Source organism: Trichomycterus rosablanca, unplaced genomic scaffold (genome assembly GCF_030014385.1).
Source record: "Trichomycterus rosablanca isolate fTriRos1 unplaced genomic scaffold, fTriRos1.hap1 scaffold_216, whole genome shotgun sequence".
Lineage (NCBI taxonomy): Eukaryota > Metazoa > Chordata > Actinopteri > Siluriformes > Trichomycteridae > Trichomycterus > Trichomycterus rosablanca.
In genome coordinates this window covers 535-72,623 of record NW_026947044.1, presented here as the reverse complement: position 1 = coordinate 72,623, position 72,089 = coordinate 535, and the positions used below count along the sequence as shown (strand labels likewise).

The window sequence follows — 72,089 nt, the reverse complement described above, 5'->3', positions numbered from 1 at the left end:
TCTTTAGTATAATTCAAGGTTCTTTGCTAACTCAATTTGATTTTTATGGATTTTTTTCTCTTGCCACATATAAATGCACATAACATTTAAGGACTGGAAAACAATCGTGCAATTGATACAGTAAAAAAGGTGAAAGAAAGGAATCTGTTCGTAATCTACCTGCAAAATTCTCCTCCTGAGATGTTTTTTTTTGTGTGTGTAAGCAGCAACATACTTCACCTAAAACTTGATATAATCGCCTTCAAGAGTGCCGAAACAGAAATAAAAATATTTTATATTAATTGAAGTTCTACAGGACAACGTATGTTAAAGTTTGTAATTTAAGTCACATTCTTGTGAGGATTAAAGCAGGTTGCAGAGCCCGAATAGCTCAGTCGGTAGAGCATCAGACTTTTAATATGAGGATCCAGGGTTCAAGTCCCTGTTCGAGTGAGTTGCTTCTTACTGCATTAGGTAAGCGGTAATTTCCAGCATTTAACCAGCCACAGCGAAGAACTGTTGGAGTAGCGACTAATCTTAACACATCAGATACACGACCATTCTTTTGTTACAGTAAGCTTGCAAGCAGAGCAACAAGTCAGTATTTAAGGGCTTCCTTTCTTACAACATTTCTTCTGCTAAACCAGACTTCTACTACATGCTTTGTTTAGAATGATGAAGAATGGAATGTTTACAATAGAAGCACTTCTGTAAGTCGCTCTGGACGAGAGCGTCTGCTAAATGCAGAAAATGTTAGAAGTGGAAATTGAACCCACGCCTCCAGGGGAGACTGCAAACTAAACACAGCACCTTAGATCACTCAACCATCCTGACCTGCTTGCAAAGGTCTAATACCAATCCCACAACACCCCCACGTGGACTAAGCTTTGGATGAACTGTTGTATCTTTTCATATTATTATGTATGGTAGAGGGTTAAAGATGTAAATTTGTATAAAGCATGAGCTGTCAGAAGTGAGATTCAAACCCACGCCTCAATGAGAGACTGTGACCTGAACGCAGCACCTTAGACCGCATCCTGACTAGCTTGGGTACCGTTGACACCACATCATATATCAATAGAAAGGGAGCCCCATATGAGCACTCCAACTGACCAAATAATGTTTTTGGGTGGACCATTCTTAGCACTGTAACGGCACTAGCATGTTAGGGTGTGTTTTTTTTCTGGTATGAATGTATTAGGTACAGCCTTCTTGTTGGGTTTTTAACTGACTGGATTATGTGTTAATAACTCAAACCCTGTTTGTGCTGGTTGTAGGCTATTCAATCGACCACTAGATGTAGTGTAGTGTGTATTCATGTTTCCTTAATTTCGTTGTGTTCTCCCTTAATGTAATTGCGTTCCACCTTAAAGAATTTGTGTTGTCTCTTAATATATTCGCGTTTTTCCTTATTGTTGTTGTGTTGTCAGCTTTTGTTTGTTTTGTAAATGTTATTGTGTTTTAACTCAGCGGGCCACCGTAATATAGATGGCATAATATGAATACAGTTAGAAAGTAAAACGATGTCGCATGCTGACCTGTGTGGAATACAACTAATGTATGTAGTACTAAGAAGTGTTTCTTAAGGGTTTTTTTGGTGTTCTTGCTGGAACTGTTCTACAGGACAACGTATGTTAAAGTTTGTTTAGTTAGTTAATTCAAGTCACATCCTTGTGAGGGTTAAAGCAACTTGCAGAGCCCGGGTAGCTCAGTCGGTAGAGCATCAGACTTTTAATCTGAGGGTCCAGGGTTCAAGTCCCTGTTTGGGCGAGTTGTTTATTACTGCATTAGGTGAGCGGTAATGTCCCGTACTACATGGTTTAATTAGAAAGTTGAAGAATTTGTACTTTGTGAGATGTTATTAAGTGAAATACCATGTACTTGATAAGCTTGAAATAATAGCACTCTGTGTGTGTAACATGTTCTCCACACCAACTAGTTGTTTCAAACAGACTGTAGTAAATAGAGGACAGTTTAAATCTATATTTATGTGTAGCGTAATAATGCACTGTTTTAGATATTAATACCCACATATATTTTTTTGCCTTAAAGACTCACTTAAATCCTGATCATAATTTTTGAAGCTGCGATTCATTAAGCGATGCCGCAACGAGTTTCATATTACATGATACCCTTAAATAATCATAATGTATCTGCACTGGAGAATGCAGGCATCGATCCCGCTACCTCTCACATGCTAAGCGAGCGCTCTACCATTTGAGCTAATTCCCCTTACGATGCACCTTTGTTCTCATTTTGAAGGTTGTGATATTACTTTAAACTTACCTTTTCTTTTTCATGTAATTACTGATATTTTACTGGATCTCTGCTGATATCTTGTGGGCCATATTGACTAATCAGTGAAAATTTATGTTTCCTTGTATAATAAAACCATTATGCTTATTTAGCTTTAATTAGCTTTAATTATTAAACAGTTAATAAGATAGTGATGGTGAAACTAAAAACCTGTTATTACCATCACTAAGTGTCTTTACCATCACAAGAAGTTATGTGTTGGTAATGACATGTTGAGGTAATGACAGTTTTTACTTAGTGAAAAAAGTAAACAGCTAGCATACAATGTACTTTACATACATTTAAATAATGTGAACATTTCAATTGTAAAATACTGCTGTAACAATGTAAATAGACGCTGAATAAACATACTTCATGATCAGAATGAATACATGTTTAAATTTCTCACATTTTCAGATATCAAAGCCTGGGTCCTGGCATCCATGTGGATGTTACTTTGACACATACCACCTACCTCAGCATTGTTGCAGACCATATACACCCTTTCATGAAAACTGTATTCCCTGATGGCTGTGTCCTTTAATGAAGTAAATTTGTATAAAGTATGACCTGTCAGAAGTGGTATTCAAACCCACGTCTCCAGGGTAGACTGCGACCTGAACGCAGCGCCTTAGACCGCTCGGCCATCCTGACCTGCTCGCAAGGGTCTAATGCCAATTTCTCACAACACCCCACGTGCATCAGGGTTCAAGTCCCTGTTTGGGCGAGTTGTTTCTTACTGCATTAGATAAGCGGTAATGTCCTGTACTACATGGTTTATTTAGAAAGTTAAAGAATTTGTACTTTGTGAGATGTTTCTAAGTGAAATAGCATGTACCTGATCAGCTTGAAATAATAGCACACTGTATGTGTAACATGTTCTCCACACCAACTAGTTGTAAGCCCAGCTGTTTCAAACAGACTGTAGTAAATAGAGGACAGTTTAAATCTATATTTATGTGCAGCCTAATAATGCCTAATTAATACCCACATATTTTATGTTGAATTACATGCATCATAATTTTAGTTCTTGCTTCACAGAGCCGCTTTGTTATTGCACTGCACTATTTTGGCCCTTACATAATGCAGCATCAACGCTCTGTAGTACATTACAATTTACAAAGGGTAAAGGGGGGTCCTTCATCAGGGGAATTAGCTCAAATGGTAGAGTGCTCGCTTAGCATGCGAGAGGTAGTGGGATCGATGCCCACATTCTCCAGGTTTTAAAATTATGTAGAGAAACAGATGGACTACAGTCAGTAATTGTAGAACTACAAAGTGCTTCAATATGGTAAGCGGAGCTGATAAAATGGACAGTGAGTCTAGAAACAAAGAGGTTGTTTTAATGTTATGTTCTAACCTGACACTTTAAAATTAATATAAAAAATGGTTTGTAGTAGGTGAGAAACATTGATGTGTTTGTATAAAAATGGTTTGATATAAATTTATCAAAAGACAATGAAGACTTCAGGGCAGCTATCTATATGTATCCAAGATGGCGGTGAGTGCACAGCGCGAGGCTCAGCGTCTCGCCAGGCTTTGCTCTTTAGTTGTTATTAATCTAGTGTTGTTCAGTTTTTGCCCTCTGTACTGCCAGGCAAAAACGGGGTCTCTCTTCCATCTCTCACTGAAACCTCTTCAACAAACGCTGCATCCACAAAGCTCTCAGCGCTGTGGAGGATCCGTCACATCCATCGTGTGGATGCTTTACTTTCCTGCCGTCTGGGAGAAGGTACCGCAGCATCCGCACGAACACGACTAGCAGCAGCTTCATACCACAAGCCGAGTCCTGAACTCAGGTCTACAGACTCAACTGTAACAAAAAGTCATTGATCTGCCAATCTAGAGTATCTGATGATTAGGTGTAGACCGTCTGATCACCTTTCATTGTTCCAGGTGTGTGTGCCACTCAGCAAACGTGTGAAAACAAAGAGAGTTAAAGTGTGGCCAGACGGAGCCATCTCCTCTCTACCGCTTTCATAACATTGATTGGGGCATTTAAAAAAGTTAAAAAGTGTTTCTTCAGCAGCTGTTTTCTACCATTCATTATTTATTCTTTGACTAAAAATGATTCATGTAAATGTATTTGATACACATGTTGTGTAAGGTTACAGTAATTATCACTAACAGCACAAATAAAAGAAATAATTAACACAGTAAAATCAAAGAGAGACATTTTTCATAAATTAGGTGTGTGTGTGTGTGGGGGGGGGGGTTAAAAATCATTTGAGTAAAATAATTAAAAATAAACAAATGGTGAAATTTAAATGTACACCATCACCTGCAGCACTGAGACCTTCTGCCTTTGTGACATCATTGTGATGACACTGAGTGTTCTGTTAGAGCTCAGTTCAGTTGAACCTTCAGTGTTTGTACATCATTTCTCATGATGGCTGCTGAACAGGAGAGACGTGCTACCGACCGTCCTTCTCTAATGCGACGCTTTTTGTGTAGTCTATGTCTGTGCTGGCCGTTCGGTCGAGTTCGTTCTCAGACGTCTTTTCAGGATGTCTGTGGTGGCGAGACCGAACCGGAGGGCAGCGTGGACGCAGAGAACCAGATAGTTATGGAGGGATACTTGTTCAGGAGGGCCAGTAATGTCTTTAAAACATGGAACAGGTCTGTAGAGAGCTAGAACACACGATGAGCAATCATTTAGGTAGAAATGAATGGCAAATTAAACACCTCTAATCATCATAGCAATCGTTTCCTAAATATTGTACATTTAACTGACTCTGACTGATCAACGGCGTGTTAAATCAGAATACACAACGATTCAACACGATGATTTAATATGAAGCTCATTTATATCACTGTATTAGTTACAAGTGAAACCCTGCAGAATTTCAGTACTATGCAGTTGTTTTATTTCTATGATTCCTTTTGTTTCTGTTTCTTTCCTTCAGGCGCTGGTTCCTGATTCAGAACAACCACCTTATGTACAAGAAGAAATCCGGGGTTAGTCACGTGTCCTTTGTCTAAAGTAAAATCAGTAGCAATAGTGGCTTACATCAAAATCAACATAAAAAGGAGAAACTGTTCCTGAACAATCAGTTTTAAAGACTCGTTTGCTAAAGTTTGAGTTGCTTTGCTTGTGCTTTGATTTAAAACTGAAATATTAGAGGTAAAGAAATGTTTGAGAAACCTTTTGTGCCCCCAGCAGAATATCATGGTGGTCATAGCTGATTTACGCCTGTGCACGGCCAAACACTACAAGAGCATTGGACGCCGTTGCTGCTTCCAGGTGGTTTCACCTACAAAGTAAGTCCAGTGTACCATCAGGCATGAAAATTAATTTGATTTCTTTATTCATGACACGCTGAAGGGCGTGGCTGTGCAACTGTTCTGCTAAAGAAAGATGAGGAATATAAAAAGGAACATTTTACTCTCTTTATAATAGAAATGACATGAAAACCGGAGTGGAATAAGCACTCTGTTGTGCTGTAGATTCGTGCCATGTTCAGGGTGTGTGTGTGTGTGTGTGTGTGTGTAGGATCTGGGTATTGCAGGCCGATTCAGAGGAGAATAGAGAGGCTTGGATCATAACCATTCAGAACATGGTTGCTAACACCGATGGTGACAGAACAGACGACTCCATCACTTCCCAATCAAATGAGGTGGTGGATTTGAGCCCAAAACAGGAAGGATCCAGTAGCTCCTCTGAATCACGAGGATCCCAACACACAGAGAGAGACTCGCTACGTCCACGATCCGCTTCTGGAACCTCAGGTGGGTTTGAAACACCAGTCTAACAAGAACACTCGATTCCATCAAGTATAAAGCAAACCAGTTTAAAATGGCCAAAATCAACATTTGAATGGATGCAGACACATTCCATTTCCACTCTCCTACTCTTTCTGATTGATATCTGCTCCATTCCAAACCTCGTACCTTTGACCATCCACTTCTGACCTTGCCTCTGTACAGCTGAGCTTAGTCTTGGTGAAATTGTGCTGGAATCGGCTGCTGTGTTGGATTCCCTCTCTGATGCTTCTCTAGCGAGCAGTGGTAAGTACACACTACAGCAAGTCGACTAGAAAACCATTTTTTTATTCAGAGCTAAATTTACTAGGTGAAAGGTTTTGAGTGAATGAGTGCAGTGATTTAGAAAAGAATCCAGTTGATGTAAAACGCTGATACTAACACAAAACACGTCTTTTAAGTCGAGAGCATTGACGGTACAGTTGGAGGGACCTCACACATCGAAGATAGCCCGGAGGAACTGAGCACCAGCACTTCCTGCAGCAACTTCATCCACACAGGTCAGCCAGAACTTTACTGAACCATTCAGTGATATTGTAAACTGGTAAGATTTAATGATAAAACATTTGTAACGTATGACTCTGTAAAGCTCTGTACACTTATTGTACTTCTGATGTGTTAAACAGCTGGTGAGAAGAGCACGACTACAGGAAAGCACTCTGTCCAGAGAGGCAGCGCTCCTTCCAAAGGTCTGTCCAGCCTCACACCTTTCATAGAACAAATATTTTCTAGAGCTTAAATCATGCTGCTCGTGAGTTTTGTATTGAGTTTTTTACTTTTACTGAGGAGTTTCTATCAGATTAACAACACGTCCTGTTTTACAGAGTGCTTCGATAGCCTGTACGGAGTCGGAAAGCTTCTGGGCAAAGGAGGCTGCGGTTCTGTGTTTGCAGGACTTCGTAAGGCCGATGGAAAACAGGTGAGATATTTACTCGGCTCTGCTCAGTGACACGAGAATTGTCGATCATTACAAAGCTGCTTTGATCTTAAGATCCACATTGACTACGCATGTCATCAAACTTGTAGTTAAAACGCGAACGGCTCTTTTGGTTACTGTTGGCCCGTAATATTCGTTCCTGATTTTAATGGTTTTGTTTTGCATGTTTTAATAGGTTGCTATTAAGATTGTGCTGAAGAGTGGCTGTGACAGATTCATCACCATTGTAAGTAACATTTGTTTCACTTGTGAAATATTGCAAAGATGCAACAGCCATATATAAAAAAAACCTTATCTTATAAACATGATGCATTAAAATGCAAAATAGCATCAAATGTAACCGCCACTCTGCCTACTGACTACCGATTCCAACCCCATGCTAACCATGTCTGCTCAAATGTAAGCCTGGTGAGAAGAACGGTCTCCCTGTAGAGGTGGCGTTGATGCTGATGGTGTCCGAGCCACCTTGCTGCGAACACGTCCTGGAGCTCCTGGAATGGTTCGACATGCCCGAGTGCTACGTCTTGATCCTGGAGCGACCCGCCCGCTGCATGGACCTCTTCGAATACCGCAGGAACGGCTCACTTCCCGAACGTCTGGCTCAGGTCATCATGTGGCAGGTGGTTCTCGCCGCCCGTCATTGCCGTGATCGCGGGGTTCTCCATCGGGATATCAAGGAGCAGAACCTTCTGGTCAGTTTCGACACGTTAGAGGTCAAGCTCATAGACTTTGGCTGTGGGGACTTGCTCAAGTCGACCCCCTACAGACGTTTTGCAGGTAATTGTACCTCGGAGGTCAGTAGCTATGAAACACAGATGACAGCGATCGCATAGGAAAGCCGTGTGTGTGAACCGTTTCTCGCACTTTTATTCAGGCACCATACTATACGCCCCACCTGAATGGATCGAGGAAGGTAGGTATCATGGTTGCGCTGCAACGGTGTGGAGCCTGGGCGTCCTTTTGTTTGTTTTAGTGTGTGGAGAGCTGCCATTCTGGAATGAGAGGGAGATTGCTGCTGGACATCTGATCTTCAAAGCTGGTGTGTCTAAGGGTAAGAAAATGCAGAAGCATAAGAAGCATGTCTCTTATAGTTTTTTTTTTAAAGTGATGTTAAATAGTTTCTATTACAATATTGTAACGACCCGATCACTGCACGCACAGCCTGCCGTCATCTGATAAGACGCTGCCTGGCCAAGGATCCGAATGAGCGACCCAGCCTCGAGATGATGCTGGAGCACAACTGGTTTTCAGAGATCCTTAGGAACTAAGTCCAGGTCAGTCAGAACACATAAGGATAGACCTAAATGGATTTAGCTAAGAGTCTGTGTTAGCATATAGGCCAGATCACATGTTGCAATGAATCATCGTTGCATTTTGCTAATAACATCAAAGACACTAGGTTAGTAATTGGTGTGTAAAGAACTTTTAACCAAATACAATCATACATTTTTTTATAGCTATAACAACAATTCCTCATGTCAAACTGTTTTTTTTCCCTTTTCTTTACTCTACAGGCACCTGTATGGGTTTGTAGCAGACGGATCATGGGTGAGCATATCGGAGACTAAGCAATGACTAAATGTGTATGAACAAAACCGTCCACTGTTTGCTTTCATGTAATGTCAGGGACAGTGATAGCTCAGTGGTTAAGGTACTGGACTAGTAAACAGAAGGTTGCCGGTTCAAGCCCCGCCACCACCAAGTTGCCACTGTTGGGTCCCTGAGCAAGGCCCTTAACCCTCAATTGCTCATTGTGTAAGTCGCTTTGGATAAAAGCGTCTGCTAAATGCTGAAAATGTAAATGTAATGTCAAAGTAATCTGAGAGCATGAACACCAGAAAACACAACAGGAGTGATTTGGAGATCAGAAACATTTTGTGGATCAGCTTGACGAGTCAGTCGACTGAATAATACTGAAGTTTTTCAAGCTGCTTTTCATCTGTTTCCCCCCTCAGATAATTATTAGCTTAACATCCCCTTAACACATGATGGAAATCAATCTCACATTATGTTTTCACCACCACAGCACAGGTCTGCTACAAGAACACATCCAGAGGTTTTTAGCTGAGGTTCAGATCACCTCCATTCCTCAACACTGTGTACATACCACGCCAGATCAGAAAGGTGAGTGCTGGGAGAAAGTGGTTTAGGCAGTTAGGACTTTAACATAATTTAAACATCAATGATTGATATGGGTGTGTGTGTGTGTTCTGGGTAATTGCCTTATAGAAAGCCCCATCAATGAACAAGTCTAACCTACTGGAAGAAGCAACCAGATCAGATTTGGGCCTAAGCACCTTGATACCTGGCAGAAGATGAAATGACTTTGAGTCACCACAACAATCTATGGTGGGTGTCTGGGAATGGATCCTGCAGACTTTTAACACATGTGTATTGTGCCTTGATTGAAGTTGATGGTAATTTAACGGTCAGTACATTGTTTTGCGTCTTTACAGATCAACGACCACGTCTGTCGTCCAGAAAGCACTTTGACCTTCTCTGTGGTGGTGTATGAGACGAGAGATGAAACAAAACCAATAAAATATTGAATAAAACTGTGTTTGTACTGGTGTGTGTATTTTCTTTACCTACTTTATGACTTGCACAACACAGGAGAGCACATTTTATAAAGAATTGATGCAGAAATGTAGATGAATCCTAAACAAGTTTGGAATGACCTTTTCCTGCAGCTGTAGTTTTGTACAGCTGAGAACGTATGGATATAAAAAATGATCAAAATGACCCTTTACAATTAGACACATTTTGCCCAGCAACATTCCAGAAAACCAGACTTCACTCACTAAATCACTAAAGTACTTTATTTAAACCAGAGGGTCTAATGTCATGTAACAAAAAGCTTTTTCAAAACTGATTTCGTTCAGTAAAACATGTTACATATGACATGTTCTGACATTTCAACAACAAATGTTTAAAACACAACATAAAGGCACTGATCCCATAAACTGTAGTCCAGTGGTCATCAACAGGAACACTTCCATGTTTTTAATAGAAGACTGTGCAACTCCCCAGCACATCACTGTTGTTTAGAACTGGCACTACTTATGTCTGTCCAAAGATCTCTCATGGTTCTGTACAGGCTAAACAACAGAAACAGAAATGAACAAGCAACTCATCACATAAGTGATAAAATATTATAAACTGAAATCTTTATCAATGAATAATGAAAATATTGAAAAAAAAATAATTCAAGTTAAATCAAGGAAAGTAAGGTGTGACTCATTTGAGAGTCGTTGCCCCACCCTGCCAGGTGTGAATTGGGGTTAAACTGACTAGGAGGGACATGCTTTATAGGTGGCTGACCAATTGGTGTGAAGTCCCTGGGATAAAGCAGGTTGTGTCTAAAGGTGTTGCTGGGTCTGAAAAAGTCATTTTGACACTCGCTCTGGCTGCACGCTTTCTGTCTGCTCTCCGCTTGCTTTTAGTTTTTAGTTATTTTAGTCATTTTTTATCTTTTATTTCTAAAATATAGAGCTCAATCAGCAGACACCGACAATTGATCGGCTGGAATGGCACAGAATTACAGAAATACATTACAGAAATACATTAAACTAGACATTTAGTTAACGGAGTTTTCCACTAGCCGTCAGACTAAACTCGGGCACAGTTATCAGGACTACCATGGCTCCTATCACTACAGCGGGTTTTTCGTGCTGCTCCAACTGCTACAGACTCCTACAGAAAATTGCTGTGCTGGAGACAAAAATGCTCACAATCCTACCTGGAACGGATAGGAGAAATAGTTTCAGATCACTCGAGGGTGAGTCAAAATCTAACACAGAACAACCAGCTAAACTAAGGCTAGACAGCTTAACAGACTTCCCGAAGCTTGACAGAAGTCAATCAAAACAGGGGAACAGAAACGAGCCATGTGAGAGAATAAGTCGGTGGCACAAACTTGGAGCGAAACCAAAAGCACAAAAGCAGCAGGTGGCTGTCTTAATGTCTTCCACGCCAGACTGTTCATCATGGGCTCGGAAAGCTAAAACTATTCCAAAAGCTAGCACAATTGCACCCCGTGGGAAAATAGCAGGGTCGCAACAAAAACCGATCCCTTTGCTGAATTGTTTTGAACCGCTCAGCTGACTGCTCAGAAGTTCATCAGTGGGCCTCTCCCAGCCCGAGGATCTAATATTATTTTCACGGCTACTCAACCTCAACACGTGGCTAAGCAGAACCTGCAGTTTGAAAGGTATGGATTATATTGACAATTTTAATCTATTCTGGGGGCGCAGAGAATTTTTTTACCCAGATGGCACCCACCTAAGCAAGACTGGAGTGAAGGCACTAAAGGACAACCTCCATTTTGCTCTTCGCCACCCATCTGCTTCTTGGACTGACTCGACACAATACGTGCATCCTCAACCTCCCTCACCTGCCTTCAACCATGAAGGATCATCAACACATACAATCCCCATCACTGGAGAACACAGCTCAGGCTGAGTTTCTGACTCTTGACGAAAGCTATTACGACCTTCATCATCAGGCAGTGACACAGCAGTCAACAGCAGAGACATCACAGTCATCCTCCAACTTCTCTCTCTCAACAACATCACCTCCACATATGGATTTCACAGAGAAAATGGAGAAACTGGTGTGTGTTGGGACTAAATTCTCACACTCCATCTCAGCCAGTCCACAGGTTTCACCCAAAAAGCCCAGGGCACCAACCAGTCTAACCTCTTACCTGTACCACGACAACCTCGGGCTGCCCCAGGGGCTCCTGTGGTTCCTTTAAAGCTAGCTCTGCTTAATATTAGATCTCTAGCCAACAAATCATTTTTAGTGAATGACATAATTCTATCTTACAGTTTAGATTTTCTGTTTCTAACTGAAACATGGTTAGCAGAAGGCAGCAGTGCCACTGTTCTTAATGAAACAGCACCAGCAAACTTCAGTTCTATGAATGTGTGTCGAAGTGGTAGGAAAGGTGATAAGGCCTTATTTAAAGATGTATTCCAGTGCAAAGAGACTGTGCTTGGTAATTTTATGTCTTTTGAATACCTCTGTTTTATTTTGAAGGGTACTCCCAAAATTTTATTTTTAACCATTTATAAAACTCCAAGGTACTCTGCACATTTTATAGATGAATTTACTGAACTACTGTCAGTTATCTCCACTGAGTACAGCTTTTTCATCATAACTGGGGATTGTAACATCCACTTAGATAATAACAAGGACAATAACACCAAAGAACTTCTTGGACTTTTTGACACGTTTGGTCTATTGCAACATGTGAAAGGGCCTACACATACTCGAGGGCACACTCTGGATCTAGTTATTACTAAAGGTCTTATCATTTCTTCTGTTATGGTCAATGACTTAGCCCTCTCTGATCATTTTTGTGTCTTCTTTGAAATGCTGATCACTTCAGATGCTCAAACTAGCACTGTTTCTGTTAAGAAAAGGTGCATAAATGAAAGTACTAGTTCTCAGTTTATGGAGGCCATAGCTATATCACCAACTTTAATTGCAGAGTCAGTTGATGAACTCCTGGATAACTTTAACGTGAAAATATTGACTGTCATGGATGTGGTTGCCCCGGTAAAAGTCATGAAAACGTTGAGCAAACAGAAAGCACCATGGCGTAACACAATGATGGTAATAGCTCTGAAAAGAGAATGCAGGAGAGCTGAACGTAAGTGGAGGAAAACTAAACTTCAAATCCACTATGATCTCTATAAGCAAAGCCTTTGTAGTTTTAACTCGGAGTTAGGCAGGGCTAGACAGCTGCACTTCTCTAAGATCATCAACAGGAACATCAACAACACCCGCACTCTATTCAACGTGGTCGACAAGCTTACAAATCCTCCAAAACAGATCACACCAGAACTTCTGTCCACAGAGAAATGTAATGAATTTGCTCATTTCTTCTGTGAAAAAATAAAAACTATTAGACTGACCATCAACGCCACTCAGTCAAACGATGAAACCATGCCGCCCCTACAGACACCTAGAAATAACATGACTATTATGTCACAATTTAATACAATAGACCAAAAAACTCTGGAGAAAATAGTTCAGCTGTTCGGTTACCTTATGCCTTTTTTTTTGTCTCTCTAACTCCTTACTTACGTTGCACATTCTCTGTACCCCAGATCCAACAATGCAGGTCTTGTCAAGGTGACAAAGACTTGTCAGAGCGGAAAGAAGTGGCTGATGCTGGCACCAGCCGACACTGAGCCTTGCAGTTTCCCATATGGTCTATCAGTCAGTATTCCTGTTTTTTACCCAGGCGGCCTGGGTTCGACTTCCGGTATGGGAATTGGACTTGAGCAAAACTTTGCCTATTACTTCTTCGGCGCCTTGTTGCTGTAGCTCAAGCACATTGTTCTGTTGGAACTATGACTGCAGTCTATCGGGGGCAGCCGATGTGAGCCACCAGTGGCAGACTGCTGGTAAGCCGTGATCGTATAGTGGTTAGTACTCCGCGTTGTGGCCGCAGCAACCCCGGTTCGGATCCGAATCACGGCACTGTCCTTTTGTATGCCGTGCTTCGAAGGTTTCTATTCTCTCCTCAGTCAAGAGACAGAAATGGGGCTGGAGCTTCAGGAAAGTCCTGTTGGAAGTATGACTGCAGTCTATCAGGAAGCAATCGACGTGAGCCACCAGTGGCAGACCGCTGGGAAGCCGTGATCGTATAGTGGTTAGTACTCTGTGTTGTGGCCGCAGCAACCCCGGTTCGAATACGGGTCACGGCACTGTCTTTTTGTATGCCGTCCTTCGAAGGTTTCTATTCTCTCTCTTTTTTTGTCTCTCTAACTCCTTGTGTATGGTTCTCTGTACCCCAGATCCAACAATGCAGGTGACAAAGACTTGGCAGAGCGGAATGAAGTGGCTGATTCTGGTTCCCATATGGTCTAGCGGTCAGTATTAGTTCCTCGGCGCCTTGTTGCTGTAGCTCAAGCAGCTTGCAGTTCAAATCTTAGGCCATGTGGGGGTGTTGAGGAAAATTGGCATTGGTAATGTGCAAGCAAGTCAGGATGGCCAAGCAGTCGTTCAGCTCGCAGTCTCCCCTGGAGCCGTGGGTTAGAATCCCCCTTCTGACAGCTCATGCTTTATACCTTCAAAATGGGATCAAAAATGCTAATGCACATAAGGTATTACAGTTACATATAATCACAAACACCCCCTCCCCCCACCACCACCACCATCAAAAAGAAAATCCTTCAGCAGCACTGCAACAAGAACAGGACAATCTCCTACAAGTTCAACAAAATCAAAGAGAATGCACTTCATAAAAGACCTCATCCCAGAATATGGCTGCATGTTGGCGCTGTTGGCTGACTGAGACTTTTTGAACTGCACTAAACAGTTGGTATATCCTGCACTATTTTGGCACTTACATAAAGCAGCATCAACCCTTAAATCCGTCTGTCAGTGGTACAAAGACAGTTATTATTTTTTTCAGTACGTCCTAAATGCTGGGATGAACGTTTTAAATAAACGTCTCTGATGGTTTAAAAGCAACGCATGATATACCGTACTTGTACTCGGTTGGGAAAAAATGGTATCGATGCATCCCTAATCTCAAGTACAAATTCTTCAACTCTCTAAATAAACCATGTAGTACGGGACATTACCGCTTACCTAATGCAGTAAGGAAGAACTCGCCCGAACAGGGACTTGAACTCTTGAACCTCAGATTAAAAGTCTGATGCTCTACCGAATTAGCTATCTGGGCCCTACAATCTGTTCTTTTCCTCACAAGGATGTGAGATCAATTACAAACTTTAACATACGTTGTCCTGTAAAACTTTAATTAATATAAAACGTTTTTATTTCTGTTTCGGCTCTCTTGAACGCGATTGTATAAAGTTTTAGGTGAAGTATGTTGCTGCTTACACACACAAAGAAAAACATCTCTGGAGGAGAATTTTGCAGGTAGATTACAAACAGATTCCTTTCTTCCACCTTTCTACCTTTTTTCCTGTATCAATTGCACGATGGTTTTAAAGTCATTAAAATGTTATGTGCATTTATATGTGGCAAAATAAAAAAATCCATAAAAATCAAATTGAGTTAGCAAAGAATCTTAAATTATACTAAATGGTTCTTCAAGTAGAAACAGTTCTACCAAGAACACCTAAAAGAACCCTTAAGAAACACTTCTTAGCGCTACATACATCAGTTGTATTCCACACAGGTCAGCATGCGATGAAACTTTGCTCGAAACAGACATCGTTTTACTTTCTAACTGTATTCATATTATTCACAAACAGGGTTTGAGTTCTTAATGAATAATTATTAATCTTAATAAATAATCCAGTCAGTTAAAAACCCAACAAGAAGGCTGTACCTAATACACTCAGACTAGAGAAAACACACCCTAACATGCTAGTGCTGTTACAGTGCTAAGAATGGTCCACCCAAAAACATTATTTGGTCAGTTGGAGATCTCATATGGGGCTCCCTTTCTATTGATATATGGTTTACAGCCTAGTGACAAAGTGTACAGTGCAGCGGATGGGTTACAGTCAGTACATTTACAAAACATAATAATGTGAAAAGATTAAGTAGTTCATGCAAATATTATTCCATGTGTGGCGAGGTCAGGATGGCCGAGTGGTCTAAGGCGCTGCGTTCAGGTCGCAGTCTCCCCTGGAGGCGTGGGTTCGAATCCCACTTCTGACAGTTCATGATTTATACAAATCTACTTCTTTAGAGGACACAGCCATCAGGGAATACAGTTTTCATCAAAGGGTGTACATGGTCTGCAACAATGCTGAGGTAGGTGGTACGTGTCAAAGTAACATCCACATGGATGCCAGGACCCAGGCTTTTGATCACTGAAAATGTGAGAAATTGAATCATGTATTCTTCCTGATCTTGTTCTGTTTATTGTTGCAGCTCTGCTGGAGGGTTATTTTTTTGGTGTTTGTGGTGGTGGTGGTGGTGGTGGTGGGGTCTTTGTTCCTATTTTGGTTTATTTAGTATATGATGTACTTTACATCCATTTAAATATGTACTTAAATACTTAAATATCCATTTAATCCACAAGTATGGATATTCAGCGTCCATTTACATTGTTACAGCAGTATTTTACGACAAAAATTGAAATGTTCACATTATTTAAATGGATGTAAAGTACATCATATACTAAACAAACCAAAATGGGAACAAAGACCCCACCACCACCACCACAAACACCAAGAAAAATAACCCTCCAGCAGAGCTGCAACAAGAACAGGACAATCTCCTACAGGTCCAACAAAATCAAAGAAAAAATGCACTTCATGTGATGGTTTAAAAACAACGCATAATACAGAAAACAGTACGTGAGCTTAAACACGTTGCACCCTCACTTTATAATGCAGCATCAACACTCTGTTAGTACATTACAATTTACAAATTCTAAAGGAAGGTTCTGTGTAAGGGGAATTAGCTCAAATGGTAGAGCATGCTTAGCATGCGAGAGGTAGTGGGATCGCTGCCCACATTCTCCAATGCCGAAACATTATGATCATTTAAAGGCAACACATAATATAAAAGTCGTTGCTCACTGAAACGCTGCATCAAACATTAGGTCAGTCTGTAAGTTTTACAGTGACCTTTTTTGACATGTTTAAATTGACAAATGTAGCGCCCCCTAGCACCCCTGGCTGTATTTGGAAAGCGCTCCCCGACTTCTTTTATTTGTTTAAGAAATCTCTTTCTTTGTGGTAATGTAAGGATTTAAAAGGGCCACTACTTATCAGTACTTACGATTATTTTATATTTAAGCTATACTCTTATTTAAACCGAAAAAACTACTTCACTTCACTTGTATACGTTAATAATACTTAAACAAATTAACTATTTACTCATTTACACAATCATTAATATGCATTTCAAACCCCAATATATTTTACAAAAATGTTATAATACAATAAAAAAAGGGTACCCAAAATTACCGTTGGAGGCCTGATCCAACCTAATAGTCCCAATCAGCACAGATCACGAAGTATATTTGGTCGGTTGTGGTGGAGCTGTCCACGTTCTTTGTTTACATGGATGAAACAGAAAAAATCCACCAGTCTTTTTCCTTTTGATCTTGGATGAAACAATCAGAGTTTATCCGATGCTTTTAATCCACTGTAATCATCACAGTTGCTGAGGAAGCGTACTGCCTTCAATGTCCATGCGCGTAAACTCAAGAGACGAAGTTCACGGCTGATACAGCATAAACAATGTCACTAATTGACTGCAAGATGTTAATATAAGACTCACTGTCCGTTTGTCTTTACGCATCAAGAGAGATAAATCCTAAACAGGTGTTTTACCCGCTTACATGACACTTGTTTCACATCACGCTATTTTCTCCACTTTTTTCTTCTTTTCCACCCACTTTCTCCCGCTCTTTTCCCGACCTGTGAAAGTTCCTGCTGATTGGCTTAAAAATAAATCAAGGGAGGGCTATACATACACTTTACTTTAAACAGCATAAAACAACCAGAACATTATTTACAGAACAAATAAGAACAACTTATTTACGAGTTAAAAATTAACATAAACAAAAATATTAGTAATCCCCAAATTTTATTTGGGTTACACAAACACACAATAATTTATAATTCTCCAATTTTGAAATGTCTCGGAGTTTTATCTGAAACGACTTTTTGTTAAAGTAGCGGTACGTGACTTTTGAATGGTTTTTCATCTGGTGAAACTGCTTCATAAAAGATGAACAGCTGAAACTCACGACATCCCCTTTAAAATGCTGAAAAATGACATCCCCTTTAAAAAGCACGAATGCTGTTTTTTTACTTCAGCTCAGCATTTAATACTGTAATCCCTTCCAAGTTAGTCACTAAACTTGGAGATCTGGGTATTAACACCTCCCTTTGTCACTGGATTATGGACTTTCTTACCAACAGACCTCAGCATGTTAGGTCAGGCCACACCTACTCCATCACCATCTCACTCAATACAGGCGTACCACAGGGCTGTGTGCTGAGCCCATTCCTCTACTCCCTTTTCACCCACGACTGCAGGCCTGTGCATGGATACAACTCCATCATTAAGTTTGCTGACGACACCACGGTGATTGGACTCATCAGTAACAACGATGAGACAGCCTACAGGGAGGAGGTACAGCATCTGGCCACATGGTGTGAGGACAACAATCTGCTCCTCAACAACAACAAAACTAAAGAGCTCATCGTGGACTTCAGGAGGGAAGGAGGAGGCACGCATGACCCCATCCACATAGACGGAATAGCTGTTGAACGTGTCTCCAGCTTCAAGTTTTTGGGGACCCACATTTCGGAGGACCTGTCCTGGACCACCAACACCTCCAGCTTGGCCAAGAAGGCTCACCAGTGCCTCTTCTTCCTGAGGACACTCAGGAAACACCATCTGTCTTCGGCCATCCTGGTGAACTTTTACCAGTGTGCAATAGAAAGTATCCTGACCAGCAGTATCACAGTCTGGTATGGAAACTGCACTGTTGCAAACCGCAAGGCACTGCAACGAGTGGTGAAAACGGCCCAGCGCATCACAGGGACTTCACTTCCACCCATTGAGGACGTCCAGAGGAAACGCTGTCTGCGTCGAGCTCGCAGCATTCTTAAGGACTCCTCCCACCCTGCACACAGACTATTTGCCCTTCTGCCCTCTGGCAGGCGCTTTAGGAGCCTCCGGACAAGGACTACTAGACTGAGGAACAGCTCCCCCCCCCCCCCCCCCCTCCCCACACACACACTACAAACATGATAATTTTTATCCTTTTTCCGCTTTGTATTTCACTGGTACATACCTCATTTGTACATAAATCTCATAAATGCTGTATATATCTGTTTATTATGTTTTTACGTACTCATTCCTTGATCGTGTCCATAGCACCTTAATCACTTTAACCTGCATAGCACCTTAATATTAATATGCACCTTAATATATATATTGTTTTCAGCTACATATCTTGTTTATAGTATAGTTTATAGATCCTGTTAATACCACTGCTATTTACCCACTGTAAATAATGTATATCATAAATACTGTTTATTCTGCACTTTCTGCTTATTGCACTTCTGGTTAGATGCTAAACTGCATTTCGTTGCATTGTACTTGTACATGTGTAATGACAATAAAGTTGAGTCTATCAGTGGTACAAAGACAGTTTTGATTGGGTTTCGATCGTCCTAAAGGCTGCGATAAACAGAGTCTGTGATGGTTTAAAAGCAAGGCATAATACAGAAAAGAGTATGTGAGCTTAAACACGTTGCACCCTCACTTTATAATGCAGCATCAACGCTCTGTTAGTACATTACAATTTACAAAAGGCTAAAGGGGGTTCATCGTAAGGGGAATTAGCTCGAATGGTAGAGTGCTCGCATAGCATGCGAGAGGTAGCTGGATCGATGCTCGCATTCTCCAATGCAGAAGCATTGCAAACTTTTAAGCACATTTTCCCGTGAGCTAAGTAGGGACTTGTAAATAACATTTAGACTTGTAACGCACTGTAGTTAAAAACATGGTCTTCATACTATTTATTTTGTTCTTCTGTCTGTGTAGGGTTTTTACCATGAAGTAAAATCGAGGGAATCTAAATGCATTTATCCATCCAACAATCCATTCATTAGCTTTTAACTATTCATGCAAACGAATGACTTTTTATATTTATATATTGCTCATTGTAGTACTTGTGTCTGCATGGACTTGAACATCACATGACTAAACATTAGGTAGAACTATAGAGACTTATTTACTGTCTTGCCCAAAAACAAACTGGCATAAAGTACTCGACGAGTACAACACACTGAACAATAAAATATAGATGACATACTATAGGCCAGTGAGGTGGCTGCTGCTTCTGGGTGTGTAGTTTCTAAATGATCAAGTCAGCACAGGCACAAGCACTACAAGTATTTATAATAAAGTTTATGTTTAATATTGTGTATATACTGTATACTTTCCCTCCGCCCAGAAATTCCCAGTAAAAAATGACCCACCACAACCCCGTCCAAGATAAAAATGTTTGATGAAAATTAAATTAAATAAAAGAATATGCTGCACTTACACGCACCTGAGATAAATCTACTTTTGGTTTAAAATAGACTGTGCTGGTGTTATGTTGGGTTAGTCTGTAACTGAGCAACAGTGTATGCTACAATGACAACTATAACAATGGTTATCACTGCACACTAAGCTATTCAGTTTTTTGTGATTGTCATTTTAAGATAATACTGAATCAGTCATCAATAAGGTCAGTCAGGACACAGAAAGAACTCATTATGTAAGGGCCAAAATAGTGCAGGATATACCTACTGTTTAGTGCAGTAACAAAACGGCTTTGTAAGGCAAGAACTGAACAAAAAAAAAAAAGCATTTAATTTGACATAAAATATGTGGGTATTAATATGTACAACTCAGTGCATTATTAGGCTGCACATAATTATAGTTTCAAACGGTCCTCTTTTTACTACAGTGTGTTTGAAACGGCTGGGGGTACAATTTGTTGCTGTTGCTGTTTACACACACAAAGAAAAACATCTCAGGAGGAGAATTTTGCAGGTAGATTACAAACAGATTCCTTTCTTTCACCTTTTTCCATTTTTTTTTATATCAACTGCACGATTGTTTTCCAGTCCTTAAATGTTATGTGCATTTATATGTGGCAAGAGAAAAACAAAACCAAAAAAATCAAATTGAGTTAGCAAAGAACCTTGAATTATACTAAAGGGTTCTTCAAGTAAAAACAGTTCTACCAAGAACACAAAAAGAACCCTTTCAAAAAAACATGATTTGGTCAGTTGGAGATCTCATATGGGGCTCCATCTGTCTCGCGTGTGTGTTTACAGCCTAGTGACAAAGTGTACAGTGCAGCAAATGGGTTACAGTCAGTAAATTTATCATACATAATAATGTGAAAAGATTAAGCAGTTTGTACAAATCTTAGTCCGTGTAGGGTGAGGGTGGTGTTGATAATAACTCAGGTAGTTAGGATGGCCGAGCGGTCTAAGGCACTACGATCAGGTCGCAGTCTCCCCTGGAGGCGTGGGTTTAAATACCACTTCTGACAGCTCATGCTTAATACAAATTTACATCTTTAACCCAATAAGATACATAACAAACTGAAAATATATAGTTTCAGTGAGCAATGACGCATTGACTTTGGTATTACGTGATGCCATTAAATGATCACAATGTTTGTACACTGGAGAATGTGGGAATTAATCCCGCTACCTCTCGCATGCTAAGCAAACGCGATACCATTTGAGCTAATTCCCCTTACAAAGGACGCTTTGTAAATTGTAATGTACTAACAGAGTGTTGATGCTGCATTATGTAAGGTCCAAAATAGTGCAGGATACACCAACTGTTTAATGTAGTGCAATTACTACAATTTGTTTGAAACAGTTGGGCATACAACTAGTTGGTGTGGAGAACATGTTACACATGCAGTGTGCTATTATTTCAAGCTGATCAAGTACATGCTATTTCACTTAGAAACATCTCACAAAGTACAAATTCTTTAACTTTCTAAATAAACCATGTAGTACGGGACATTACTGCTCTACCGACTGAGCTATTCGGGCTCTGCAACCTGCTTTAATCCCACAAGGATGTAACATAAATTACAAACTTTAACATACGTTGTCCTGTAAAACTTTCAAGAATTTTAACAATTAATATAAAAAGGTTTTATTGCCAAAAGTATTCACTCGTCTGCCTTCACACGCATATGAACTTGAGTTCACCCTAACACGCTAGTGACGTTACAGTGCTAAGAATGGTCCACCCAAAAAACATGATTTGGTCAGTTGGAGTGCTTATATGGGGCTTTCTTTCCATTGATATATGATTTACAGCCTAGTGACAAAGTGTAGAGTGCAGCAGATGGGTTACAGTCAGTAAATTTACCATACATAATAATGTGAAAAGATTCAGGAGTTTGTACAAATAGTAGTCCGTGTGGGGTGAGGGTGGTATCCGGGGTACTCCAGATAGTCAGGATGGCCGAGCGGTCTAAGGTGCTGCGTTCAGGTCGCAGTCTCTCCTGGAGGCGTGGGTTCGAATCCCACTTCTGACAGCTCATGCTTTATACAAATTTACATCTTTAACCCTCTACCATACATAATAATGTGAAAAGATATAACAGTTAGTACAAATCTTAGTACTAGTTAGTCTTAGTTTTTTATTATTTCAAATGCCATTAATAATTTATAATCACTGATTTGTGAGATATCAGCAGTAGTAGGTCATGTTTAACTGGTTTAATATTGTTTAAGCGCTGATTATCGGCTGTTTTTCGTGAGTATGTTTGGGCGGTTTTCCAAGCATTTTGGCGGACTTTGAGATGCGCAATCTGGCAACTCTGACTGAAGCGTTCATTCATATTTTGGAGCGATGTATGTTTGTATGCTAGAATATAAATAACATCTTTTACAAACTGCTGTCTATTTACATTGACATTTTCTCTTCTGTCTAAACATTTTTGGAATTGGGTTTGTAAAGATAAGGGATACAGTAGATAATATATTTAATGAGCTGAACTAACCGAGAGAAGCGCTAACGGTGTTGGAAGAGTCTAAAAGGGTTTGGAACATAGTCGTATCATCATAGCAGTACAACACAGTTTTGTCCGTAGCATCCGAAAATATCCAGAAGCTAATATACAAAAAACGTTTATTTTAATAAACTTACCTTGTTGAAAAAAGTATGACCTCAATTTCTAAACAAACACAGTATCCGCTGCTGCAGTCTCAACACAAACTTTTCTGCACTGAAATCGCAAGAACACATTTTATGGATATTACGGTAATGCACTGAAAACTCGTCCTACAGTCATGCAAGCACATACAGCAGTGTGTGAGTTTACACTAATCAACCATAACATTAAAACCACCTCCTTGTTTCTACACTCACTGTCTATTTTATCAGCTCCACTTACCATATAGAAGCACTTTGTAGTTCTACAATTATTGACATGACCACTACAGAGCAGGTATTATTTAGGTGGTGGATCATTCTCAGCACTGCAGTGACACTGACATGGTGTTGGTGTGTTAGTGTGTGTTGTGCTGGTATGAGTGGATCAGACACAGCAGCGCTGCTGGAGTTTTTAAATACCGTGCCCACTCACTGTCCACTCTATTAGACACTCCTACCTAGTTGGTCCACCTTGTAGAGATAGTCAGAGACGATCGTTCATCTATTGCTGCTGTTTGAGTTGGTCATCTTCTAGACCTTCATCAGTGGTCATAGGACACTGCCCACAGGGTGCTGTTGGCTGGATGTTTTTGGTTGGTGGACTGTTCTCAGTCCAGCAGTGACAGTGAGGTGTTTAAAAACCTGCAGCGCTGCTATGTCTTATCCACTCATACCAGCACAACACACTAAGACACCACCACCATGTCAGTGTCACTGCAGTGCTGAGAATGATCCACCACCCAAATAATAGCTGCTCTGTAGTGGTCCTGGGAGAGTCCTGACCATTAAAGAACAGCATAAAAGGGGGATAAAAAAGCATGTAGAGAAACAGGTGGATTACAGTCAGTAATTGTAGAACTACAAAGTGCTTCTATATGGTGGAGCTGATAAAATGGACAGTGAGTGTAGAAACAAGGAGGTGGTTTTAATGTTATGGCTGATCGGTGTATACTCACCATGTATGCGTGGCTTTCCTCCGGGTATGAAAACGTGCCAGTAGGTGTAATTGCTGCTCTAAATTGCACCTGTATGTGTGAGTGAGTGGATAAATTAGTGTGTGATGCTTTGCGATGGTTTGACGCGCCCTGTCCAGGGTGTATTTTTGTCTCGAGCCCAGTGTTCGTGACACTGGACCCACGCTTGCCCTGTAATGCTGAATATCAATACAGGCAAATGAAGCGCATTTAAAAAAGCTTTAAAGCATTCTTGAAAAATGATGAGACCAACCTTTTTAAAAAGTAGATCCCGATGACCTGTTGACTGAAATAGTAGATCCCAAGCCACATAAGTGTGGGCACCAGTTTTCCATTGGCTACGTTTTAACAAGACGTACCAAGAATGGCCTGTAGATGGCGCACTGTAGTCGTTTTTAAAAGCAAGCTATGGCCAATTATGCCACCGAACTTAAATATGTACAATACTTTATATTGTATCAATTGTAACAGTATCAAATAATAAAACATTATAAAAAATTATAAGTTTATGCGTTTCTGTCAAAACAAAACAAAAAAGGTATGTAAACAAAACTGTTTGAGCGTAAATAGGGCGTTACTGACATTGTAACATGGACAGACTAGCCTTATGGTTAATGCTGCAACGAATTTTACCGTAATTTCATCTTTTCAGATTGCAAAATGATCATAATGTTTGTGTACTGGAGAATGTGGGCATCGATCCCACAACCTCTCGCATGCTAAGCGAGCACTCTACCATTGGAGCTAATTCCCCTTACACAAAACTTTCCTTTACCCTTTGTAAATTGTAATGTACTAACAGAGTGTTAATGCTGCATTATAAAGTGAGAGTGCAACATGTTTAAGCTCACGTACTCTTTTCTATATTATGCGTTGCTTTTCATTAAAATGTTATGTGCATTTATATATATAAAATAAAAAAATCCATAAAAATCAAATTGAGTTAGCAAAGAACCTTAAATTATACTAAATGGTTCTTCAAGTAGAAACAGTTCTACCAAGAACACCTAAAAGAACCCTTAAGAAACACTTCTTAGTGCTACATACATCAGTTGTATTCCACACAGGTCAGCATGCGATGAAACTTTGCTCGAAACAGACATCGTTTTACTTTCTAACTGTATTCATATTATGTCATCTAGTGGACAATTGAATAGCCTACAACGAGCACAAACAGGGTTTGAGTTCTTAATGAATAATTATTAATCTTAATAAATAATCCAGTCAGTTAAAAACCCAACAAGAAGGCTGTACCTAATACACTCATAGTAGAGAAAACACACCCTAACATGCTAGTGCCGTTACAGTGCTAAGAATGATCCACCCAAAATCATTATTTGGTCAGTTGGAGATCTCATATGGGGCTCCCTTTCTATTGATTTTTGGTTTACAGCCTAGTGACAAAGTGTACAGTGCAGCAGATGGGTTACAGTCAGTACATTTACAATACATGATAATGTGAAAAGATTAAGCAGTTTATGGGTTCGAATCCCACTTCTGACAGCTCATGATTTAAACAAATCTACTTCTTTAGAGGACACAGCCATCAGGGAATACAGCTTTCATCAAAGGGTGAACATGGTCTGCAACAATGCTGAGGTAGGTGGTACGTGTCAAAGTAAATTCCACATGGATGCCAGGACCCAGGCTTTTGATCACTGAGAAACTGAATCATGTATTCATCCTGATCTTGCTCTGTTTATTGTTGCAGCTCTGCTGGAGGGTTATTTTTTTGGTGTTTGTGGTGGTGGTGGTGGTGGGGTCTTTGTTCCCATTTTGGTTTATTTGATGTACTTTACATCCATTTAAATATGTACTTAAATACTTAAATATCCATTTAAGTATGTTTATTCAGCGTCCATTTACATTGTTACAGCAGTATTTTACGACAAAAATGGAAATGTTCACATTAATGAAATTAGGGCTGCACGATATTTCGTTTCAGCATCGTCATCGCGATGTGTGCATGCGCGATAGTCACATCGCAGGACGTGCGATGTTTCTTAATGCAAATGATATCAAATACGTCATGCTACAACTTTTTTGCTGCTTGACACAAAACAAAAATTCACACCGTTCTCATTTTCAATGACGGCTCACACCCGCCTTGTGTACTGAGCAGCAGCCAGTCAGAGGACTCATAAGATCCGGGTTCATTGAGATTTCGGACTCGTGATTCCTGATTCAGTACAAAGATTCGAATCATTAACCCGGTTGATTCAGGAACCGCCCAGCTCTAGTATTGAACAGTCTAAGCTGCAGCATTTCTCTCCCATTGATAAAAATACGGAACAAAGCGCATCCCGTATCAGTTCAATACGGAACGCGACATTCAGTTTTCAAATACGGAACGATTCCGTATTTTACGGGACGGTTGGCAACCCTAGCGCTAACATGTCAATATAACATCTCGATTCGTGTACAGAAAACGGTTACATTTGCTGACAAGCCCATACTTGCTAATAAAAACACTTGTTTAAAATCAATAATTATTTATTTACGTTTGAAAATAACTTTGTCCGCTCCGTCAGCCATGTTTATTTTTCTGTGAGAGAAGAGATATTGAAGCTTTCTTAGTTTAATGCTCAGTTTCAACCAAGTACAAAGATGTAGCTGGTCATAATCTTTTGTAACCCTTGTAGGCACCACCCTTTTTCACAGATGAGCCCCTTATTTAGAGTAAGATACATGCATTATTAATATTATTAGCAATGTGGTGAAAATTCCTGCATTTTTTTAATATCGCAATATACAGTATATCGCAGGGGGAAAAAAAATCGCAATGTCAGTTTTTTCCAATATCGTGCAGCCCTAATTGAAATGGATGTAAAGTACATCATTTACTAAATAAACCAAAATGGGAACAAAGACCCCACCACCACCACCACCACCACCACAAACACCAAGAAAATAACCCTCCAGCAGAGCTGCAACAAGAACAGGACAATCTCCTACAGGTCCAACGAAATAAAATAGAAAAATGCACTTCAAAAAAGACCTCACATTGTTCGTCCTAAAGGCTAAGATTAACGTTTTAAATAAACTGAGTCTGTGATGGTTTAAAAACAACGCATAATATAGAAAAGAGTACGTGAGTTTAAACACGTTGCACCCTCACTTTATAATGCAGCATCAACACTCTGTTAGTCAGTGGTGTATAGTAACGAAGTAATAATACTTCGTTACAGTACTTAAGTAGTTTTTTGAAGTACTTGTACTTTACTGGAGTATAAAAACTTTCACTTTTACTCCACTACATCTTCTAAAGAAATTGTGTACTTTTACTCCGTTACATTCGCTGTATGTAAATTCGTTACTCGTTACTACAAAATGAAAGTTAAATGATGTGAGATGTGTGACAGACTGCACGCTGGTTTGGTGAATCTGCGCTTGTGAGTTAAACACATTAATGCGCATGTGCAAACGTTCTCTAAAAGCTATCAGAGTTTTCTAGATGTGCGTCGTTCACCCAAAGACCCGCAAATATGGAGATTTCAGAAGCTCCAACACACTGATGTAAGTTAACAATGATTAACAAAGTAAAGCTGAAGCATCAGCGTTTTTTTTTTCATATTATTAGCATTAACATTGTTCAGATATCTACCTACCACTTTCACCGATTACATTCGAACCACAAATAAAACGTTTCATAAATCATTACATTTGTTTGGAATTCATTGACTGCAAAACTCATGAAGACACGTCCATTATTTTTAAAAACTCACCTACGGACAAATATTTCCTCAGATAATTTCTGTATTAGACAGGCGGAGGAGAGATTCATGGTGCTGAGGAACATGCAGCACGTCTTTAACCTTTAATGCTCTCAACAAGAACTCAACTTATCCAACTTATTATTCATGATTTTTCAGCTGTTGGCTTCAAGTTAGAAATGGTGTTTTCTTAAAGTAAGAATACCAATATTTTTTTTGTTCAACACATGCCATTCAGTGAGTAGATACAGCCCAAAAAAGATGATTTAAATACAGCTTATTTTACTCAAATATTTTGATTTAAAATAATGGTTGAACAGATCATTAAAGGGATAAAAGTGCCACACGTTGTTAAACTCTCTTGAGTTTTGCTTTAAATTAATTATGCCAAAATTATTTTTTTGTTATTGAAATATACTACCCAAATAAAAAAATGGGACAGTATAGAAAATGCAAATAAAATAGATGCAGTGTTTCTTATATTTACATCGACTCACATTCTAAAAACGTTGGAACAGGAACATTTAGGGCTAGTAATAAGTTAAAAAACAACTAAATAATGTCATGATTTCAAACAGGTGATGTCAACAGTTGATTATGATCATGAATTGGCACAAATCATGTTCAGATGAAAGGAAGAAAACAGGTTAATTGTTAAGGTGGTTTACAGGCTTAAAAGAACAATCTTTATATTTAAAATGAGCGCTTCAGTTTATACTAACAGCATTTACTTTTACTTCTACTTTTAATACTTAAGTACATTTAATATCAAATTACTTTTGATACTTAAGTACATTAAACATCAGATACTTTTAGACTTTTACTTAAGTAATATTCTAAAAGGTGACTTTTACTTCTATCAAAGTAAATTTCTGGTAAGATACTTGAACTTTTACTCAAGTATGGCCTTCTAGTACTTTATACACCACTGCTGTTAGTACATTACAATTTACAAATCATGAAGGAAGGTTCTGTGTAAGGGGAATTAGCTCCAATGGTAGAGCGCTCGCTTAGCATGCGAGAGGTAGTGGGATCGATGCCCACATTCTCCAATGCTGAAACATTATGATCACTTAAAGGCAACACATAATATGAAAGTCGTTGCTCACTGAAACGCTGCATCAAACATTAGGTCAGTCTGTAAGTTTTACAGTGACAGTTATGCTCTATTTTTACTCAAATCGTTTGGTTTAAAGACCTTTTTTGACTTGTTTAAATTGACAAATATAGCGCCCCCTAGCACACCTGGCTGTATTTGGAAAGCGCTCCCCGACTTCTTTTATTTAAGAAATCTCTTTCTTTGTGGTAATGTAAGGATTTAAAAGGGCCACTACTTATCAGTACTTACGATTATTTTATATTTAAGCTATACTCTTATTTAAACCGAAAAAACTACTTCAATTACCCTATATATATGTGGTACTAACCTGTCACAAAAAAACCTGCGACTAACACCATTTACAGTAGCTGTATTAACATTATCCCTGACTCACATACCAAACTTGTATACGTTAATAATACTTAAACAAATTAACTATTTACTCATTTACACAATCATTAATATGCATTTCAAACCCCAATATATTTTACAAAAATGTCATAATACAGATTCACTCAAATTACCATCAGTAATATTCAAAATATCATCAATCTCTCTTAAGTTAGGTAAATAACTAACTAAAAAATTTTTTAATTACCATTGCAGGCCTGATCCAACCTAATAGTCCCAATCAGCACAGATCACGAAGTATATTTAGTCGGTTGTGGTGGAGCTGTCCACGTTCTTTGTTTACATGGATGAAACAGAAAAAATCCACCAGTCTTTTTCCTTTTGATCTTGGATGAAACAATCAGAGTTAATCCGATGCTTTTAATCCACTGTAATCATCACAGTTGCTGAGGAAGCGTACTGCCTTCAATGTCCATGCGCGTAAACTCAAGAGACGAAGTTCACGGCTGATACAGCATAAACAATGTCACTAATCGACTGCAAGATGTTAATATAAGACTCACTGTCCGTTTGTCTTGACGCATCAAGAGAGATAAATCCTAAACAGGTGTTTTACCTGCTTACATGACACTTGTTTCACATCACGCTATTTTCTCCACTTTTTTCTTCTTTTCCACCCACTTTCTCCCGCTCTTTTCCCGACCTGTGACAGTTCATGCTGATTGGCTTAAAAATAAATCAAGGGAGGGCTATACATACACTTTACTTTAAACAGCATAAAACAACCAGAACATTATTTACAGAACAAATAAGAACAACTTATTTACTAGTTATAAATTAACATAAAATATTAGTAATCCCCAAATTTTAATTGGGCTACACAAACACACAATAACTTATAATTCTCCAATTTTGAAATGTCTCGGAGTTTTATCTAAAACGACTTTTTGTTAAAGTAGCGGTACGTGACTTTTTAATGATTTTTCATCTGGTTAACTGTTTTGTAAAAGATGAAAAGCTTAAACTCACGACATTCCCTTTAAAATGCAGCATCAACCCTTAAGTCAGTCTATCAGTGGTACAAAGACAGTTTTGATTGGGTTTCGATCGTCCTAAAGTCTGCGATAAACGGAGTCTGTGATGGTTTAAAAGCAAGGCATAATACAGAAAAGAGTATGTGAGCTTAAACACGTTGCACCCTCACTTTTTAATGCAGCATCAACGCTCTGATAGTACATTACAATTTACAAAAGGCTAAAGGGGGTTCATCGTAAGGGGAATTAGCTCGAATGGTAGAGCGCTCGTTTAGCATGCGAGAGGTAGCTGGATCGATGCTCGCATTCTCCAATGCAGAATCGTTGCAAACTTTTAAGCACATTTTCCCATGAGCTAAGTAGGGACTTGTAAATAACATTTAGACTTGTAACGCACTGTAGTTAAAAACATGGTCTTCATAATATTTATTTTGTTCTTCTGTCTGTGTAGGGTTTTTACCATAAAGTAAAATCGAGGGAATCTAAATGCATTTATCCATCCAACAATCCATTCATTAGCTTTTAACTATTCATGCAAATGAATGACTTTTTATATTTATATATTGCTCATTGTAGTACTTGTGTCTACATGGACTTGAACATCACATGACTAAACATTAGGTAGAACTATAGAGACTTATTTACTGTCTTTACAAATTGGCATAAAGTACTCGACGAGTACAACACACTGAACAATAAAATATAGATGACATACTATAGGCCAGTGAGGTGGCTGCTGCTTCTGGGTGTGTAGTTTCTAAATGATCAAGTCAGCACAGGCACAAACACTACAAGTATTTATAATAAAGATCATTTTATGTTCAATATTGTGTATATACTGTATCCTTTCCCTCCGCCCAGTAAAAAATGACCCACCACGACCCCGTCCAAGATAAAATGTTTGATGAAAATAAAATAAAATAAAAGAATATGCTGCACTTACAAGCACCTGAGATAAATCTACTTTTGGTTTAAACTAGACTGTGCTGGTGTTATGTTGGGTTAGTCTGTAACTGAGCAACAGTGTATGCTACAATGACAACTATAACAATGGTTATCACTGCACACTAAGCTATTCAGTTTTTTGTGATTGTCATTTTAAGATAATACTGAATCAGTCATCAATAAGAGGTCAGTCAGGACACAGAAAGAACTCATTATGTAAGGGCCAAAATAGTGCAGGATATACCTACTGTTTAGTGCAGTGCAGTAACAAAACAGCTTTGTAAGGCAAGAACTGAACAATTAAAAAAAGCATGTAATTCGACATAGAATATGTGGGTATTAATATGTACAACTCATTGCATTATTAGGCTGCACATAATTATAGTTTAAACGGTCCTCTTTTTACTATAGTGTGTTTGAAACGGCTGGGGGTACAATTAGTTGGTGTGGAGAACATGTTACACATTCACTATGCAATTGTTTCAAGCTGATCACTTAGAAATATCTCACCAAGTATAAATTCTTTAACTTTCTTAACAAACCATGTAGTACGGGACAATGCCGCTTACCCAACACAGTAAGAAACAACTCACCCGAACAGGGACTTGAACCCTGGACACAAAGAAAAACATCTCTGGAGGAGAATTTTGCAGGTAGATTACAAACAGATTCCTTTCTTTCACCTTTTTCCTTTTTTCCTGTATCAATTGCACGATTGTTTTCCAGTCATTAAAATGTTATGTGCATTTATATGTGGCAAGAGAAAAAAAATCCATAAAAATCAAATTGAGTTAGCAAAGAACCTTGAATTATACTAAAGAGTTCTTCAAGTAGAAACAGTTCTACCAAGAACACAAAAAGAACCCTTTCAAAAAACATTATTTGGTCAGTTGGAGTGCTCATATGGGGCTCCCTTTCGATTGATATATGGTTTACAGCCTAGTGACAAAGTGTACAGTGCAGCAAATGGGTTACAGTCAGTAAATTTACCATACATAATAATGTGAAAAGATTAAGCAGTTCATACAAATGGTGGTGTCGATGGTACCCAAGCTAGTCAGGATGAGGTCTAAAACGCTAAGTTCAGGTCACAGTGTCCCATGAGGCGTGGGTTTGAATCCCACTTCTGACTGCTAGTGCTTTATACACATTTATGTCTTTAACCCTCTAACATACAGTACATAATAATGTGAAAAGATTCAGCACTTTGTACAAATCTTTGGCCATGTGGGGGTGTTGTTGGTAATTGGCATTAGGACCTTGCAAGCATGTCAGGATGGCCGAGCAGTCTAAGGTCTAAGGTCTAAGTTCAGGTCGCAGTGTCCCCTGGAGGCGTGGGTTCAAATCCCACTTCTGACATCTCATGCTTTATGCAAGTTTACTTCTTCAGAGGACACAGCCATCAGGGAATACAGTTTGCATGAACTGGGTGTACATGGTCTGCAACAATGCTGAGGTAGGTGGTACGTGTCAAAGTAACATCCACATGGATACCAGGACCCAGGCTTTTGATCTCTAAAAGTGTGAGAAATTTAAACATGTATTCATCCTGATCATAAAGTATGTTTACTCAGCGTCTATTTACATTGTTACAGCAGTATTTTACAACTGAAATGTTCACATTATTTAAATGTATGTAAAGTACATTGTATACTAGCTGTTTACTTTTTTCCTAAGTAAAAACTGTCATTACCTCAACATGTCATTACCAACACATATCTTGTTGTGATGGTAAAAACACTTAGTGATGGTAATTACAGGTTTTTAGTTTCACCATCACTATCTTATTAACTATTTAATAATTAAAGCTAATTAAGGCTAAATAAGCATAATGGTTTTATTATACAAGGAAACATTAATTTTCACTGATTAGTCAATATGGCCCACAATTCTCCTTTACCCTTTGTAAATTGTAATGTACTAACAGATCATTGATGCTGCATTATAAAGTGGGGGTTCAACGTGTTTAAGCTCACGTACTCGCGTTTATCGCAGCCTTTAGGACGAACTGAACCAAATCGTAACTTTGTACCACTGACAGACTGTCTTAAGGGTTGATGCTGCATTATGTAGGGGCCAAAATAGTGCAGGATATACCAACTGTTTAGTGCAGTGCAATAACAAAGCAGCTCTGTGAAGCAAGAACTAAAATTATGATGCATGTAATTCAACATAAAATATGTGGGTATTAATATCTAAAACTCAGTGCATTATTAGGCTGCACATAAATATAGATTTAAATGGTCCTCTATTTACTACAGTCTGTTTAAAACAACTAGATGGTATGGAGAACATGTTACACACACAGAGTGCTATTATTTCAAGCTTATCAAGTACATGCTATTTTACTTAGAAATATCTCACAAAGTACAAATTCTTCATCATTCTAAACAAAGCACGTAGTACGGGACATTACCGCTCACCTAATGCAGTAAGAAACAACTCTCCCGAACGGGGACTTGAACCCTGGACCCTCAGATTAAAAGTCTGATGCTCTACCGACTGAGCTATCACAAGTGTGGCAACAGCACTTGCAACCTCTTTAACTTCTATTGGAAAACGCAGGTAGAAATTGCATACGTAGTTGCTCGTTTCGATCGGCACCTTAACCAGTGGTAGTGTGGCCGAGTGGTCTAAGGTGCTGGATTAAATTTCCAGTCTTTTCGGGGGCGTGGGTTCGAGTCCCACCGCTGCCAACTCATGCTTTTCGTTTTTAAAAGAAAGTTCATGAGCTGCAATCAAATGGATTGCATAAACGGTGCTTGAGTTAGAGATCTCAGACACATGTCAAGTCTTAATTTATTTATATAGCGCTTTTTACAATGAACATTGTCTCAAAGCAACTTCACAAAATCCAGGACCAACAGACTGTGGCAGGGAAAAACTCAGGAAGAAACCTTGAGAGAAACCAGACTCAGCAGGGACCCGTCCTTCTTGGGTGGCTTGAAGGATACTTTAAATTAATAGGATTTACACAAATCATACAAACACAAAATTAAATTGAACTGAAAGTTGTAACTAGCAAAAAAATAATGTAAGTTCTTCATTGTTCAGTCCAGTCTGTGATAAAGTCCGTTTTAAGTTCTGGACATTTTTGGTGCAAACACGCCAGGTGTCCGTCACATCTAGTAGGAGCAGCATTGTTGGCACTGCAGTCTCGACTTGCAGTCTTTAACCTCGAGAGGGTGAACAGGTTTCTGTCAGAGCCACCTCGGGTTAAAACAACAGAAGATGTTGTTACAATGTGAAATCGTTAAGAGTAAAATATCAGAGAGTTTTACAGGTTTAGACTCCAGCACTCTAACAGGTCAACGTGATTGACATGAAATGTGGCCACTGTTTTTGTAAATTTGCAGATTGCCTCCACCTAGCGGAAATTTTAAGAAATGCAATATATTACAGGTTAGAACAGGGGTGGGGAACCTCCGGCCCGTGGGCCGTATACGGCCCCCCCGCTCAATCAAATGTGGCCCGCCATATATTTCCTAGATTTTATTGTCTGGGCTTTATGCAATTAATTAAACTTTAGACGATACAACAGACATAACAAATACGAGTTATGTTGCCACATACCGGTTGCGTGTTGCCACGACATCATTGCCCCCAGATATTCCACAGCTGGTCAAGACCAAACATTCACAACCGTCACATGATAAGGTAAGTCTGAAATCAAATATAAACACTACATACCATCAGCATCATGTATTTATAAAGCCTATATTAATTTGGCTCTATGTTGCGTCATTGTAGTCTGTGGCCCGTGACCAGATATGTAATTATTAATCTGGCCCTCAGTGGGTAGAAGGTTCCCCACCCCTGGGTTAGAACATGACATTAAAACAACCTCTTTGTTTCTAAACTCACTGTCCATTTTATCAGCTCCACTTACCATATTGAAGCACTTTGTAGTTCTACAATTACTGACTGTAGTCCATCTGTTTCTCTACATAATTTTAAAACCTGGAGAACGCAGGCATTGATCTCACTACCTCTCGCATGCTAAGCGAGCACTCTACCATTTGAGCTAATTCCCCGTACAAAGAGCCGAGTAGGCAAATTTTTGCTCAAGTCCAATCATAAAGACCAATTCCAATACCAGGAGTCGAACTCCGCCGCCTGGGTGAAAACCAGGAATCCTGACCGCTAGACCATATGGGAAACTGCAAGGCTCTGCACCGGCTGACACCAGCATCAGCCACTTCTTTTCGCTCTGCCAAGCCTTTGTCACCTTAACAAGACCTGCATTGTTGGATCTGGGGTACAGAGAACCATACACAAGGAGTTAGAGAGAAAAAAAGGCATAAGGTAACCGAGCCAGCCAGGAGTCGAACCTAGAATCTTCTGATCCGTAGTCAGACGCGTTATCCATTGCGCCACTGGCCCCTGCATGAGTGTGGTCATGACCTCCCTGAAGCTCCAGCCCCATTTCTGTCTCTTGACCGAGGAGAGAAGCACGGCATACAAAAAGACAGTGCCATGACCTGGATTCGAAACGGGGTTGCTGCGGCCACAACGCAGAGTACTAACCACTATACAATCAAGCTTCCCAGTGGTCAGCCACTGGTGGCTCATGTTGACTGCTCCTTGATAGACTCCCTCATATACCGGGAGTCGAATGCAGGCCACCTGGCTAAAAGCAGTTTAGAGCCAAGTGTATTATGCTAGCAGGGGCCCCCAAGGGGGATAGGTCTCAACTGAGGTGCCAGACTAAACGTACAGCCCAATGTCGGCAGCAGGACGTTGCGTGATGGAAGCAAATTATCAATCTCTTATCAATCTCGTATTGACAATGGCTACAACACTGATCCAGTGTGGCTCCTCACAGGTACCACATTACTGCGCAGGAGAAAGGCCTGGCAATCTACTTCCGTACTATGCCAAGAAAACTTGATGTAGCGTACAACTAAAGGAATGCGATATAGTGCTGGAAGATGCGCCCCTAGGTCGAAAGGCACTCAACAAGCTACTGGGGAAGAGCCGATGGTCGTCTTGAGTAGGATCAATGCTTATGATGCGCCAGGATCAAAGCCGCAAGGTCGTCTTGGTGCTGATGTCGCTTGGTCGAAAGGGAAGATCAAATTAGATATATCATCAGACTAGGAACTTGGAATGTACGAACCATGAACCAAGGCAAACTCGACATTGTCAAAGCCAAAATGGACAGAACAGGACTTGATTTACTCAGAATTAGTGAACTAAAGTGGACTCAATCCGGACATTTCCAGTCAAACGAACATTGGGTCTACTATTCTGGAAATGATAACCAAAGACGAAATGGCGTTGCCTTTATTCTTAATCGAAGACTGGCCAATACTGTCCTGAAGTACAACACAGTCAGCGATAGAGTCATCTCGATACGACTACAAGGAGCACCAATCCATGTCACAGTCATACAAGTCTACTCACCAACAACAGATGCCAAGGAGGAGGACGTTGAACTATTCTATGAACAAGTTCAAGAGGAAATTGACAGGACGCCAAATCAAGACTTACTCATTATCATGGGAGATTTTAATGCCAAAGTGGGCCATGGCAAACAAGGAACTGTTGTTGGAAAGTTTGGACTTAGCAAACGAAATGAAGCTGGAGAAAGATTAATTGACTTTTGTACAAAAAATCAACTGTCCATCATGAACACTTTCTTTCAACATCACAAAAGGAGACTCTACACATGGACATCACCAAATGGGGCCTATAAGAATCAGATTGACTACATATGTGTTTGCCAAAGATGGAGGTCGTCTATCATTACCGTGAAAACACAGCCAGGAGCTGACTGTGGAACTGACCATGAACTTTTAACATCAAAAATTAGAGTCAAGCTGCACAAACGGACTAGACAACAGGCTGTTCCTAACTTTGACTTGACCAAAATACCTGAAGTTTTCTGGAATAGTCTGCACAACCGGTTCACATATAAAGACTATTGTTACCGAAGAAGCTAGCAAGTCAATAAACAAGAGACAGAAAAGACCCCAGCAGCCGTGGATAACAGAAGAGACTCTAAAGATCATTGAAGAAAGACGAAGGGCAAAGGCAAAAGGTAACAAGCAGGCCAGGGACAACATCAGTAAAAGACTAAAGAGAGCCATTCGAACAGACAAAGAGCTTTATTACCAAAAGATATGTACAGAGACAGAAAGTGAACATCTGAAGGGAAAGACCAGGAAGGTATACCTAAAGATCAAAGAGATACGACGAAAGTTTCAACCAAGAGTGGGCATGCTAAAAGACGCCAATGAGAACTGAGCCAGAACAGATCAAGAAAAGATGGAAAGAGTACACGGAGCACCTCTATAAGAACGACTCAGTGATATGGGAAGAAATGGAGACTGGCAATGATAGAGAGCCAAACATTCTGAAAGATGAAGTCATCGCTGCGATTACACTTCTGTCAAACAACAAAGCGCCTGGATGTGACAATATTCCACTAGAGCTAATAAAGTCTTCTGAAGCAGCAGTTGATGTAATCACATGCCTGTGTCAACAGATATGGACAACTGGTAAATGGCCCAAGGACTGGACAAGATCAGTGTTTATTCCTATTCCGAAGAAGGGAGATGTTACTGACTGTGGAAACTATCGTACTATTGCGCTCATACATCATGCCAGCAAAATACTACTGAAGATCTTACAAAGACGGTTGAAGCCTTTTCCTTTGACAGAGAGCTGCCGGAGGAACAAGCAGGATTCAGGAGGGGCAGAGGTACAAGAGATGTGATTGCTAACATTAGGTGGATAATGGAAAAGGCCAAAGAATACAACAAGGAGATTTATTTTTGCTTCATTGATTACAGTAAAGCCTTTGACTGTGTTGATCACCAGAAACTTTGGATTACCATGAAGGATATGGGTGTGCCGAGCCATCTGATCAGCCTCATTAGGAACCTTTATACCGACCAAGAAGCAACAGTCTGAACAGAACACGGCGACACGGCATGGTTCAAAGTAGACAAGGATGCATCCTGTCGCCATTTCTCTTCAATTTGTACGCAGAAGCCATTTTCAGGAAGGCTGGACTAACTGAAAAAGAAGAAGGAATTAAAATTGCTGGACGAATCATCAACAATCTTAGATATGCAGATGATACAACTCCGATAACAACAAGTGCAGATGGAATGAAGGACTTATTACGGAGCATCAAGCTGGAAAGCTCGAACATGGGGCTGTTACTCAACACAAAGAAGACAAAGACATTGACTACTGCCAGATACGACCGGGACACATTTGAGATGGATGGCGACGAACTGGAAGTTGTAAAGGACTACAACCTACTCGGAGCGTTGATCACTCAAGATGCGGAAATGACACCGGAAATCAGACGGAGAATAGGTATGGGGAAATCAACAATGAAGTCACTGGACAAGGTCTTCAAATCGAGGAACATTTCACAATTGACGAAAATACGCCTTGTACATAGTTTAGTCTTCTCTGTGGTAACGTACGGATGTGAAACCTGGACGATAAAGAAACAAGACAGAAGAAGAATCAACGCCTTCGAAATGTGGTGTTGGAGAAGGATGTTATCAATACCTTGGATCAGAAGAACAAACAAATCAATTTTGGAACAAATCAAGCCAGACATGTCACTTGAATCAAGGATCCCTAAGCTACGACTTGCCTACTTTGGACACATCATACGAAGAGAGCGATCACTGGAGAAGGACATCATGGTCGGAAAAATAGAAGGAACAAGGCGAAGAGGAAGACCAGCAACTCGATGGCTCGACACAATCACAGTAACAGATTCCTACAGATCGTTCATCCATCAAGTCGCCATGGATCGAGATCGAGCCGTAGGCCAATAAAAAAAAAAAAGACCATATGGGAAACAGCAAGGCTCAGCACCAGCTGACGCCATCATCAGCCACTTCTTTCCACTCTGACAAGCCTTTGTCACCTTGACCAGAGCTGCATTGTTGGATCTGGGGTACAGAGAACCATACACAAGGAGTTAGAGAGACAAAAAGGAGGAGAGCATAGAAACCTTCCAAGCATGGCATACAAAAGGACAGTGCCGTGACCCGGATTCGAACCGTGGTTGCTGCGGCCACAACGCAGAGTACTAACCACTATACGATCACGGCTTCCCAGCGGTCAGTCACTGGTGGCTCATGTCGGCTGCTCCCTGATAGACTGCAGTCATAGTTCCAACAGAACAAGACGCTTGAGCAACAGCAACAAGGCGCAGAGGAACTATTAGGCAAAAAATAGTCAAACCCGGGCTGCCTGGGTGAAAACCAGGAATCCTGACCGCTGGACCGTATGGGAAACTGCAAGCACAGCACTGGCAAAGACAAAGAAAGGGAAGCGATTCAGTCCGATTTGAACAACTTTAAACCAACGGTTGCTGTGTCGCGGAGCCTGGGATTAGTTCTGCTGGCAGACAAAGCCATTTGTTCATGAATCAGGGCCTGAACAGAGAAACCGACCGACGTTGAGGTGATTCGGCTCCGGACCCTCCCCTGCAGTTTTCCTTCAGCGGACAGGTACACGTTTTTCAGGTGCTCACAGTGAATTGTTGGCTTCGCTACCCTGTTTAATTTGTTTCTACTAATAATTGATAGTGTAGCACCTACACTTGCTAATAACAGTAACAAAAAGGCACTAACATTTAACTAGGTTCGAACAGCGGTATACTTTGAAATCAAGAGAGGAGTTAAGGTGAAGTTAAACAGCTAACACATTTATTGCCACACAAGCAATGAAATATCACATATAGCGCTGCAAAAAAAACCTTAGAAATAAAGAAATAAATAAGCTCTTACAAATAAGAATTATGTTAAGAGATCTTCAATTCAATACCACTCCTTATATTTAAAGAGGTATAGATTCAAAAATTAAGTTCTAGTCCTTGAATGTGTGTATTAAAGGTATTTTCCTATGGCTGTTTTACCCAGGTAGAGTAAATAGTGTGAGTAGGTTCTTATCTGGTCCTGGGCAAAAACTCTGATATATCCGGAGTCTTCTGTAAACGGTAGGCCACACCGCTTCTACGACCATCAACAGTTTCACAGGGCTGGGCTCGCCATCACAATTCTCCAAGTCTTTCTGTGCGTCTAAGAAAAACCAATCAACACAGATAGTGCAGAACAATGAATGCTCCTATTATTTTATGTTCCCTAAAATTAGATCTCATTAAGTTCTTTTCTTCATTTCAGAACATCTTATAACTGTACAAAAACTAAGGATGCACCTTGACTACAAATGATTAATTAACATTCATACATCACAGCAACATTGACATTTAACATGTAAGGAATTACCATACATCACTTCAGTATTGGTATTTTAGCACTGACTAATGAATTACTACTCTTTTCCAACTTTTTAGCTGTAACATGTGCAATTATCCCTTTAACATGAATTTGAATTGAACCATCACTAAACTCCATTAATATGTACATTATGATAACCAAAATATATTCAATCATAGCACAGTTGTGCTGTAAATAATTAAGATGTATCAATCTAACCAAACTGAATGACTTAACAGAATATGTGCACTGTGCCTTTAAGGCTCCACCACGCTATTAGTAATTCTACTTGCTAACTAGCCATTAGCGATTAGCATAGCTTTACTTTTAAATCATTTCGACAAGCATTAAAGAACATTCTCATAACTCCAATTGGTTTTTTATTCCTTCCATTTCTAATGAAAAGCGTATGAACTCAAAAGAAAGGTGTACTCTTCCTTTACAGTGGCTAGCTAGGCTATCAGAACAAACTCACGGAAGTTTCAAACATTTATTACTTGACAGAAAACCGCCTCCCTCACGTTCATAGCTGGAACTCTGAAAAAAAAACAAAAAAAAAACAGTTTATTAGCTCTAATATATGCTAAAAGTCAATATTTTAAACCATTATGTAGTATTTTGTACCGAATATTGCTCAGCTGGTCTGCAGCAATCTCTCAAGATCTATCAAGCCAAAAAGAGAAAAACTAACGAAGGTAAAGTCTTTTTCTACCACTGCGCCCTATTTTGGGGACGACAAGTAATTACACCTCTTAAATGACTTTTGAGGTTTTAGTAGCTCCATATTTCATATGGGTTACAATAGCATACGCTTCAATCAGGCTCTAAATCTCTTGAATCATACACTAATTTCATGTTATAGTTCGCCTACAGATTTATACTTCTATCATTACCACTTAGTTATGCCACTTACTTATTAACTGTCATTATATGTGTTATGTTTTGTTAATTTAATAAACATTACAACGATTCAAAACTTAGCGCTGTGGTTTTAATTACTTCGGTGAGAAAAATAATCGGCTTTATGTACTTACCCCAACAGAAGGGGACTGATATGTTATGAATTAGGTTTTTTGAAACAATTTAGCCTAACCAAACAACTAAATGTTGGTGGTGCCTCGTGAAGCTATTAATTATAAAACAATAATTAAATGCAAATCTCTCTTTTACGCTACAATAATGACCACTTCCCATACCCATAAAGAGACCAAAAAGCCATGAGGTAACCAAGTCAGCCAGTAGTCGAACCTAGACTGACCTGATTTTTGATGCTGCATTTCAGTGAGCAATGACGCAACGAGTTCATATTCCGTTTTGCCTTCAAGTGTTTCAGCTCATGTACTCTTTTCTATATTATGTGTTGCTTTTAAACCATCACAGACTCAGTTTATTTAAAACGTTCATCTCAGCCTTTAGGACGAACTTTAAAAAACTGTCTTTGTAACACTGACAGACTTAAGTGTTGATGCTGCATTTTAAAAGGGAATGTTGTGAATATCAGCGGTTCATCTTTTACCAAGCAGTTCACTTAATAAACAATCAAAAGGTCACGTAACGATACAAAAAAGTGGTGTTAAAAATACGAGACATTACAAATTTCGAAAATTAAAAGTTATTGCATGTTTGTCAATTTAAAAAAGTCAAACAAAACGATTAATTACAGAGCCTAAATGTCTTTGTAACACGTACAGACTGACCTGATTTTTGATGCTGCGTTTCAGTAAGCAATGATGCAACGAGTTTCATATTACGTGATGCCCTTAAATGATCATAATGTTTCTGCCCTGGAGAATGTGGGCATCGATCCCGCTACCTCTCGCATGCTAAGCGAGCGCCCTACCATTTGAGCTAATTCCCCTGACGAAGAAACCACCTTTACCCTTTGTAATGTACTAACAGAGCAGAGCGTTGATGCTGCATTATGTAAGAGCCAAAATAGTGCAGGATATACCAACTGTTTAGTGCGGTGCAATAACAAAGCAGCTCTGTGAAGCAAGGACTGAAATAATAATGCATGTAATTCAACATAAAATATGTGGGTATTAATATCTAAAACTCTTAGATATTGCATTATTAGCATTATTAGGCTGCACATGAATATAGATTTAAACTGTCCTCTATTTACTACAGTCTGTTTGCAACAGCTGGGCGTACAACTACTTGGGGTGGAGAACATGTTACACATATAGCGTGCTATTATTTCAAGCTGATCAAGTACATGCTATTTCACTTGAAAATATCTCACAAAGTACAAATTCTTCAACTTTCTAAATAAACCATGTAGTACAGAACATCCCTGTTTGGGCAAGTCATTTATTAATGCGTTGTGTAAGCGGTTACACAACGCATTAATAAATGACTTGCCCAAACAGGGACTTGAACCCTGGACCCTGATGCTCTACCGACTGAGCTATCCAGACTCTGCAACCTGCTTTAATCCTCACAAGGACGTGACATAAATTACAAACTTTAACATACGTTGTCCTGTAAAACTTCAATTAATATAAAAATATTTTATTGCCAAAAGTATTTACTCATCTGCCTTCACATGCATATGAACTTGAGTGACTCCCATTCTTAATCCAAAGGGTTTAATATGATGTCGGCCCACCCTTTGCAGCTATAACAGCTTCAACTCTTCTGAAAAGGCGTTCCACTTCTTAGTGCTACATACAGTACATCAGTTGTATTCCACACCGATCAGCATGCAATGAAACTTTCCAACGCAATATTAACTGGATTCATATTATGCCATCTAGTGGACGATTGAATAGCCTACAACAAGCACAAACAGGGTTTGAGTTCTTAATAAATAATGCAGTCAGTTTAAAACCCAACAAGGAGGCTGTACCTAATACACTCATACCAGAGAAAACACACCCTAACATGCTAGTGCTGTTACAGTGCTAAGAATGGTCCACCCAAAAAACATAATTTGATCAGTTGGATCTTAGTCGGTGTGGGCGAAAGTGGTATCTCTGACATCCCAGGAAGAGTCTAAAAGGGTTTGGAACATAGTCGTATCATCATAGCAGTACAACACAGTTTTGTCCGTAGCATCCGAAAATATCCAGAAGCTAATATACAAAAAACGTTTATTTTAATAAACTTACCTTGTTGAAAAAAGTATGACCACAATTTCTAAACAAACACAGTATCCGCTGCTGCAGTCTCTACACAAACTATTCTGCACTGAAATCGCAAGGACACATTTTATGGATATTACGGTAATGCACTGAAAACGCGTCCTACAGTCATGCAAGCACATACAACAGTGTGTGAGTTTACACTAATCAACCATAACATTAAAACCACCTTCTTGTTTCTACACTCACTGTCTATTTTATCAGCTCCACTTACCATATAGGAGCACTTTGTAGTTCTACAATTATTGACATGAGCACCACAGAGCAGGTATTATTTAGGTGGTGGATGATTCTCAGCACTGCAGTGACATGGTAGATATAAAGATATAGACATACTTTATTTGTTATAGACATAGTACAATAAAATTATTTCTTTGCATATCCCAGCTTGTTTGGAAGCTGGGGTCAGAGTGCAGGGTCAGCCATCGTACAGCACCCCTGGAGCAGACAGGGTTAAGGGCAAGGACCCAACAGTGGCTGCATAGCAGAGCCTGGATTTAAACCGCCAATTCTGGGTAATAGCCCAAAGCTCCACCCACTAGGCTACCACTGTGGTGGTGTGTTAGTGTGTGCTGTGCTGGTATAAGTGGATCAGACACAGCAGCGCTGCTGGAGTTTTTAAATACCGTGTCCACTCACTGTCCACTCTATTAGACACTCCTACCTAGTTGGTCCACCTTGTAGATGTAAATTCAGAAACGATCGCTCATCTATTGCTGCTGTTTGAGTTGGTCATCTTCTAGACGTTCATCAGTGGTCATAGGACGCTTCCCACAGGGCACTGTTGGCTGGATGTTTTTGGTTGGTGGACTATTGTCAGTCCAGCAGTAACAGTGTTTAAAAACTCCAGAAGCGCTGCTGTGTGTGTCTTATTGCAGGGGAGACACACACACACCCCACCCATTCACCTATAGGGCAATTCAGTGTCTCCAATTAACCCCAGGAAACCCACGCAGACACTGGAAAAACATGCAAACTCCACACAGAAAGGACACAGAGCGCCCCGCTTGGGGCTTGAACCCAGGACCTTCTTGCTGTGAGGTGACAGTGCGACCCACCAAGCCTCCCCTTAAATCTGACTCTCCTGCATAAATTTGTAATAAAATCTTCTCTGTCTTACTTAGCCTTCTGCTTCCTTGTATAGAAATAGGCTAAATACAGGGGGTAGAAAGTCCTGCTGTCCACTACAAAGGACATTGAATAAAATTGCTGTACATTTTTTAAATCTTTTAAAACTATTTGATTATTAGGAAAAGATTACAAGAAAGATCATGAGCTGCCACACACCCACAAATGTGACATTACTAAAAAGCCCAGGGTGTACTCTATAAAGTACAGTAGTACTCAAATGGATTGCATCAATGGTGCTTGTGTTAGAGATCTCGGACACATGTTCCCACAGGGGACAAAAATGAATTGCTCTGTCTCAGGAGGATATGTTAATTAAAACTCATAATGTCACTCATTACAGTTTAATTTAGAAATACAAGATCTGATAACTGACCTTACAAATTTTGAAGCAGATCTGTGATGGAAATGTTGTGTTTCAATAAACAATAAAAGTTATCAGTAGTGCTGGACAATAATTCGATATCGATATATATCGCGATAGAAAATGTTTCAATAACGGTGATATGATTTTTAAACAAATTCGATCGATATGCATAACGTCAGCGCGCTTTGCCCGTGTTACTTTTTTGCGGAAGCATTTCTGCTCGCAGGTGTTCCCACAGGGACGCAATTCAACAGCGCACCGCAAGCGAGTAGTTCTCCATCAAAACAGTGCAGTAATACACTCAACATAAATGTCAACCACCAACACAATTACAGAAGAAGTAGTACTACTGAGTACTAATAGTACTGAGTACTAATACTACTGAGTACTAATACCAGTTATTACTACTACTTCTTATTAGTTGTGGCGCGCTACGAATAAAAGCACCAACGGGATATTTGCGTTCCACTGTTGCCAGATTGGGCTGTTTTCCTCCTAATTGGGCGGTTTTTTTTCCCAAAAACTATTTAATAGCATTTAAATAACACTTCTATTGAAAAGAGAATATTCAGTTTTAAGAAGCCCCAGCATTGTAGAAGGCTACTAAAAGTAAAGTTAATTTTCAATGCTGATTTGGCTTAATAGTGTTGGTCAGAATGTATCATGTTCTTGAAAGAAAGAACATGATACATGTTTTCCATGCATTCACACTGGCCTGTTCTGGGGTTCAAATAAGTCTCATCAGTACACACAAGTTTGCAATCAAATGAAGTATTGCAAAGGAATATCTTTGAAATTCTGTTAAGGTTATAGGCTATATTTTAGTTTTTCACAGGGAAAATGAGAAAAAATTAAAAGCTTATTATGCTAGGCTTGATGTAATTCTACATGGTACTCACTGCCATAGGTAAACGAGTGAGTGACCAAAACACTACTAGATCAACAGCTACTAGCCACATACAAAAATAAGGTATCAGACAGTTTCTGTGCCACCCCTGTGTGAGCAATGGTCTCAGTTTGGCCACCCCTATGGAAATTGTCCGGCTCCGCCACTGTCCACAGTTGAAAAAGAAGCAGACGAAATAGCTGATAAGAGATGAAGGACTAATTCAGTGGTGTATTCAGCTTGTATTTCTTGCCAGAAACCAGAAAAGAGGTTTGCAGGTACCGCCATCCAATTTTGGTGTTTTTTGCAGTTTTTCTGACATTTGTGTTATTCATATCGATATCGGAATTATATCGTATCGACCGAAATTAGGAGTTATATCGTGATATAAATTTTAGCCATATCGTCCAGCCCTAGTTATCAGGAGCAATTCCTTAGAAGGACACCAAAGGGGTTACCAAAAGTACAGTTGTTATACATCAGGTGTGCCCAATACGTCGATCGCGATCTACCAGTTGTTCGCACAGTGCATACTGGTACATCTCCCCTCATTCTAACAGGTCAGCGTGATTTACATGAAATGTGGCCACTGTTTCTGTAATTTGCGGTTTGCCTCCACCTAGTGGACATTTTGAGAAATGCAATTTATTACAGGTTAGAACATAACATTAAAAAAACCTCTTTGTTTCTAAACTCACTGTTCATTTTATCAGCTCCACTTACCATATAGAAGCACTTTGTAGTTCTACAATTACTGACTGTAGTCCATCTGTTTCTCTACATAAATTTAAAACCTGGAGAATGCGGGCATCGATCCCGCTACCTCTCGCATGCTAAGCGAGCGCTCTACCATTTGAGCTAATTCCCCTGATGAAAGACCCTCCTTTAACCTTTGTAAATTGTAATGTACTAACAGAGCGTTGATGCTGCATTATGAAAGGGCCAAAATAGTGCAGGATATACCAACTGTTTAGTGCAGTGCAATAACAAAGCGGCTCCAAGAAGCAAAAACTAAAATTATGATGCATGTCATTCAACATAAAATATGTGGGTATTAATATCTAAAACTCAGTGCATTATTAGGCTGCACATAAATATAGATTTAAACTGTCTTCTATTTACTACAGTCTGTTTGAAACAGCTGGGCATACAACTATTTGGTGTGGAGAACATGTTACACATACAGTGTGCTATTATTTCAAGCTGATCAAGTACATGCTATTTGACTTACAAACATCTCACAAAGTACAAATTCTTCATCATTCTAAATAAACCATGTAGTACGGGACATTACCGCTTACCTAATGCAGTAAGAAGCAACTCGCCCAAACAGGGACTTGAACCCTGGACCCTCAGATTAAAAGTCTGATGCTCTACCGACTGAGCTATCCAGGATCTGGAACCTGCTTTAATCCTCACAAGAATGTGACTTAAATTACAAACTTTAACATACGTTGTCCTGTAAAACTTAAATTTATATAAAATGTTTTTATTTCTGTTTCGGCTCTCTTGAAAGCGATTATATCAAGTTTTAGGTGAAGTATGTTGCTGCTTACACGCACAACGAAAAACATCTCTGGAGTAAAATTTTATGTTATGTGCATTTATATGTCTTCTTCTTCTTACGCCTTACCACCCAACTTTGGGCATAGGCCACGAACAAGTGCTCTCCAGTCATCGCGATTCTGGGCCATCTTTTCCAGTTGTCCCCATGTGTACCCCGACCTCTTCACATCCGCATCTAGGTCACGGCGCCAGCTGTTTCTTGGCCTGCCCCTCTTCCTTTTCCCTTGTGGATTCTGTAGTGTTTTGTATTACTGCAATAAATATCCACACCACTGTAGCTATTTAGCCGACAGGCATCTTTACTCAGACTGAACTCTTTCCTCATGTACACACCGGGACACCCCCAATCCCCTGTATGGAACGCCAAAGGGACCATACTACATCTCCCCTTCCCCAAAGTAGAACTATAACAAAGTGGCATGAAATACAGTTATCAACTGAACAAGATAACATTTATAACCGTTCCCTATTCTTCTAGGTTATATAGTCTTTAAGCCACCCTGGGGCTTTAACTTCCCTCTTTAGGTGAGCTCTTTGACTCCTCTCCCCCGTCCTCTCTTCTGGTTCCGCTGTCTGCTGTTCCGTGTCCTCCACAACCTGTGGAGGGGTTTGTAAATCTGGTAAAAGTCTGAGGTGTGCTTTGTTTCTCCTCACTTCCTCTGAATCTGTCTCCACTACATAGGACCGAGGAGTGTCAGCTTCTCTCAGTACTGTAGCAGGCTCCTGCGTGTTTGTAATCCAGACTCTCTGACCTGCTTTTAGTTCTGGTCTGGCAGAAGCTCTATGTCTGTAGTTATAGGTAACTGTCTGAGCATGTTTCAAACGTTTGTCCTTCTCTGCAAAAGCTTTCCTGTTTGGCCACCGTGGTTTGAGTTGACCAGGTGAAACGGGCAAAGGTGAGCGCAGCCTCCTGCCCATTAGGAGTTCTGCAGGTGAAGGTCCTTGATGCAGCGGTGTAACCCGGTACGCCAGCAAGGCCCTGTATGGGTCTGCCTTCTTTTTCAAGATGCCTTTGACTGTTTTCACAGCCCTCTCTGCCTCCCCATTGCTCTGTGCAAAGTATGGGCTGCTGGTCACATGTCCGAAATCGTAATCTGTGGCAAAAGAGGAGAAGGAACTTGCAGAAAACTGAGGTCCATTATCAGTTATAAGTATTTCAGGCACACCATGCCTAGCAAAAATTGATTTCAGGGCATTGATGACCCCCGCTGATGTGGTTATTGGGGTCTTTATTATTTCAATGTATCGAGAATAGTAGTCTACTACCAGTAAATAAGAGTCATTGTCCCAGTAAAACATTTCTGCTCCAACTTTCTGCCAAGGCCGCTTAGGCAGCTCTGAAGGTATCATTGGTTCTGGTTGTAGGCGTTGATACTTAGCACAAATCTCACACTGGGCCACAATTTTAGTGATTTCAGCACTCAGTCCCAACCACCACACAGACTGTTGAGCCCTCAATCTGCATTTTGTTATGCCCATATGTCCTTCATGTATTCGGGCAAGCATTTCGCTTTGCAATGTCTCTGGTATGACAATGCGTTGCCCTTTCATCAAGATATTACCATTCATGTGTAACTCACTTTGGTGGACCCAATAGGGTTTTAGTAGCTGGGGCAGCTCCTCTTGTCGTGGCCACCCTCTCTTGCACTGTAGTATTAGTTGGCTGCAGATGACATCCTGCTGCTGGTGTTCTGCTATCTGTTGAAGCTTAGACGGGGATGCAGGTAAACTTTCACGTACTGTGTTAATGAAGACCTGCACCTCCCCCTCCAGCTGTGCTTCTTCCGATGTCAGTGGGCGCCTTATTGGAGCCCTGGACAGTGTGTCTGCTGTAATGAGGGCCTTTCCTGGTACGTGTACTATGCTGTATGTAAACCTGAGCAGTCTAAGGCGGAATCGCTGAATTCTGGGAGGCAAGTCATCCAATGCTTTTGTCCCTAACAGGACAATGAGGGGTTTATGGTCTGTCTCTATTGTGAATTGTAGTCCAATTAGGTATGAGCTCAACCTTTCACAGGCCCAGGTGACAGCCAGTGCCTCCTTTTCAACCTGGGCATAACGCTGCTCCGTTTCAGATAGGCTCCGGGAAATGTAGGCGACTGGACGCCACTCTATGTTATCCTGCCTCTGTACAAGGACAGCCCCGAGGCCAAAGGATGATGCATCAGCGGACACTTTTGTCTTGGCTTGTGGTCTGTATTGAGCCAACACTGTTGGTGATGCTAGCTCCTTTCTGAGTCTGTCGAAGGCTGTGTGCTGCATATGACCCCATGTCCAGTCATTGTCCTTTACCAGCAGATCCCGGAGTGGTTTGGTAGAATCGGCAAACTGAGGAATAAATTTTGCCACATAAGTGACCATCCTTAAGAAACGTCTAACATCTGCCGTGTTCTGTGGAATGGGCATGTCTGTGATGGCTCTGATTTTCTCGGGGTCAGGCTCAATGCCTGCTGCACTAACTTTATGTCCCACAAACAAAACCTCAGGCTGTGCAAAGGTGCATTTTTCGTTTAGCGTTAGACCTGCCTCCTGAAGTCGTGACAAAACAGCTGTGAGTCGCTTATCATGTTCTGCCCTATTCTCTCCGCACACCAGGACATCATCTGCATGACATATAACCCCTTGTAGTCCGTCTAAGAGCTGGGACATGCGTCTCTGAAAATGCTCTGGACCTGAGTTGATCCCAAAAGGTAAGACATTGAAACAGAAACGGCCAACAGGGGTGATAAATGTTGTGAGCTCTCTACTCTGTTGTGCTAAGGGTATCTGCCAAAACCCACTACGTGCATCAAGTTTTGTAAAAACTTGTGAGCCATCCAGCTGTGCTAATGACTGGTCCACTGATGGTAGTATATGCCTTTCTCTGCATACGCCCTCATTGAGCTTGGTGAGGTCAACACAAATTCTAATTGTACCATTGGGTTTTGGGACAACAACCATACCGGCACACCACTCAGTAGGTTTTTCTATCTTTGAGATTACCCACATTTCTTCCATTCTTTTCAGTTCCTCTTTTACTTTTTTTGTTAAGGGGATTGGCACACGACGAGGAGTGGTCAGAGCATAGGGGACAGCATTCTCTTTCAGGCGGATGTGATAATTACCCTTGAGTCTCCCTAATCCAGTAAACACCTTTGGGAATGTATTTTTGAAGATCATTCCTGAGTCCTCTTTCTCACCCAGCGTGTTAATTTCCTCAATTCGTTCGACAAGGTGTAATGCTGTGAGTGCTGGTAAGCCCAGTAGTGGCCTGGCCAAGTTATCAATGACAAATACCGGTTGAGTGGAATTTTTATCCTTACATTCAAGTCTGCTCTGAATCTGTCCTACCACGGGTATCCTGTTGTTATTGGGGCCAAACAGTCTTTTAGGGGTGTGCAGTAGAGGGCCGTCTCTGTTGTAACTATACAGTGTGGTGGGAATGGCTGTCACTGCTGCACCTGTGTCAAGTTTAAAATACACCACATCCCCATTCATTTTAATATCTGAGTACCAGCCTGTATTGTCTGACTTCACCTCACCCAGAAAAAGGCTGTCCTGAAAGAGTTCCTCTTCCTCTGCCATCTCGTGCACAGGCTGCTTAGATCTGCATACAGCCGCAAAGTGTCCTCTTCTGTGACATTTCCTGCATTCAGACTCCTTGGCAGGACAGTTCTTCCAAGTGTGTGGTGGCGATCTCCCACATTTATAGCACACAGACGAATTTCCAGGCGTGATCTGTTTAGATCTTTGTGGTGCGCGTCCTTCGTTCTTACGTGCAGGTGAAAGCGCGTGCACATCCTCACTAGGCTCTTTGTGTGCGTGGACGCTAGCGCAGCGCAGCAGCATTTGCTGCTGTTTCACAGTCTCACTTTGTCTTACTAAGTTTATAGCTTTAGTCAAGGTCAGTTTTGCATCCAACTGTAGCTTTTCGGAAAGGGAGACGTCTCTTATGCCTACTACGATGCGATCGCGGATCAGTTCATCTCTAAGAGTCCCGAACTTGCAGTATTCTGCCAATTTGTGGACTGCTGTGATAAAGCTTTCAGCTGTTTCCCCTGGCTCTTGTTTCCGCATGTTAAATCTGGCCCTTTCGAATATAACATTATGTTCGCCTATGAAATGTTTGTCAAAACACTCTTTAACTTTACTGTAGATTAATCGTTCGCCCTCCTGTAACTCTGACGCATTTAATATATCCTCCGCTTCATCTCCCATAGAATATATCAATGTGTTCACTTGGAACGCCTCATCCCTTTTATCCAAACTAGATGCAACTCTGTACCTTTCAAATCGTCTGATCCATTTGGTCCAGTTCTGAATATCTCTGCAGTCAAACTTTTCTGGCGGGCATATGCGAAATGTATCTCCAACGTGACTCGCAGCTGCGGAGCCTCCCGTGCTTATGTCCTCTGTGTCAGACATGACGGCTCACTGCTTTATTTTCTTTTAGAGATCCCACTTCTGACACCATGTAGTGTTTTGTATTACTGCAATAAATATCCACACCAATGTAGCTATTTAGCCGACAGGCATCTTTACTCAGACTGAACTCTTTCCTCATGTACACACCGGGACACCCCCAATCCCCTGTATGGAACGCAAAAGGGACCATACTACAGATTCCAGAAGAGGGCCAGCATTTATATGTGGCAAAATAAAAAAATCTATAAAAATCAAATTGAGTTAGCAAAGAACCTTGAATTATACTAAACGGTTCTTCAAGTAGAAACAGTTCTAGCAAGAACACAAAAAACCCTAAAGAAACACTTCTTAAGACTTCTTAGTCTTAGTTTTTTATTATTTCAAATGCCATTCATTGTTTCAAATGCCATTCATTATTTCAAATGCCATTAATAATTTATAATCACTGATTTGTGAGATATCAGCAGTAGTAGGTCATGTTTAACTGGTTTAATATTGTTTAAGCGCTGATTATCGGCTGTTTTTCGTGAGTATGTTGGGCGGTTTTCCAAGCATTTTGGCTTAATTTGAAATGCGCAATCTGGCAACCCTGGCTGAAGCGTTCATTCATATTTTGGAGCGATGTATGTTTGTATGCTAGAATATAAATAACATCTTTTACAAACTGCTGTCTATTTACATTGACATTTTCCCTTCTGTCTAAACCTTGAAATTGGGTTTGTAAAAGTAAGCGATACAGTAGATAATATATTTAATGAGCTGAACTAACTGAGAGAAGCGCTAACGGTGGTGGAAGAGTCTAAAAGAGTTTGGAACATAGTCGTATCATCATAGCAGTACAACACAGTTTTGTCCGTAGTATCCGAAAATATCCAGAAGCTAATATACAAAAAACTTTAATTTTAATAAACTTACCTTGTTGAAAAAAGTATGACCACATTTTCTAAACAAACACAGTATCCGCTGCTGCAGTCTTTACACAAACTTTTCTGCACTGAAATCGCAAGGACACATTTTATGGATATTACGGTAATGCACTGAAAACGCGTCCTACAGTCATGCAAGCACATACAACAGTGTGTGAGTTTACACTAATCAGCCATAACATTAAAACCACCTCCTTGTTTCTACACTCACTGTCCATTTTATCAGCTCCACTTACCATATAGAAGCACAAAAGTTCTACAATTACTGACTCTAGACTGCTCACTCTGTTCTTCAATGGTCAGGACCCCCACAGGACCACCACAGAGCAGGTATTATTTAGATAGTGGATGATTCTCAGCACTGAGAATCAAGGCAGTGATTAATTTTTCCTGGTTCAATCGATTAAGACTCCCATGAAGTCACCCAAATGTCAAAGCATCCCCACACAATCACACTTCCACCACCTGGTGGTATGATGGATGTTCTTATTGTTTCTTATTATGGAATACATTCATTCATTCACTGCCTGTTTTATCCTGGTAATGATCACCGTGAGTCTTTTTTTCAAAAAAACTTCAAAAACTAAATAAAAAAAGATAACAATAATATCATTTCAGTTATATCAATAGCAGTGATCAAACTAAGAAATAAAACTCTGATGCATTTTAATATTGTAGCATTATAAGTTCATGTGTTTCTGTCAAAACAAAACAAAAAAGGTATGTAAATAAAACTGTTTAAGAGTAAATAGGGCGTTAATGACATGGTAACACTGACAGACTGGCCTAAAGATTGATGCTGCAACGAATTTCGCCTTAATTTGATCATTTCAGATTCCGAGTTGCTGCCAAATGATCATAATGTTTCTGCACTGGAGAATGCGGGCATCGATCCCACTACCTCTCGCATGCTAAGCGAGCGCTCTACAATTTGAGTTAATTCCCCTTACGAAGACCCCACCTTTACTAATGTACTAACAGAGCGTTATAAAGTCAGGGTGCAAGTGTTTAAGCTCAGACTCAGCTTTATAGTCATTCTATTATATAATACAATATTAACTGTATTCATATTATTCAATCTTGTGGACGATTGAATAGCCTACAAGAAGCACAAACCGGGTTTGAGTTCGTAACAAATAATCCAGTCAGTTAAAAAGCCAACAAGAAGGCTGTACCTAATATACTCATACCAGAGAAAACACACCCTAACACGCTAGTGCCGTTACAGTGCTAAGAATGGTCCACCCAAAACATTATTTGGTCAGTTGAAGTGCTCATATGGGGCTCCCTTTCTATTGATATATGATTTACAGCGTAGTGACGAAGTGTACAGTGCAGCAAATGTGTTACAGATTATTACAGACAAATCTTAGTCCAAGTGGGGTGAGGGTGGTATTAATCATATCCTGGCTTGTCAGGATGGCCGAGCGGTCTAAGGCGCTGCGTTCAGCTTGCTGTCTTCCCTGGAGGCGTGGGTTCGAATCCCACTTCTGACAGCACATACTTGATATAAATTTATGTCATTAACCCACTACCATACATAATAATATGAAAAGATATAACAGTTCATACAAATCTTAGTCCTAGTTAGTCTTAGTTTTCTATTACAAAAACTATCCTTTACCCTTTGTAAATTTTAATGGATTAACAGAGCATTGATGCTGCATTAAGTAGGAGTGCAACGTGTTTAATCTCACATACTCTTTTCTATATTATGTGGTGCTTTTATATCATCACAGACTCAGTTTATTTAAAATGTTCATCCCAGCTTTTAGGACGAACTGAAAAAAATAATAACTGTCTTTGTACCACTGACAGACTGACTTAAGGGTTGATGCTGCATTTAAACAGGATGTCGTGAGTTTCAGCTGTTCATCTTTTACAAAACAGTTCACCAGATGAAAAACCAACAAAATGTCACGTACCGCTGCTTTAACCAAAAACATTCATCAAAATTGAAAAATTACAAGTTATTGCGTTTGGCAATTTAAAAATCAAAAATGATTTGAGTGAAAACAGAGCATCATTGTAAGATGGTAAATTTTTATGCTGCGTTTCAGTGAGCATTGACGCTACAAGTTTCATATTACGTGATGCCTTAAATGATCACAATGTTTCTGCACTGGAGAATGCGGGCATCGATACCGCTACCTCTCACATGCTAAGCGAGCGCTCTACCATTTGAGCTAATTCCCCCTACTTTGAACCGCCTTTACCCTTTGCAAATTGTAATGTACTGACAGAGCAGAGTGTTAATGCTGCATAACTGTCTTTGTACCACTGACAGACGGACTTAAGGGTTGATGCTGCATCTTTGTTCCCGATTTGAAGGTATAAAGCATGAGCTGTCAGAAGGGGAATTTGAACCCACGGCTCCAGGGGAGACTGCGAGCTGAACGATTGCTTGGCCATCCTGACTTGCTTGCACGTTAACAATGCCAATTTTCCTCAACACCCCCACATGGCCTAAGATTTGAACTGCAAGCTGCTTGAGCTACAGCAACAAGGCGCCGAGGAACGAATATAGAGTTTTGCTCGAGTCCAAACATTAAGGCCAATTCCCAAACCGGAAGTCAAAAACCTGGGTAAAAATCAGGAATCCTGACCGCTAGACCATATGGGAAACTGCAAGGCTCAGTACCGGCTGACGCCAGAATCAGCCACTTCATTCCGCTCTGCCAAGTCTTTGTCACCTTGACAAGACCTGCATTGTTTGATCTGGGGTACAGAGAGCCATACACAAGGAGTTAAAGAGACAAAAAAGAGAGAGAATAGAAACCTTCGAAGTACGGCATACAAAAAGACAGTGCCGTGACCCGGATTCGAACCGGGGTTGCTGCGGCCACAACGCAGAGTACTAACCACTATACGATCACGACTTCCCAGCAGTCTGCCACTGGTGGCTCATGTCGGCTGCTCCCTGATAGACTGCAGTCATAGTTCCAACAGCATCAGCCACTTCTTTCCGCTCTGACAAGTCTTTTTCACTTTGACAAGACCTCCATTGTTGGATGCATTGTTGGTGCTCCATACACAAGTAGTTAGAGAGACAAAAAAAAGGCATGAGGTAACCGAGCCAGCCAGGAGTCGAACCTAGAATCTTCTGATCCGTAGTCAGACGCGTTATCCATTGCGCCACTGGCCCATTTGACTACAGTTCGACTTTCCTGAAGCTCCAGCCTCATTTCGGTCTCTTGTCCGAGGAGAGAATAGAAACCTTCGAAGCACAGCATAGAAAAAGACAGTGCCGTGACTTGGATTCGAAACTGGGTTGCTGCGGCCACAATGCAGAGTACTAACCACTACTGTATATGAGCATTGCTTTCCAGCAGTCAGCCACTGCTCCCTGATAGACTGCAGTCACAGTTCCAACAGAACAAGCTGCTTGAGCTACAGCAACAAGGCAACGAGGAACTAATAGGCAAACAACGAGCACAACAGGGTTTGAGTTCTTAAAAAATAATAATAATCTTAATAAATAATCCAGTCAGTTAAAAACCCAACAAGAAGGCTGTACCTAATACACTCATACCAGAGAAAACACATGCTAACATGCAAGTGCCGTTACAGTGCTAACAATGGTCCACCCAAAAAACATTATTTGGTCAGTTGGAGATCTCATATGGGGCTCCCTTTCTATTGATATATGGTTTACAGCCTAGTGACAAAGTGTACAGTGCAGCAAATGGGTTACAGTCAGTACATTTACTATACATAATAATGTGAAAAGTTCGTACAAATATTAGTCTGTGTGGGGCGAGGGTGGTGTCGATGGTACCCAAGCTAGTCAGGATGCGGTCTAACGTGATGCATTCAGGTCACAGTCTCTCATTGAGGCGTGGGTTTAAATCCCACTTCTGACTGCTAATGCTTTATACAAATTTATGTCTTTAACCCTCTAACATACATAATAATGTGAAAAGATTCAGCAGTTCGTACAAACTGACTTAAGGGTTGATGCTGCATTAGGGGCCAAAATAGTGCAGGATATACCAACTGTTTAGTGCAGTGCAATAACAAAGCGGCTCTGTGAAGCAACAACTGAAATTATAATGCATGTAATTCAGCATAAAATATGTGGGTATTAATATCTAAAACTCAGTGCATTATTAGGCTGCACATAAATATAGATTTAAACTGTCCTCTAATTACTACAGTCTGTTTAAAATAACTAGTTGGTGTGGAGAACATGTTGCATGCAGTGTGCTATTATTTCAAGCTTATCAAGTACATGCTATTTTACTCAGAAATATCTCACAAAGTACAAATTCTTCATCATTCTAAATAAACCATGTAGTACGGGACATTACCGCTTACTTAATGCAGTAAGAAGCAACTCGCCCGAACAGGGACTTGAACCCTGGACCCTCAGATTAAAAGTCTGACGTTCAACCGACTGAGCTATCCGAGCTCTGCAACCAGCTTTAATCCTCACAAACATGTGACTTAAATTACAAACTTTAACATACGTTGTCCTGTAAAACTTCAATTAATATAAAATGTTTTTATTTCTGTTTCGGCTCTCTTGAAGGCGATTATATAAAGTTTTAGGTGAAGTATGTTGCTGCTTACACACACAAAGAAAAACATCTCAGGAGGAGAATTTTATGTTATGTGCATTTATATGTGGCAAAAATCCATAAAAATCTAATTGAGTTAGCAAAGAACCTTGAATTATACTAAATAGTTCTTCAAGTAGAAACAGTTCTAGCAAGAACACAAAAAACCCTAAAGAAACACTTCTTAAGACTTCTTAGTCTTAGTTTTTTATTATTTCAAATGCCATTCATCATTTATAATCACTGATTTGTGAGATATCAGCAGTAATAGATCATGTTTAACTGGTTTAATATTGTTTAAGCGCTGATTATCGGCTGTTTTTCCTGAGTATGTTGGGCGGTTTTCCATGCATTTTGGCGGACTTTGAGATGCGAAATCTGGCAACCCTGGTTGAAGCGTTCATTCATATTTTGGAGCGATGTATGTTTGTATGCTACAATATAAATAACATCTTTTACAAACTGCTGTCTATTTACATTGACATTTTCCCTTCTGTCTAAACCTTGAAATTGGGTTTGTAAAAGTAAGCGATACTGTGGATAATATATTTAAAGTGCTAAACTAACTGAAAGAAGCGCTAACGGTGGTGGAAGAGTCTAAAAGGGTTTGGAACATAGTCGTATCATCATAGCAGTACAACACAGTTTCGTCCGTAGTATCCGAAGATATCCAGAAGCTAATATACAAAAAACGTTTATTTTAATAAACTTACCTTGTTGAAAAAAGTATGACCACAATTTCTAAACAAACACAGTATCCGCTGCTGCAGTCTCTACACAAACTTTTCTGCACTAAAATCGCAAGGACACATTTTATGGATATTACGGTAATGCACTGAGAACTCGTCCTACAGTCATGCAAGCACATACAGCAGTGTGAGTTTACACTAATCAACCATAACATTAAAACCACCTCCTTGTTTCTACACTCACTGTCCATTTTATCAGCTCCACTCACCATATAGAAGCACTTTGTAGTTCTACAATTACTGACTCTAGACTGCTCACTCTGTTCTTCAATGGTCAGGACCCCCACAGGACCACCACAGAGCAGGTATTATTTAGATAGTGGATGATTCTCAGCACTGAGAATCAAGGCAGTGGTTCATTATTCCTGGTTCCACAAAGTTGAATCAGTTCATCTGGACACAAGTTTGTTGTAGAGATACGTTTCGCCACTTAATCCGAGTGACTTCTTCAGTCTGAGCTGGTGGTGAATACCCCAACCTTATATGCAGCCGATTTGCATAACGACCGATCACCGCCCATTGCATAACAATGGAACCGGTGATCAGGTCCATATGCAAATCACAATGACCATTAATTACAATGGTCATGTGTGTCTTTCACTATGATTGGGGTATAGCTCCTATTACGGCGTTGTAAGATGGTCAGAGATGTACTCTCAGGCCCCCTCCCCGGTTCAGAGATGGTCGTTCCCTCTTCACATAGATGGCCTCTTTGACTCCCCGTTCAAACCAGCGTTCCTCCTTGTCAAGGATCTGCACATCGTCATCATTAAATGAGTGGCCGCTGGCTTGCAGGTGGGTGTAAATCGCGGAGTCCTGGCCAGAAGAGGTTGATCTTCTATGTTGGGCCATCCGTGTAGCCAGTGGCTGTTTAGTTTCCCCGATGTACAGTTCCCGGCAACAACAGTTCCTAACAGCATACACTACTTTACTCTGTTTGTGTCAAGGAACCCGGTCCTTAGGGTGAACTAATTTCTGGCGTACCGTGTTCTGGGGTTTGAAAGCAACTGAAACACGGTGTTTGGAGAATATCCGTCTCAATTGTTCCGATACTCCCGCCACATACGGAATCACCACTGGTTTGCGCTTAGACCCCGGTTGTCCTTCTCCTCCCTTCGATCCACTGGAGCTGTGTTTGGGCATTTTTCCCGCTTTTACGAATGCCCAGTTGGGATAAACACATTCACCCAGGGCCTTCTTGACATGAGATTTCTCTCTATCCTTGGCCGTAGTGTCTGTGGGGATGCTGTTCGTTCGCTGGTGCAGCGTCCTGATGACTCCTAGTTTGTGCTCCAATGGATCATGGGAGTCAAACCTTAAGTACTGGTCCGTGTGTGTTGGTTTGCGATACACATCTACTTTCAAACATCCCCCATCTTGAATAGCAATTTCACAGTCTAAGAAGGCTAAACTGTTGTTGCTTGCATCCTCCCTTGTGAACTTGATGTGTTTGTCCACCAAGTTGATGTGGTCCGTGAAATTTGGTACTTCCTCGGATTTTATTTTAACCCAGGTGTCGTCCACATATCTGAACCAGTGACTCAGTGGTGTCCCTTAGTAGGACCTTAGTGCCTTCTTTTCCACTTCCTCCATGTACAGGTTTGCAACAATAGGTGAGACGAGGGACCCCATAGCACATCCATGTTTCTGTTTGTAGAACTGTCCTCTGTACGAGAAGTAGGTGGACTGAAGACACAGTTCTAAAAGTGTGCACACCTGGTCCGTGGTAAGGGTGGTCCTCTTGCTCAGGGTGGGGTCGACTTGTAGTTTCCTACGGACCACCTCCACTGCCTCAGCAACCGGAATGCACGTGAAAATGGATGTAACATCATACTTTCAGACAATCTATCACCTTTTTCTTGTAGCTACTACCTGGATCTCGTTTTAGCAGTTCATAAGTGTTAGTGTCACTAAGTAACAACATCACTTTCTCATGATAGTCTATCTGGTTTAACAGAACAGTACATCTACCCTTGTCAGCAGGAAGTATGATGATGTTATTGTCCTTACTATGTGTAGTAAGTGCATACCTCTCGTCTCTGCTGATGTTGGATGGAGGTGGCTTTGCATTACTAAGGCAAGCTGACACTTTCATCCGAAACTGTTCCGCTTCCAGATCGGAGATGTTGTTGTTGCGGATTGCTGATTCTGTGGCTGTGATCAGTTCCGCTAGTGGGACTTGCTTCAGTGTAACAGCGAAATTCAACCCCTTAGCCAAGATGTCTTTTTTCGCTTGTGTGAGTTGTCTGTCTGACAAGTTCTTCACCCGCTTGTCCACATCACCAGTGTGTGTTTGCCCTTCATTCCTCTTTCGGCCATCCATGGTCTGTTGGTGTTTCTGTCCTGCAGCAAGCAAGTCAAACTTTTTTCGCTGCCTGGTTTTTGACTTTTCATGTTGTTCTAGACGAGCCTTCTGCGTGAAGTTAATCACCTGTTGGAGAGTGGGCTCATCTAGACCTGATGTAAGTCTTTGTACGATCTGCTCCTCTCTAGTTTTCAAGACATCGATTGTGAAGTTAGTTTGTCTCACCCGTTCATTCAGTAGCTGGTTCTGTGCCTTCTGAATGATCTTGCTAGCTCGGTGACCCTTGACAGAAGATCTGAGTTGCAGGCTCTTAGGTGTGATCCTGCTCTGTCTGCATCTGATGTTAAATCACCAGCTCAGACTGAAGAAGTCACTCGGATTGAGTGGCGAAACGTATCTCTACAACAAACTTGTGTCCAGATGAACTGATTCAACTTTGTGGATTTGTGTACCTGGATTATTGAGCATGCATCAACAGATTATTCCTGGTTCAGTCCATTAAGACTCCCATGAAGTCATTCAAATATCAAATCACAATATCAATATCACAATCACACTGCCACCACTGGTGGTATGATGTTCTTATTGTTTCTTATTATGAAATACATTCATTCATTCACTGCCTGTTTTATCCTGGTAATGATCACTGTGAGCCTTTTTTTTTTTTTAAACTTCAAAAAGTAAATAAAAAAGATAACAATAATATCATTTCAGTTATATCAATAGCAGCCATCAAACTAGGAATCCTGACCGCTAGACCATATGGGAAACTGCAAGGCTCAGCACTGGCTGACGCCAGAATCAGCCACTTCATTCCGCTCTGCCAAGTCTTTGTCACCTTGACAAGACCTGCATTGTTGGATCTGGGGTACAGAGAACCATACACAAGGAGTTAGAGAGACAAAAAAAGAGAGAGAATAGAAACCTTCGAAGCACGGCATACAAAAAGACAGTGCCGTGACCCGGATTCGAACCGGGGTTGCTGCGGCCACAACGCAGAGTACTAACCACTATACGATCACGGCTTACCAGCAGTCTGCCACTGGTGGCTCACGTCGGCTGCCCCCTGATAGACTGCAGTCATAGTTCCAACAGAACAATGTGCTTGAGCTACAGCAACAAGGCGCCGAAGAAGTAATAGGCAAAGTTTTGCTCAAGTCCAATTCCCATACCAGGAGTCGAACCCAGGCCGCCTGGGTAAAAACCAGGAATACTGACCGATAGACCATATGGGAAACTGCAAGGCTCAGTGTCGGCTGGTGCCAGCATCAGCCACTTCTTTCCGCTCTGACAAGTCTTTGTCACCTTGACATAACCTGCATTGTTGGATCTGGGGTACAGAGAACTATACACAAGGAGTTAGAGAGACAAAAAAAAAGGCATAAGGTAACCGAACAGCTGAACTGTTTTCTCCAGAGTTTTTGGTCTATTGTATTAAATTGTGACATAATAGTCATGTTATTTCTAGGTGTCTGTAGGGGCGGCATGGTTTCATCGTTTGACTGAGTGGCGTTGATGGTCAGTCTAATAGTTTTGATTTTTTCACAGAAGAAATGAGCAAATTCATTACATTTCTCTGTGGACAGAAGTTCTGGTGTGATCTGTTTTGGAGGATTTGTAAGCTTGTCGACCACGTTGAATAGAGTGCGGGTGTTGTTGATGTTCCTGTTAATGATCTTAGAGAAGTGCAGCTGTCTAGCCCTGCCTAACTCCGAGTTAAAACTACAAAGGCTTTGCTTATAGAGATCATAGTGGATTTGAAGTTTAGTTTTCCTCCACTTACGTTCAGCTCTCCTGCATTCTCTTTTCAGAGCTATTACCATCATTGTGTTACGCCATGGTGCTTTCTGTTTGCTCAACGTTTTCATGACTTTTACCGGGGCAACCACATCCATGACAGTCAATATTTTCACGTTAAAGTTATCCAGGAGTTCATCAACTGACTCTGCAATTAAAGTTGGTGATATAGCTATGGCCTCCATAAACTGAGAACTAGTACTTTCATTTATGCACCTTTTCTTAACAGAAACAGAGCTAGTTTGAGCATCTGGAGTGATCAGCATTTCAAAGAAGACACAAAAATGATCAGAGAGGGCTAAGTCATTGACCATAACAGAAGAAATGTTAAGACCTTTAGTAATAACTAGATCCAGAGTGTGCCCTCGAGTATGTGTAGGCCCTTTCACATGTTGCAATAGACCAAACGTGTCAAAAAGTCCAAAAAGTTCTTTGGTGTTATTGTCCTTGTTATTATCTAAGTGGATGTTAAAATCCCCAGTTATGATGAAAAAGCTGTACTCAGTGGAGATAACTGACAGTAATTCAGTAAATTCATCTATAAAATGTGCAGAGTACCTTGGAGTTTTATAAATGGTTAAAAATAAAATTTTGGGAGTACCCTTCAAAATAAAACAGAGGTATTCAAAAGACATAAAATTGCCAAGCACAGTCTCTTTGCACTGGAATACATCTTTAAATAAGGCAGCTACTCCTTCACCTTTCCTAACACTTCGACACACATTCATAGAACTGAAGTTTGCTGGTGCTGTTTCGTTAAGAACAGTGGCACTGCTGCCTTCTGCTAACCATGTTTCAGTTAGAAACAGAAAATCTAAACTGTAGTATAGAATTATGTCATTCACTAAAAATGATTTGTTGGCTAGAGATCTAATATTAAGCAGAGCTAGCTTTAAAGGAACCACAGGAGCCCCTGGGGCAGCCCGAGGTTGTCGTGGTACAGGTAAGAGGTTAGACTGGTTGGTGCCCTGGGCTTTTTGGGTGAAACCTGTGGACTGGCTGAGATGGAGTGTGAGAATTTAGTCCCAACACACACCAGTTTCTCCATTTTCTCTGTGAAATCCATATGTGGAGGTGATGTTGTTGAGAGAGAGAAGTTGGAGGATGACTGTGATGTCTCTGCTGTTGACTGCTGTGTCACTGCCTGATGATGAAGGTCGTAATAGCTTTCATCAAGAGTCAGAAACTCAGCCTGAGCTGTGTTCTCCAGTGATGGGGATTGTATGTTTGATGGTCCTTCTTGGTTGAAGGCAGGTGAGGGAGGTTGAGGATGCACGTATTGTGTCGAGTCAGTCCAAGAAGCAGATGGGTGGCGAAGAGCAAAATGGAGGTTGTCCTTTAGTGCCTTCACTCCAGTCTTGCTTAGGTGGGTGCCATCTGGGTAAAAAAATTCTCTGCGCCCCCAGAATAGATTAAAATGGTCAATATAATCCATACCTTTCAAACTGCAGGTTCTGCTTAGCCACGTGTTGAGGTTGAATAGCCGTGAAAACATATTAGATCCTCGGGCTGGGAGAGGCCCACTGATGAACTTCTGAGCAGTCAGCTTCTAAAGTGTATTAAACAGTTCAGTGAAGTTGTTCTTTAAGATTTCTGACTCCTCTCTGCGGATGTCACTTCTGCCCACGTGCAGAATAATTCGGTCGATCGCTCCATGCTGGGAAGCAGCTTGAAAAACTTCAGTATTATTCAGTCGACTGACTCGTCAAGCTGATCTACAAAATGTTGCTGATCTCCAAATCACTCCTGTTTGTTTTCTGGTGTTCATGCTCTCAGATTACTTTGACATTACATGAAAGCGTGGACGGTTTTGTTCATACACATTTAGTCATTGCTTAGTCTCCGATATGCTCACCCATGATTTATCTGCTACAAACCCATACAGGTGCCTGTAGAGTAAAGAAAAGAGAAAAAAACAGTTTGACATGAGGAATTGTTGTTATAGCTATAAAAAATGTATGATTGTATTTGGTTAAAAGTTCTTTACACACCAATTACTAACCTAGTGTCTTTAATGTTATTAGCAAAATGCAACGATGATTCATTGCAACATGTGATCTGGCCTATATGCTAACACAGACTCTTAGCTAAATCCATTTAGGTCTATCCTTATGTGTTCTGACTGACCTGGACTTAGTTCCTAAGAATCTCTGAAAACCAGTTGTGCTCCTTGGCCAGGCAGCGTCTTATCAGATGACGGCAGGCTGTGCGTGCAGTGATCGGGTCGTTACAACATTGTAATAGAAACTATATAATATCACTTTAAAAAAAAAACGATAAGAGACATGCTTCTTATGTTTCTGCATTTTCTTACTTTTAGACACACCAGCTTTGAAGATCAGATGTCCAGCAGCGATCTCCCTCTCATTCCAGAATGGCAGCTCTCCACACACTAGAACAAACAAAAGGACGCCCAGGCTCCACAACGTTGCAGCGCAACCATGATACTTACCTTCCTCGATCCATTCAGGTGGGGCGTATAGTATGGTGCCTGAATAAAAGTGCGAGAAACGGTTCACACACACGGCTTTCCTATGCGATCGCTGTCATCTGTGTTTCATAGCTACTGACCTCCGAGGTACAATTACCTGCAAAACGTCTGTAGGGGGTCGACTTCAGCAAGTCCCCACAGCCAAAGTCTATGAGCTTGACCTCTAACGTGTCGAAACTGACCAGAAGGTTCTGCTCCTTGATATCCCGATGGAGAACGCCGCGATCACGGCAATGACGGGCGGCGAGAACCACCTGCCACATGATGACCTGAGCCAGACGTTCGGGAAGTGAGCCGTTCCTGCGGTATTCGAAGAGGTCCATGCAGCGGGCGGGTCGCTCCAGGATCAAGACGTAGCACTCGGGCATGTCGAACCATTCCAGGAGCTCCAGGACGTGTTCGCAGCGAGATGGCTCGGACACCATCAGCATCAATGCCACCTCTACAGGGAGACCGTTCTTCTCACCAGGCTAACATTTGATCAGACATGGTTAGCATGGGGTTGGAATCGATAGTCAATAGGCAGAGTGGCGGTTACATTCGATGCTATTTTGCATTTTAATGCATCATGTCATTTATAAGATAAGGTTTTTTTTTTTATATGGCTGTTGCATCTTTGCAATATTTCACAAGTGAAACAAATGTTACTTACAATGGTGATGAATCTGTCACAGCCACTCTTCAGCACAATCTTAATAGCAACCTATTAAAACATGCAAAACAAAACGATTAAAATCAGGAACGAATATTACGGGAACGTACTTTTGGCCAACAGTAACCAAAAGGGCCATTCGCTTTTTAACTACAAGTTTGATGACATGCGTAGTCATTGTGGATCTTAAGATCAAAGCAGCTTTGTAATGATCGGCAATTCTCGTGTCACTCTGAGCAGAGCCGAGTAAATATCTCACCTGTTTTCCATCTGTCTTACGAAGTCCTGCAAACACAGAACCGCAGCCTCCTTTCCCCAGAAGCTTTCCGACTCCGTACAGGCTATCGAAGCACTCTGTAAAACAGGACGTGTTGTTAATCTGATAGAAACTTCTCAGTAAAAGTAAAAAACTCAATAAAAAACTCACGAGCAGCATGATTTAAGCTCTAGAAAATATTTGTTCTATGAAAGGTGTGAGGCTGGACAGACCTTTGGAAGGAGCGCTGCCTCTCTGGACCGAGTGCTTTCCTGTAGTCGTGCTCTTCTCACCAGCTGTTGTTCACACAAATGTCATTTAATCACTGTTAGTAAATGATCTCTAACACATCAGATGTACAACAAGTGTACAGAGCTTTACAGAGTCATACGTTACAAATGTTTTATCATGAAATCATACCAGTTCACAATATCATTGAATGGTTCAGTAAAGCTCTGGCTGACCTGTGTGTATGGAGTCGCTGCAGGAAGTGCTGGTGCTCAGTTCCACCGGGCTCTCTTCGATGTGTGAGGTCCCTCCAACTGTACCTTCAACGCTCTCGACTTAAAAGACGTGTTTTGTGTTAGTATCAGCGTTTTACATCGACTTTCAAACAGTCACAGAGGGAATCTTTCCTAGAAAATTGTTCTAAATCAAACCTGAACTGGATTATTTTCTAAACCACTGCACTCATTCACTCAAAACCTTTCACCTAGTAAATTTAGCTCTGACTAAAAAAATAGTTCTTTAGTCGACTTGCTGTAGTGTGTACTTACCACTGCTCGCTAGAGAAGCATCAGAGAGGGAATCCAACACAGCAGCTGATTCCAGCACAATTTCACCAAGACTCAGCTCAGCTGTACAGAGGCAAGGTCAGAAGTGGATGGTCAAGGGTACGAGTTTGGGACGGAGCAGTTATCAATCAGAAAGAGTAGGAAAGTTGAAATGGAATGTGTCTGCATCCATTCAAATGTTAATTTTGGCCATTTGAAACTGGTTTGCTTTATACTTGATGGAATCGAGTGTTCTTGTTAGACTGGAGTTTCAAACCCACCTGAGGTTCCAGAAGTGGATGGTGGACGTAGCGAGTCTCTCTCTGTGTGTTGGGATCCTCGTGATTCAGAGGAGCTACTGGATCCTTCCTGTTTTGGGCTCAAATCCACCACCTCATCTGATTGGGAAGTGATGGAGTCGTCTGTTCTGTCACCATCGGTGTTAGCAACCATGTTCTGAATGGTTCTTATCCAAGCCTCTCTATTCTCCTCTGAATCGGCCTGCAATACCCAGATCCTACACACACACAAACACACATACACACACACACACACACACACACACACACCCTGAACATGGCACGAATCTACAGCACAACAAAGTGCTTATTCCACTCCGGTTTTCATGTCATTTCTATTAGAAAGAGAGTAAAATGTTCCTTTTTTAATTCTTCATCTTTGTATAGCAGAACTGTTGCACATCCACGCCCTTCAGAGTGTCATAAATAAAGAAATCAAATGAATTTTCATGCCTGATGGTACACTGGACTTACTTTGTAGGTGAAACCACCTGGAAGCAGCAACGGCGTCCGATGCTCTTGTAGTGTTTGGCCGTGCACAGGCGTAAATCAGCTATGACCACCATGATATTCTGCTGGGGGAACAAAAGGTTTCTCAAACATTTCTTTACCTCTAATGTTCCAGCAAAAACAACTCAAACTTTAGCAAACAAGTCCTTAAAAGTGATTGTTCAGGAACAGTTGCTCCTTTTTATGTTGATTTTGCAGTAGGCCACTATTGCTACTGATTTTACTTTAGACAAAGGACACGTGACTAACCCCGGATTTCTTCTTGTACATAAGGTGGTTGTTCTGAATCAGGAACCAGCGCCTGAAGGAAAGAAACAGAAACAAAAGGAATCATAGAAATAAAACAACTGCATAGCACTGAAATTCTGCAGGGTTTCACTTGTAAATGAGCTTTATATTAAATCATTCAGTTGAATCGTCGTGTATTCTGATTTAACACGCCGTTGATCAGTCAGAGTCAGTAAAATGTACAATATTTAGGAAACGATTGCTATGATGATTAGAGGTGTTTAATTTGCCATTCATTTCTACCTAAATGATTGCTCATCGTGTGTTCTAGCTCTCTACAAAGGTGTTCCATGTTTTAAAGACATTACTGGCCCTCTTGAACAAGTATCCCTCCATAACTGTCTGGTTCTCTGCGTCCACGCTGCCCTCCGGTTCAGTCTCGCCACCACAGACGTCCTGAAAAGACGTCTGAGAACGAACTCGACCGAATGGCCAGCACAGACATAGACTACGCCAAAAGCGTTGCATTAGAGAAGGACGGTCAGTAGCACGTCTCTCCTGTTCAGCAGCCATCATGAGAAATGATGTACAAACACTGAAGGTTCAAATAAACTGAGCTCTAATAGAACACTCAGTGTCATCACAATGATGTCACAAAGGCAGAAGGTCTCAGTGCTGCAGCGCTGCAGGTGATGGTGTACATTTAAATTTCACCATTTGTTTATTTTTCATTATTTTACTCAAATGATTTTTATACACCCCCCCCCCCCCCACACACACACACCTAATTTATGAAAAATGTCTCTCTTTGATTTTACTGTATTTATTATTTCTTTTATTTGTGCTGTTAGTGATAATTACTGTAACCTTACACAACATGTGTATCAAATACATTTACATGAATCATTTTTAGTCAAAGAATAAGTAATGAATGGTAGAAAACAGCTGCTGAAGAAACACTTTTTAACTTTTTTAAATGCCCCAATCAATAACGAAAGCGGTAGAGAGGAGATGGCTCCGTCTGGCCACACTTTAACTCTCTTTGTTTTCACACGTTTCCTTGATTTTTTTTACATGAATGCACAGACCTCCTCCTCGATTCCTACCGGAGTTTACTGCTTCTCTGTCCGCTCTGAACATGCTTCGTCCATCCAGCTCCATGTTACAGTTCAGCCACGTCTCCGCCTGAATCATGATGTTACACTCCGCCATCCACCCACGTGTTGTGGTCCACAGTCGCAGCTCATCCATTTTGTTTGCCAGAGGTTGTACTAAAAAGTAATTAGGGGAGACGAGACTAGACACAAGTATTGGTCACTACATGGTACTAAGTAAGTAAGTGGTAGGTGAGGAAGATGACATCTTCTGATATGCAGTTAGCAGCGTAGGGTTTGTTAGAGTAGCAGAGCTATAACAGGAGTAAGATGCAAACATGCACAAACTTGTGCAAATTGCAATATTGTGCGAAGATGCAGGTAATACAGTCACAGTAGTACAATACAGTAGTTGTATGTAATTAAGTTGTCAGAGTCCAGCGAACAAACTGTGTTGATCGTGTGTGTGTGTGTGGTTGTGTGTTGTGCATGTGCAAGTGCGTGTGTGAGCGAGTGTCTGTGCATGTGTACAAGCGTGTGTATTCTGTGTGCATGTGGGTGTGAGTGAGTGTATGTGCATGTGAGTGTGTGTGTGTGTATATATATATATATATATATAATGTGAGTAATTTTATGCCAGTGTAAGTATGTGTGCAGTTAAGTGTGTGAGTGTATGTGTGTCTATGTTCAAGTGTTTGTGGATTTATGTGTGTGTGTGTGTGTTTGTGAGTGGGCGTATGTTAGTGTATGTGCATGTAAGTTAGTGTATAAGTGTGTGTGTGTGTGTATGCAAGTAGTTACGTGTCACAGTCTAAGTGTGTGTGTATGTATGTATGTATGCTTGTGAGAGTTGAGTATTAGTTTGTGTATATGTCCATCAGTCCATCAGTTTAGACCTGAGTTCAGGACTCGGCTTGTGGTATGAAGCTGCTGCTAGTCGTGTTTGTGTGGATGCTGCGGTACCTTCTCCCAGACGGCAGGAAAGTAAAGCATCCACACGATGGATGTGACGGATCCTCCACAGTGCTGAGAGCTTTGTGGATGCAGCGTTTGTTGAAGAGGTTTCAGTGAGAGATGGAAGAGAGACCCCTTTTTCGCATGGCAGTACAGAGGGCAAAAACTGAACAACACTAGATTAATAACCACTAAAGAGCAAAGTCTGGCGAGACGCTGAGCCTCACGCTGTGCACTCACCGCCATCTTGGATACATATAGATAGCTGCCCTGAAGTCTTCATTGTCTTGGGGGTAAAGCTGGGATTAATTTTCAGTCATGGGACAGCTCTAGTTTTAATGTTTATACTGTAACCTGAGAGTAAACGTTGCTGCTTATTTCACTCTAACTGCACAGAGCTGATTTATACCATTTTCATGTGGTACAGAAGATAAAGCCTGACAGAGGACATTGAGATTGTATTTGTAAATGACAACAAATTAAAAAGAGTTTGTACTAAAAATGGCCTTGTTGTGTAAATATGATTTAGTTTTTAATCTGACAGTGACCAGTAACACAACATATTTTAACAGAAAATACTTTATACTGATATATACACTTATAATGATATATAATTACATAAACTGTGATTAATGGGGAATGGGATCTTTGTATTGAATGTTAAAAGCACTGTTATTGAAGTTACTCATGAGGGAACTAATGAAATAAAAGTATCTGATAATAATTGTGATCTCTCATGTAGAACTGAGTAATAAAGCTAAAATTCTCTATGAGCTATGAAGAATAAACTTATTTGTACAGATAATTTATAAAATATACAAAACCAAAATATTACTCAATTATTTTAAGAGTATTGCAGAACTGTTACAGTTAAATACTTGTATAACATACAGCTGTGTTATACAACAACAAAAAAATGATTATCACAACATACACGATGTAACAAAAGAAAGGAAACGAAAATGAAATGGTTCGTCAGACTGATTCAATTTTAGAGACAAACTGTGAATGCCATTTTGAATTCTGCCATCTTGGATTAAACTTCTGGTTTTTTTTATTGGATGACCAGGAATTCTAGAAAATGTAAATGAAATATTTTGTCTTGTTTTAATTGAATACAGGTCAAAAAACCTTTGCAAAGCATTGCTTTCTGTTTTTATTTAAATGTTTTCTGCTGTCCCAGCTTTTTCTGAGATCTGGTACAGTTTAACTTCATGTGTATAAAATAATACAAAAATCAATATTATAATGTTTTATCCTGTGTAATCATGAGAATTATTTATGTAAAAATGTTCTTAACCGGCAAAATGTTCAATTTTTATTGATCTGCCTGGTTAAACTGTTTCTCCTGTTAAAAAAATACTACACTATTTAAATCTATAAAACAATTAACACAAGAATTCAAAACATAAAAGTTATTTTAAACATTGTCTTATTGGCTCTTTCATAGTAGAGACATTTGTTGAAGGTCAACAATTTTCATTAAAATTTTTAATGAAATGAAAATAAACCTTTTTTAATATTTTTGTTCTTACTGTCACCAGAGAGACCCAGACCAGGTAGTGGAGTCCAGTGCAGGTTTATTACTTCACAAGACTAGTCACAAACAAACAGCGTCAGTACCAGGTAGTCAGGCCAAAATTCAAAGTAAACAAAACCAAAACAGAAAACCAATCGATAAACCATGAAACAGAAAGCAGAAGTCATAACCAGAAAGACTGAAGATGGAGACGCTGGTTTGAGCAAAGACACATGAAATGTGGGAGAGATTCCGTCGAAAAGTGGTAGGTCTAGTCTATAAGAAACAGGTGTCATTTGTCTTAAGATCTTGAATGGGCCTATGAATTTGGGACTAAACTTTCTACTGGGTAATTTTAACATTAAATCTCGGGTGGATAGCCATACCAATTGTCCAGGTCTGAATGATGGATTTTGTCGGTGATGACAATTGGCTTGTATGGTACAGTAGACCCTTGACTTATGAACTTAATTGGTTCCAAAGGGCTGTTCTTAAGTCAAAATGTTCGTATGTTAAACCTATTTTTTCCATAAGAAATAATGTAAATAGAATTTATCTGTGCCAGACCTCCCAAACTACCCCCTTACCTAACCTTTCTAATTTATTAAAAGGTCTTTTTTTGTTATATATACAAGTATATTTCCCTTAAATTTTAAATTATAAAATAGACATTGCTGTAATAAACAATAATAAACAACAATACACAGTAGTACTGTACATAAAACACATACATCACATTTCATACACCATAATACATTTACTTTTTTTTTATAAAATGTATCCACCAGAAACAACAATAGCTCTCATATTTCTCTATTATTTCCTTCTTTATTTCAATAGTGTTGTATTTTGTAGGTGTAATTGCACAAAAGAAAGAATACTTTACTCAGCGATTTTCTTCTTCTCTCTCACTCACTGTCCCCTCTGTTTGATACACAGTGACAGCTACTGGCAGGAATAATTATACAACAACAAATGTAATAGATTTTTTTTTTCATTTTCTCAGCTCCACGCTTTAATATTGAAAACACCGGAAAAACACCGTCCGCTGTGCGAATGTTCACTCACTGTATATATACAGAGAGAGAGAGACGTCATGTGTTTCGCGAATTTCGATTCGTAATCCGAAATTTGTTTGTACATTAAGTTTAAAAAGATCGTTCGTATCCCAAAATGTTTGTATGGTAAACCGTTTGTAACTCAAGGGTTGACTGTATACTACTCCTCTGCATCCAATCATTAACAGAGCACACCGATGATGGCTCACCTGACCAAGGAAACAAGGGAGGTTGTAAACCTAGAATGAACTGGAAGGGAGTTAGACCCGTGGCCGAGCTGACCAGTGAGTTCTGCGCATATTCGGCCCATGGTAGAAAACGTGCCCATTCACATTGAGAGCGGCTACAATAAGACCTTAGAAACCTCCCTATTTCTTGGTTGAGCCTCTCCACTCGCCCATTGGATTGAGGGTGGTAACCTGACATGA

General features: G+C 40.4%; 2 protein-coding genes and 11 non-coding genes across 13 annotated transcripts; 6 read left to right on the top strand and 7 right to left on the bottom strand.

The window, feature by feature from the left end:
* Positions 1–1,676: 1,676 nt before the first annotated feature.
* trnak-uuu (transfer RNA lysine (anticodon UUU)) lies at positions 1,677–1,749 on the top strand. Its single transcript has one exon. It is a non-coding gene; the product is annotated as a tRNA-Lys (tRNA).
* Positions 1,750–3,420: 1,671 nt separating this feature from the next.
* Positions 3,421–3,493, top strand: trnaa-agc (transfer RNA alanine (anticodon AGC)). Its single transcript has one exon. It is a non-coding gene; the product is annotated as a tRNA-Ala (tRNA).
* A 276-nt stretch (positions 3,494–3,769) lies between these two features.
* LOC134306728 (aurora kinase-like) lies at positions 3,770–9,539 on the top strand. Its single transcript, XM_062990385.1, has 18 exons — positions 3,770–3,775; positions 3,872–4,006; positions 4,679–4,893; positions 5,181–5,232; positions 5,438–5,535; positions 5,768–6,003; positions 6,202–6,282; positions 6,438–6,536; positions 6,663–6,725; positions 6,861–6,955; positions 7,149–7,199; positions 7,378–7,750; positions 7,848–8,024; positions 8,135–8,247; positions 8,488–8,521; positions 9,000–9,097; positions 9,203–9,322; positions 9,430–9,539. The coding sequence occupies exons 1-14, from the start codon at positions 3,770–3,772 to the stop codon at positions 8,239–8,241; spliced, it is 1,788 nt and encodes a 595-aa protein (XP_062846455.1). The 3' UTR covers positions 8,242–8,247; positions 8,488–8,521; positions 9,000–9,097; positions 9,203–9,322; positions 9,430–9,539.
* A 6,003-nt stretch (positions 9,540–15,542) lies between these two features.
* trnal-cag (transfer RNA leucine (anticodon CAG)) lies at positions 15,543–15,625 on the top strand. The gene has a single exon. It is a non-coding gene; the product is annotated as a tRNA-Leu (tRNA).
* Positions 15,626–24,276: 8,651 nt separating this feature from the next.
* On the bottom strand, positions 24,277–24,349 carry trnaa-agc (transfer RNA alanine (anticodon AGC)). The gene has a single exon. It is a non-coding gene; the product is annotated as a tRNA-Ala (tRNA).
* Positions 24,350–28,287: 3,938 nt separating this feature from the next.
* Positions 28,288–28,360, top strand: trnaa-agc (transfer RNA alanine (anticodon AGC)). Its single transcript has one exon. It is a non-coding gene; the product is annotated as a tRNA-Ala (tRNA).
* Positions 28,361–33,351: 4,991 nt separating this feature from the next.
* Positions 33,352–33,433, top strand: trnaf-aaa (transfer RNA phenylalanine (anticodon AAA)). Its single transcript has one exon. It is a non-coding gene; the product is annotated as a tRNA-Phe (tRNA).
* A 1,614-nt stretch (positions 33,434–35,047) lies between these two features.
* trnar-acg (transfer RNA arginine (anticodon ACG)) lies at positions 35,048–35,120 on the bottom strand. The gene has a single exon. It is a non-coding gene; the product is annotated as a tRNA-Arg (tRNA).
* Positions 35,121–46,316: 11,196 nt separating this feature from the next.
* On the bottom strand, positions 46,317–46,389 carry trnaa-agc (transfer RNA alanine (anticodon AGC)). Its single transcript has one exon. It is a non-coding gene; the product is annotated as a tRNA-Ala (tRNA).
* An 8,835-nt stretch (positions 46,390–55,224) lies between these two features.
* On the bottom strand, positions 55,225–55,296 carry trnah-gug (transfer RNA histidin (anticodon GUG)). Its single transcript has one exon. It is a non-coding gene; the product is annotated as a tRNA-His (tRNA).
* Positions 55,297–55,489: 193 nt separating this feature from the next.
* On the bottom strand, positions 55,490–55,562 carry trnar-acg (transfer RNA arginine (anticodon ACG)). Its single transcript has one exon. It is a non-coding gene; the product is annotated as a tRNA-Arg (tRNA).
* A 5,421-nt stretch (positions 55,563–60,983) lies between these two features.
* trnah-gug (transfer RNA histidin (anticodon GUG)) lies at positions 60,984–61,055 on the bottom strand. The gene has a single exon. It is a non-coding gene; the product is annotated as a tRNA-His (tRNA).
* A 221-nt stretch (positions 61,056–61,276) lies between these two features.
* On the bottom strand, positions 61,277–64,749 carry LOC134306727 (aurora kinase C-like). Its single transcript, XM_062990384.1, has 5 exons — positions 64,416–64,749; positions 64,280–64,318; positions 63,701–63,716; positions 62,864–63,221; positions 61,277–61,360 (listed from the first exon to the last, which is right to left on the bottom strand). The coding sequence occupies exons 1-5, from the start codon at positions 64,747–64,749 to the stop codon at positions 61,277–61,279; spliced, it is 831 nt and encodes a 276-aa protein (XP_062846454.1).
* Positions 64,750–72,089: the final 7,340 nt, after the last annotated feature.

Bases quoted from the DNA above. Each gene is read 5' to 3' on its own strand.
- LOC134306727 (XM_062990384.1), bottom strand. From the start codon at position 64,749: ATGCTGATGGTGTCCGAGCCATCTCGCTGCGAACACGTCCTGGAGCTC. The intron at 64,319-64,415 runs GTAATTGTACCT...ACTTTTATTCAG, and splicing joins CCCCTACAGACGTTTTGCAG to GCACCATACTATACGCCCCA. The intron at 61,361-62,863 runs GTGTGTGTTGGG...TCTGTACCCCAG, and splicing joins CAGAGAAAATGGAGAAACTG to ATCCAACAATGCAGGTTATG.
- LOC134306728 (XM_062990385.1), top strand. The intron at 6,004-6,201 runs GTGGGTTTGAAA...GCCTCTGTACAG, and splicing joins ATCCGCTTCTGGAACCTCAG to CTGAGCTTAGTCTTGGTGAA. The intron at 8,025-8,134 runs GTAAGAAAATGC...CTGCACGCACAG, and splicing joins CAAAGCTGGTGTGTCTAAGG to CCTGCCGTCATCTGATAAGA.